At 44.8% G+C, this 72,089-nt stretch overlaps 1 protein-coding gene across 5 annotated transcripts; it reads right to left on the bottom strand.

The window, feature by feature from the left end:
- Positions 1 to 26,940: 26,940 nt before the first annotated feature.
- On the bottom strand, positions 26,941 to 68,550 carry ILDR2 (immunoglobulin like domain containing receptor 2). Of its 5 annotated transcripts, XM_056493253.1 has the most exons (10): positions 68,388 to 68,550; positions 59,636 to 59,968; positions 58,459 to 58,578; positions 48,907 to 48,963; positions 44,517 to 44,663; positions 43,585 to 43,761; positions 38,427 to 38,543; positions 36,174 to 36,384; positions 34,223 to 34,895; positions 26,941 to 33,394 (listed from the first exon to the last, which is right to left on the bottom strand). In XM_056493253.1, the coding sequence occupies exons 1-10, from the start codon at positions 68,431 to 68,433 to the stop codon at positions 33,359 to 33,361; spliced, it is 1,917 nt and encodes a 638-aa protein (XP_056349228.1). In that variant the 5' UTR covers positions 68,434 to 68,550; the 3' UTR covers positions 26,941 to 33,358. The 5 variants fall into 5 exon arrangements, with proteins under 5 accessions (XP_056349228.1, XP_056349237.1, XP_056349208.1 ...); XM_056493262.1 differs by lacking the exon at positions 48,907 to 48,963; XM_056493233.1 differs by having other exon boundaries at positions 26,941 to 34,895; positions 68,388 to 68,547.
- Positions 68,551 to 72,089: the final 3,539 nt, after the last annotated feature.

Genomic DNA, 72,089 nt, shown 5'->3' with positions numbered 1-72,089 from the left:
CAACTTCATTTCACCTTCATGCTTGAAGGGCAAGCTGGTGGAGCTGAGGGTTGCAGTGCTGTGGTGGAGACAGGAGACAGAACAGACAGCACGTGCAGGGTCAGCACCCCAAATGGAACAGCACCCCAGAATGCCCAGAATCTCAGCAAAACAGGGTGCAAAAGGGGTCTGACTAATCCAGCAAGAGTTCACCTCCTCTTCCAGGCAGTGACAGCAGAGCCCATTTACACATTTGCAGCAAAATCCAAGAAAAACACAGCCTTTCTGCTGCTGCTCTGCTGTTCCAGGAGTGACTCTGCACCACTGTGACATTGCAGTGTCCTGCATTTCGTCTCCCTCTCAGTGACTCCAGGGCAAATGAGTACATTTATGAGTTCAATATTTCTGACTGCAAGTGCCCCATACATCACACAGTATATGAAGTGCCATTAGGCTTCTTCTGTCCCTCACATCCTCACTAGCTAAAAAAAACCAAAACCAAAAGGAATCACAGCCAGGATAAAGATGACAGCACACACACAGTATGTGTTGTCATCAATCAGGGACCTCTTTTAAGAGCAACACTCTCAAATTTCACATAATGAAACTATTAGATGAGATCTGGCAATAATTTCTAGCATTGGCTAATGAGTGCTCATAGCATCCTTGCCTAGGCAGAGAATTCAGTTCCCCTTTTTATATAAAGACACAGAGTTTTGTGTGATTACTGCAGATAAAAAACACCTTATAAGGCTCAATGGAAATCTTAAGTAGAAAAAGGGGGGAGGGAAGGTGGAACAAATAAAAAAAAACAAGAATTTGTAGCTGGAAGGTGACCTAAAACCTTTTTCACTCGGTGAGCTGCAAGCTCACAGGGTCATTTTGCCCCTTCATGCTGAAGGCTTCATGAAAGGGGAATGGAGATTCATTTAGGTGGCAGGAAGCCTTGATGGAGCATGTGAGATGGGAAAACCTGAGCTGGCAGGTAAAGCAGCAAATAACCCATGAAATATTATGGAGAAATCTGTACATATCACCTCCTCACATCTCCCCTTCCACAAGCTGGTAAGCATAGGCAGCACACCTATTTTTACTGTCATTAATGTGTGTCAGAGCTCACTGGGGAAACACACAGCCCAGAGAAATGCTGTGTGGGGAGCAGGAGCCCAGAGACTGATGAAGATTCATATTCATATGAACTCTTCCTTTGTTACATTAAACTAGCCAGAGAGCTGTGCTTATCTTCAAGATCTTTCTTGATTATAGCAATAGATACAGCAAGCAAAAATAAAAGCAAATGTTAATGTCAGAGCCTCAACTACAGGTGATATCTCCATGACAAGGACATTTAAGGAAAGCCATAAATTAAAAAAGGGGTGTTGCAGAAATGTGCTGAGACCAGAAGCTGCTACAGAAAGGCTCCAGACCTAACTGTGGACAAGGTTCATGTTGTTTTCTCCATCCTGTAGCACTTCTGGGGAAGGTACAGCCCAACACTTGCCAGAATCAGAGCCTATAGGAATTCACTCTCTCACTCTCTTCTCCAGAGAATATCATGGATATTTTCATCTTTCTCTTGCTAAGAGATGGAAGGAATGTCCAATATCCTACAAACACATATAGTTCCTCTGACATGGCTCTCCCAGCATGGCCCATGATGACAAGTCAAAAAGCAGAGCCCATAAATGGAAAAAACTGCTAGAAATGGCCCAGTTTATATTTAGCTGCCTGCAGGGTGAAATGCTTTGCATTAGCTTGAAAAAAAAAAGAAAAATAAAAAAACCCAACCCCAATGGTTTATTATTGCAGAGTTATTCAGACATATGGGTTCAATCCTGTCACTGCATGAACCAGGCTTAACTGAAGGAGCACATTTGAATATTCCTCTTCCTCCTTGCTTTGTCTTGTCTCATTTTGAGGAGAAAGAAGACTTTGCTAAACCCCAGCCTGGGAGGTGAACTTGGGAAACTTCACTAACATTGCCACCTTCAAACTATCACATAAGCATTATATTTACAAAGGCAGAGAGATTTCACAGGTTAAAATTCTCTGCAGGATTCACTGAGCAGTGTCTGAGCATTACATCAGCTGTGGTTAGCAGAAGGTTAATGCCCAGCTCATTCCAAAAAATCTTCAAATATGGTGCAGAATGGGGACAAAAGCCACCAGAACAGCATTATAACCACAAGATTGCAGGTGATTGTGACAGGGATTCCCTACCTGTCACACTCTGGCACATGAATAACCTAATGTGACAGTCAGAAGACTTGAAAAAGCAGCAAAAAACACACTTTGTGCCTTTTCCTGAAGCTTTGCTACCACACACAAGAAACGGCAGCAGCTGATACCTGCAACAAATTAAAGCATTCAAGAGCTTTAAAAAGTTTCTTTTAAGCAGCAGAGAATATTCTTTGATTAAAAAACCAACCAAAACCCCCAGGTCATTTAACTTTATATTACTTACTAGGAGTGCTTGGAAAATGCAGACTTTTGGGATAATGGCTGTCTTGACAACAGACTGAAATTCATTGTAAAGGCACCAGAACAGCACTGGGGGAAAAAATTTAGGAGATCTGCAAACTGAAAAAGGCTGAAAATAGTGTTTTATAGGATCAAAGCTGGAAACATGCTTCAACATGCCAAGTAGGACTTAAATAGCAAATTGAAAAGTCCTTGGTCATGACACTCTTTAACAAGATAGCTCTGGCTGGGGCCAAAACAGCAAATAATTGAGGCCTTTTAAGACTTGATTCAATATCTGCACACCCTCAAATTGTGAAATAAGTGAGGCCTTGGAGAGGTTTTGTTCAGTTATGTAGCACCTTCCTGCCCTCTCCTGACAAAAAACAATCTGCCAAATACCTTCCCTTTTCTTTACAGAATTGTAATTTGGTTGGGGAGATTTGATAGCTTTTAGCTGTCAAAGCAACTGGCATTATATTCCAATGTATTCCAATTTTCCCTATTTGTACTTGCCAGAAGCACTTCATCCACACACTGTATTAATACAAAGTTATTGGTTAACTCTCCTCTAAATCTGCCCAGGATTTTCAAAACTAAAGTTGACCAGTCCACTATTACTGTTTTCCTTCCCAGGTGAAGACAAAATTATACTGAGATTCTGGTTGCACCATTATACTGAAACAAGCTGGGCAAAAATCAATTACTGTAAAACATTTTGCATTAGCCAGCATCATGTTTATAGTTGTTGAAGTATCAGGAACTAGAGTCCTGGACAAATCTATAAACTGATCTTCCATCTGAGCTTAATTTAGGGCTTTTTAATCAGGAAGACAGGACTATTACAGGGAGACTGTAATAAGTAAAGGGAGAAAATTCTCAATTATTTGCCTTATACCTCCCCTTGTTTCCTGAGATAACAGGTAATATTTTAAGGAGTTTAATTTGCCTCCCTGCATTTCTAGCTGCCTGGGACACCTCTGAGTTCCTGGGGCATTTCTTTCCCCCTTCAGTCACATACCCATCATGAAGTTCTGGTACATAACCCACTGAGAGTCACAATGTGAACACACAAATTCCTAGTGGTGAACACAGCAACTGTGCCCAAAATTGTGTAACAAATGCCTCCCCACCAAGTTTTCTGGTGCTGATTCCAACAGCAGGAAAAGAATGATTATCAGACTGTGGATGTATCTGTGCCATCATGCCCTGGGTACAAAGGCAGCTTTACCTTCTATTCATACAACATTTACTTTATCCTTAATTGTTGATCCTTCCTGGGGGGTTGTTAATGTCAAATGAATTGTGCTGGAATCTATCAGACATGCCTTAAGTTTCATCTCCAATTTTTTAATCTGTAATTGGTTCACCAAAGCCCCCCAAGGGGATTATTTTGTATCTCCTTCCACTGCTAGGGCTTGGGGGTCTGGTCTGATCATTGTTCATCCCTTTCATTCAGCTCCTGAATGATTTGATTTTTGCTTTGTTGCTCTCATAGTTCCTGTCTCAGGATCACAGGACATTCTCTTTCCAGTGTCTTGGTTTTATTGCAGGAATCCTTTGGACTTCTCCAATTTAAATTTCCATTTCCCTTATTTCCATTATCACCCCTTTGTCCTGTGAAATTCCTGCCTTGCAGAGCAGCTGCTAACAAGCCAGCTTTCTCTTCCTGCTGTTCTCTCTTCTGCCTTATCTTAGCCTCATCCCTTACATTACACACAAATGCTGCAATAATTAATATCTCCCCTATGAGCTTCCCATGCCAGCCCAGAAAACATTTTGTTCAGATGATCAACATCTGGGGTCACTTGATCTACAAATAAGGAGACAAGCAAAGACCAGTTCTGCAGGGCTTCTGGGTTAATTCCACCACCTAGTGAATGCCTTGTCAGCATTATTTTCCCTTTGTCCCATTAACCATTTCATAAATCCTCTAATAATCTCAAGGCACCTGATCCTGCCTTGGTCTGGTAATAGGAACTGTCTGGCTCTGCCCACGCAGTCCCACCGTTCAGCAGACTGTTCTCTATTTTCTGCACAATCAACACTTTCTCTTCATGGGGCAAATAGAGTTTCCAGTAACCATCAAACATCTGAACAAAAAGGGTCACATGCAGTAAAATTCCCCAGTCACTTGCTGAGCCTTTCACTCCAGACTCCTTCCTGGACCTGCTGCCAAACCACCAAATCTGCCAGACAAATGTCACCATTGCTTCTGCTGCAGAGGGAATGGGGGGCTTGCACAGCTGCTGAAGGTGCAGAAAGAGGAACAGAGGAGAGATGGAGAAATGGGAAGCAAAGGAAACAGACACATCAGCTGTCTGAACTTGTGTGATTAGCAGTGACTAAGGAGATAACTTGGTGTTGTTCTTATTCTTTATCTTACCTTATAAGACTGACTTGTAAATTGCCATTAGATCCATCATATCATCAATTACCCCAAACATACCAAAAATCAGTCTGAGCTGCAAAATGTTCTTCAATATTAGCATTAAATATGTTATGCAGTCACAGCTAAAACTGCCCACTGATGGCCCCTTCTGGTCTCTGCTCCCAAATTCAGCCACAGCCAGACAGTTATCTGGACACAAATCCAGAGTCCCTTTTCTTGACAACCCATAGATAGTCATCAATTCTGCTACAATTACTCCAGATTTCTGATAATCAGGTGCCTCTCACTAAACCTTATCTCTTTTCCAAATTGAATTAATTATATGGAATTACAGAAATTCAACTTGCCACCACCTCAGCTCTTCCTGGCTGACTCCCAGTGACAGAAGTAGATGAATTCCCTGTCCCATGGATCAGACACTTCCCATGAGATGCCACAGACAAACAGTGGGTGAGGGGGTTGCATATGGCTTAAGAATTCTGCTGCAAAATAGATTTTAGATGTTTGTTGACTGAGAAAGAAAGGGACACAAGAACAGAACTACAAAGTGTTTATTTCAACCATGAGACCTCTCCATCAGAAGGGATTTTTAAGGAGTTCATATACAACTGGAAAAGAAAGATTTATCATGGCCATTTAACAACACACAGACACACTTTTTCCCCCTCCCCTCATGACTTTTACAGCATTTTCACTCACAGAGTTCTGCTTTGCCTTTGCCACTCCATGGTTAACACAGGCACAGCTCCAGACCTTCCCCTTCAACTTGCCCAACACAAGTTATTATTTATTAATCCTTCTCTTTAGAGCAACCTGCCAACACTCCACCTCCTGGTTGTTACTACCTCAAAACTCAGCCAGGATATTGTGGTCAGTTTTGAACATCAAAAGTTAAGAAATCTCAAAGTAACACAGCCACCCTTCAGACCCTCAAATCCTGGAGGGCTGCAGTAAGTGAATTCTGCAGAACAGCCATCAAACACCAGCAAGGACAGTTTGTGATCAGCACCTCCAGTTTTAGATCATTTTCACCCAAATATCATTGCAATTCCCCCTGAAAAGCATTCCCATGTTTTCCTCAGGTCCTCATTGATCACTCTGGTGCTGGCAGGAAAATAACCACTGTGGGGACTCACATGATGGTAGGGACTAACTACAGGATGCTCCATAAATAATTATGGAAATCTAAGCTGAGTAACATCCTCCATGAGGAAGCATGTTGTTTAAAGCAGAAAGCAAACAAAAATGTCTGTTCACAGCTCAAGCCAAGTTTCTACAGTTACTAGATTTGTCTGTTTACTGAAAACTCAGAATAAGTGTAAATTGAAACCTCAGGCTTTGCCACGTCTCTCAAGCAGAACATCTGAATTTCACTTCGCTTTACCCACAACCTCCCTCACTTTCTAGAGCTATAAAACACAGCAGGAAAGGAGCCCAGAGGACACATCTGCTGCCTGGACAGCTCAGCTCACACGTGATGGTCTAGTAGCAGTGCTCAGCACTTCAGTGCAGGAATCACTTCTGTTCCACTCCCAGGGTGCCAGCAGGGACTGCTCCCCTTGCTTCTTGCAGGTCACACCCTGGTGCTGAAGGGAGAGGCTCTGCTTTACCTCTCTGGGGTATCTGCCACGTGTTCTGCATCCTGCCTACTCTGAGATGGTCTAGAGCACAACTCTTCACTTATTCCTCATGGTACCAAAAGCATGGAGCAATTGTCCAGGTCATTTCTGTGTTTTCTTTTTTCCAGACCACCTGAAAGAAGTGTTTCAGCTTTGTCTCTGTTTGATTCAAGAATGTGGATTCACCAATAAGTTCTGTCATTCCTTTAAATGTTTATTCTCCTGAGGGAAGAAAAACATAACTGCTCATTATTGAGATACATTCCACAGAGAGTGGCCACAAGCAGGATTATTCCTTTTATCTCTTGTTAATTGGAAATGTTCTTCCTTTACTATATTTATTTGAAATACTAGCCTGAAACCAATACAGAGAGATTCACTATGACTGTTTTAATACCTTACCTTGTAATAAAATAGCTTTTTTTCATTTTAACAGCATTTCTCCCATCCCACATGCTTACACAGATTTTCCTCACTACAAGGAGTGCAGGAGGGATGTACAGGAAACCATATATATTTGCTTTCTGAAATCCCCTGCTGCCTTGGAAGCACTGCCACACAGGTTTACAAATTCTCAACTACACAGCCAGGGCTTGCTGTTGAGCAGGCAGCAGGTAACAAATGAGGTCCCTGAACAGTTCCCCACCACAGGAAGGTCCATTTCCTTGTCAAGCTGAGGAAGCATTTTACTTGGATTTGATTTAGAAAGAGAGAATCCTACTGGGAGGTCACAAGTCATAGCAAGAGTGTGTTTTGAGTCAGCATCCAGATATATTAATGCCCAGGGACACATCTAGAATATTGTCTTTGACACTGTAAAAAACTAAACTAGTCATTTTTAACAGCTTCCCTGCAAAACTGGATCCTGACATTTGCAACAGCTGCTGTGTCAGAAGTGGAAACAAACCCCATCCTTTTGTCATAAGTTGAATTTGGCATGTCTGAGTTATACAATTACTGTAGTCTGAATGGAAATAACTCCCATACAAATGATAATTGCTTGCTTCTAAAAATCTAACTGCTTCTGGGCAAAGATTATTTTGTTCTGACTAGCAAAGATTCTGCCCACATTGAAAACACCTGCCACAAGACACTTGAGTCCTTTAGTTATTTCAAAATGAGACAGGACACGTTTCCAGCAGCCTCCTGTTGGTCTGTCCCACCTTCTCATCTAAAGAGGATGGAAAATATCCCTGGTTCCCATCTCCAGGAACCAGAGTAAGAGCACTAAATAAAGGGCACAGAGCATCATCAGCATCAGAGATGCTGATGCACACAGCAGCAGCATCAGAACCCATTTTCTACTCCATGTTCTTATATTTCCCTGGCTTGAGTCAGAGATGGCAAATTCAAGCCACTGAAGCACAAAAGGTGAAATTTCCTTGGGCATCCAGGAGGGCAGGGCAGCTGGAGTGCTTGGCTGGGTACTGACAGCACCAAGGCAGCAGTGAAAGGAGGAAACTCAGTCTCATCCTCTACTCCAGCTGCAAAATGCTGGAACTAGAGGGGAAGGAGACTGGGAAGACAGAAGGTTTACTTATTTTTGTGGCTCTCCAAGAGCCCTGAAACCACAAACAGAGGGGGATGTTAAGGCAGGCATAACACTCAAACTTTTGTGCCAGGTAAAAAACAACAACACCCCACAGGCCAGAATGCTCAGAATAGGGAGGAGAGTCCTAGTCAGTGTTTAGTAGGTCCCAAAATCTCCACATTACTCCCTTGTGGGTCAGACCTCACAAAGGCTAAGGCAGCTTTCAGAAAGCCTTGCTGGCCTGGGTTGACCTCAATATCTATGTTAACACATATTTTAAAATATTTCTAGCTGGCAAAGTCAAGCACTGTATTGAGACAAAAAAAAAAATACAACAAGATGTGAAAGAATTTAAAATTAGCACCCAATCATTAAACAAGGAAGCTCAATAAGAGCTCAGCACATTTAGGAGCTTAAATGGCTGGGTTTAAAAGTCTAGCTGTAACATCTTGTTTTCAGTCTTGTAGCAAAAACATAAATGCTAGTTGCAAGGGTAACAAATCTTAAATCAAGAAAATCAACATGCAGGATTCTCAGTTAATTTTGAGCTCATGTGATAATTTAAATGACATGAACTTTTTCCAGGGAGGTTCACATTAATTTATTTTGTTTTACATTTAAAGAGTGGACAGGATTGGAATAAGCTGCCCAGGGAGGTGGTGGAGTCACCATCTCTGGAAGTGTTGGAGGCACCTGGATCTGGCACTTAGGAATATGGAATATGGTTTAGGAGTGATTGTGGTTGGTGCTGGGTTGAGAGTTGGATGATCTCAAAGCTCTCATTCAACCTAGATGATTTTTTTTTGCAAAACAGAGGCAGCAGCTGCCAACTTTAACATCTAATTTGTACATCATAACACCAACAAGTGTCTGATCCAGGCAGCCCAACACAGAAGGACAAGGACTTTAGGGTGAGGATTTCCACACACACACAGACACAGCTGGAGCTCTCTTTGGAGGAGACAAAGCTGTGAGGGCTGTGGCACACTGTGACCATGTGCCACCCTCCCTCCTCTTTCCCAGCCACACAGAGCCCTGTGTCCCACTGGGGAGGACAGGAATGTGCTGGCCAAGATCAGCTCCTGAGCATCCAGCACTGTTTCCACTGATGATCCAAAAGTGCTGCTCCAACCAGGGATAGCCAAGGTCCAAAAAAACCACCCACATGCTCTCCCATCTATCAAGGACATATTGCTGTGAGCTGAGGACAGAGCACATGGAAGAAGTCCCTAACAAACAGTTCAACATGATTATAGACATCAGGCTGAAACTCTGTTGATGATGGGGATTGAGAACATCACCTGGGAGCTGGGATTTAAAAGTGAGAACTGGGATTCACACCAAATCCAGCTGCTGAAGTGTAAGGTCTCTAAACAGCCACTAAAGCCTGGCTTGTCCAAGTGCCATGCATTATGCACAGAAGCCTTGGTACCAGGCTGCCTCCTTAGCAACTTCATAAATCTTAAAAGAGAAATTCCTTTAAACTCCTGTCAAGATTTTTTATGAAATAAAGCCCCAAATGGCATAAACTGATGTTAAAAAGTATTACTGACAGCTAATGAACCAGCTATTTCTATTCTCTGTAAACACTAAGACACAACTCTCAACTCATACTCAATTAATAATATCTAATAAGCCAACTCTGTCAAATTATATTTGTTTTATTAGTATTATCTTGCTAGAGTTTATTACAGTCCTCCTTCAAACATTAAATCTTTAAGAGGGAGCTGTAAGCTTAATTAATTAATATTCTATTTTTAATTGCCTGCCTTTTTCATATTCCAAATATACTGACGTAATTCCATTAGCCAAGGTCTTTTATTTCCCAGTAGAAATAATTTCAGGCTGAAGCTACTTAACAACAGCAAGTGCTGCATGCTTAAACACTTTAGGAACACAATTTTGTTTCAACCCAGCATTCAAATGTTGTTCTGGTCCTGCAGCTAATAAACCCACTGCCTAAACTTCTAAGAATACATCCACACCAAACCAGATATTCCAAACCAGATTAGCATCAAAACATGCTGCTACTAGGGAATTACTAGGGATTAAATAAATTTTCTTACCTTAAAAAATAACAAGTGCACACAATGCAGCCTGTATTTAATACTATTTAGTATTTTAGTAGTTATTATAAAATATGAATAACTATAAAATCCTTTTAAAATAGGTGACACTTCAAAAGTGGCCTTTTCTTTGCAATTGTGGATGCATTTCTTCATGGGCTTGTTCATCAGGAAACCTTCAAATCTCATTAACTTAGATCCAAGTATTCTGGCATGCTAATTATTTCCTTACTGAATCTGAGCAGAGAATTTTTAGATAGAGTAGCTGTTTCATTTTAAAAAACCACCTGTAGTTTCATCAACTGCCAGCAGTGTCTGCTATGAACTTGTGGGTGAGATTCCCTTTTTTCCATGCCACGAGTGTGACACTGGAGATTTGCCTCATCAGGCAATTTTTCACAGCCAAAAAAAATCCAAAATTGTAGCTGCAGGTCAGCTAAGGAAGATTAATTTCCAGAGATGGACTTGCATGCCTGGACTGACAACTGCTCCTCTGGCCCTCAGCAAAAATACCCCAACACTGCCAAAGCTCCTGTTTGAGCCTGGTGTGTCTTTGTCATGAAAAGTGTGAAGATATCTCAGAAAATCCCTACATTACAGTTACCTGCAGCATCAGAGCTTCCCCCAAGGAAAAACATTTATGAAGAATGGTATAGCCTCATACAGAAAGCCAAAGCAGTGCCATGCATCCTCCTCAGCTCCCAGTTTTGCCTGTGGATGTGACAAGGCATGTGAAGCCACAGGGGACAGTGCAGAGCACTGCCTGACATGCCAAGGCAGCAGATGTGAAAAGCCAAACTCCTGCAAGTCTCTAGAGAACCCTCTGGCTCTAACACTCCCTGCCAGCTGAGCAGCCACCTCAGAAAGTAAATTTATTTCTGGAGCTCACACAATCTGATTTCCCAGCCTGCAGGGGGAAGTTTCCCTTTGCAGTACATGCACTGAACCAAGGCTGCAACTTGAGCAGCAAATTATTGATGGAACCTGTCTTTGCTGCCTCCTGGATTTGCACAAATCACTGCCTTCAACAAGGAAAACTGCACATGGGGCAGGGTTGGCACTCAGGATGAGCATCAAAACAGACAGAACTCCTGAGGAGGAGAACAGGCTGTCTCCCTGCTTGTCAGGCAGTGCCTCGAACCCCATTCAGCAGTTCTGGGTCAGAGAAGAACGTGCTTCCAGAAGCCTTAAAATGAAACAATGTCAGCTGCCTCACAGTGACTATCCAAAAAAACTGCTTGCTGTTGTTTACAGATACACAGAAATGAGACACAAATCTCAAAGGCAACAAGATTTCAGCCTGACTAAAAATATGATGATGTTGTCATCCAATCAACAAGTCAAGCCCTTCTCACATGCAGAGACATTCCCATAAGTTTCTCCATAAGTTTCCTTGCTACCTTCATGGGATGTGTTTGACCACAGCTTTGTGGGTTTCTTCACTGCCTGATTTCTGCAAACATGGAGACTGTTGTGAAAACCACAGTCCTTGGAAAACAAATCACCTATGATTATATATTCATAAGAAAAGGGAGGGGGGAAACCACAAACCAGCTCCTTTCAGCACAAAAGCAACCAAATTAAATATTAAAAGAGCAAGAAACAAGCTCAAAAAGGCAGCAAATACAAGAAATCTAAACCATGTGCAGTCCTGCAGCAAGTCAGAGATCTAAATGAACAGGGCAGCTTAATGAAACCAGATAAAAGCTGGATGTCTGTCAGTGCCATTGGCAGCAAAAAAAAAAAAAAAAAAAAAAAAATAAATACTTTGGAAGTCATTCATGTTCCAAAGATCTCTGAAGGAGAGCACCAATAATGAATATATTTTGCTGTAACAAGGATAGACAGAGTGCAGCCTCAGAGGTGCCTTCCCCAGTATCAATCCTTGCACAGCAATCTACACAAAGGCTCATTAAATGACCTCCAAAAGCAGTGCAGGTTCCAGAGGCACCAATCCCTTCACCCTCCTGCAGATCTGCTGGCTCCTTCCTGCCACACTGCACTGGGGAGGCTCCTCCTCACCTGGATAACAAGGCAGCAGGTTTATTAGGCAGCCAGAAATGGCTGAGCCTTTGCACAGCCCAAACCAGCAGCAGGATTTGCTGAGCAGGGCTAGCTGGGGTTTTAGCTACAGCTTTATGCCAGGTTCCAAGTGGAAAGATGCTGCCTGGCACCACCAGCCTTGCTAAAACTGATGCCTTGGGTTTTAGCTTTTATATTTTTCAGATTATCTGCTGCTTGGTGTGTAACTCTGAAACTTCATATTAGGTGTTGGTAAGTTCTCTTCACAGGGTAGTGACAAAACAATCCCTTCCCAGCTGGAGAACCAAGGACAACTGGTACCCAAAAGGTATAAACAGAGAAGGGAAGGGGGCAAGCCAGGGAGCTGAGAATTCACAGCCTGGGGCTGTGGTTGGACAATTAACCCCAATATGTGGATGAACCAAAACTTATAAAAGTGTAAGAGCTTGTGACTGGGATCCATCTTGGATTTGATTTGGGTGCAGCCCTGGCCAGGCTCTTGCACTGCCCAAGGTGAATCCTTTCAATAAATTCCTGTTTTATTCCTTTTGCTCTACCTGGTCTCTGTTCTGGGTCAGCCTTTCCAGGCAACAAAACCCCAGATCCCTTCATTATTCTCATGCTCTGAGGAGCTGTGTGCCTGTGCAGGTGTGCCTGTACCTGTGCAGATGTTTACAGGCAGCTCTGTCTAAGCTCTTTGTTTTAAGCTCTGTCTTGCTCATTGTATCCTCAGGCAGTCATTGTAATTGGAGAAGGCTCAGGAGAAAACCTGAATAACTCCAGCCTCCCTTGGCAGGGCTGCTGTGCAAAACCCTCACAGAGCAGTAGTCTCATAATCATGGTTAATCATTTCTTCTCAGCACCCACAGACCACTGAAGCCCAGATAATTTGTATGTGCCATTACCTTTGGGCAGATAAGGCTGGTGCATGCAATTCCAGGGCAGACAGATGCACTTGGATCCTGTCAGCCCATCAGTCCCAATGGAAATGGAGCTGCAGCAGGACCCAGGGCTGCTCCCTTTTACTTTGCATAATGCAATTACCCTGATGAGGCAGGGAAAAATAAATATTTAAACAAATAACCATGCTAATATAGCTCAGTCCCTGGATCAGCCACAATCTAAAATGAAGTAATTCAGCAACACACTGCCTGAGGGAAAAAAGTGGGGAAAGACTGACCCCTTCAGTACAAGAATGTCTTATTCCCCAGATATCTGAGAGCAAAATACAGCTTTCTAACACACCCAGGACGTTTATGTAATTTTAAAAGTCAACAAAGTAGATTTAAAGCAATTGAAAACAAGTCTCAAGTTCTCTCTGGTGAAAAAAAGGCTTTCAAACACAGATAACAAGGACCTCATCGTGCTTCTCCTTTCAATTTTCCAGCAATTGTACACAACATTTCCCTTCACCCATTCTGATGGGCTCCCAATGCTGTTAATTGCCTGGTGTCCTTCCCTGCACAGGACTGCACCAGAACTTTGCTACTTCCCTGAAAACTGCTGGAAAAATGAATGCATACTGGTCACTTCCTTTTGCCTAACTTCTGCTGCTCAGCATGATCTTTTTGAATGTTTTCTTCTAAATCCCTAATCAATGCTCTGACACTGACTCTGCATCCCAAATAAACTGATCTCTTAATTCATTTAGCATGAGCAGAAAAGAGTGAGAGAAGTGACTCACAAATCACCAAGTACAATATTGAGATCTGTCTGGGTATTACAAATACTCTGGCAGACAGCAGCAAGCTTCATCAATGCCAGACTCAAGGGACAATTGCAGGCTATGATCTATGATGTTTGCCTTTTACTTCAGGGTGTTTCATCCACATTTCTTAAACAAGCTTTTTTTTCCTCCACAGGCAAATGTCATTTCAGTAAGGGAGGCTGCATTATACTTCAGGCAGTATGAAATGCCTCAGTGAAAAATATGAGGGATAACCACAGTACCACAGTTTTACTGCAAAACTTACATATTTTAAGTTCCCTTTACCCTTTATATGCTGAGTTCTTCCTCCAGATTGCTAAAATTACATTTTGAGTTTAATAAAAACTAAGAAATCAGTATTGTTTGCAGTTACAGAAAGCTTGAGAAAGAAGTTTACTAGAATGTCATGTTCAGATATTTACAAGGAAAACACTGTTATAAACAAATGTGTAAAACTGTGATGTAAATGACAATGTAAGTTACAACAAAAGAGAGCCCTGCTGCTGTAACCACATGAACACAAAGCTGGGGGCACAACCTTTAAGCAAAGCAGCCAGGGCACAGCTAAGCTGGACTTAAAGGGATCTCACAAAGGAAGCATCACTCAACAACTTGCCTTTCTATGGGCAAGGCTTCACCTTCAGGAGCACCTTCAGTGTGGCTCAGTATGACAGTCATTTCAATGCCTAGCCATGCTTTCAGTGAAGAATATTTTCTAATATCAAATCTGAGCCTCCTCTGGCACAACTTGGGGCCTATTAAACCAGCAAACTATTTAAACCTTGTCTGTCTTCTAAAGATGGAACAAAACTGAGCACCTGGTGAAAGACTTCTCAATGCAGTTTCCCTGGTTGCTCTTCTGGGGTTTCTCCAGTTTTCAGAGAAAAGCTGGTTTTGTAAGTGCCATAAATCCAGGTAAGAGGTAATCAGGCAATCAGGAACTGAGATAAGGGAGACACTCCTGTACAGACAAGCTTTTCTGGGGATACAAACACAGCCTCCCTTGACAGGATGCACCAGTGTGCTGGCCAGCTGCCCTGGAGTCTTGGGAGATGGCTCTGACAAATTCACACTGATGTGTTCACTTGTTCTTTGTTCTAGTCTCCTCTTTAATTTTTTTTTTCCAGTTACTCAAAGCTGGGAATGCCTCTGCTGCCCCTGGTTGATTCTCCTCCCATAGCTGTTACACTCCTTTATGTCTATAAGGGTTTGTTTGTTTTTTATTAATTTTACTTAGGAGGTCTTTAAAATCACACAATGACAGCTACTTTCTGTTCTGGGTGAGGGAAGGGTCCCTCTCAGATTCCTAACATCAGCTACAGACTGCTGATACACAAGTGTGTACCTAGGAAAACCCCCAGTGATCTCCCCCTGTGTTTACATGGGAGATTATACATCAAATAAAGCAAATCTCCTCAAGTACACATCACTTACCAAAAGTGTTGAACCTGGTGCACAAACATAACGTTGATTTTGCATTTCATATGTAATGGGCCAAACACAGAGTCAATTTCTTCATAAAGGGAGCTCATGTCGTCATTTGTAAACAAAATAGGGCATTAAAAATAGCAGGTTCATGGATGTGCATGCATTTTCATCTTTTTTTATTTGGAAAATCTGCAGTTTATCCAGGCTGGGTAAGCTTGAATCAAACCTAGCAAGAAGCTTGTGCCCCCCCCTTTATTGTCCTTACCATGTGTTTGCAATCACTTTGATGTCCACCTCAGCCCCAGTCTGTCACAGGTGTCCTTGAGTGTCCTGACACAAAGCTCCTCTTCCTGCACCCATTTTCAAGGCTGCTAGTGGACCCACCTCAATGTAAGAAGCTCAGAGCAGCAGTTATTAATCAAACATGATATGAATTCCTTTACATGGAATCCTCTCACAGTACTGGCACCTGTTGTGGTGTGAAGCAAGTGCATCTCCTCAAACCACAGTGAAGGTGCCCTGAACCACAGAAAAATGGAACATGACAAGGTGATGCTGCCAAGCTTTTGGCAGTTTGCTTGTTCACTTGTCTTTCCCACAAGCACATGCCTAGGTTAGGGTAGTTGCATTTTAGCATTGATACAGCAACTTTGGCTTTCCAGTTTTTCAGTCTGGTGTCAGTTTGCTTTCTGGCATCTTTTTCCCTTTAATGCCATGGAGATGCTCACTGGACATGGCCTTCAGCAGCCTGCTCTGGCTGTCCCTGCTTCAACAGGGAGTTGGACTAGGTGGTCTCCAGGGGTGAGACTCACTCCAACCTGTGAGTCTGTAACTCCAACATCATAAACTCCTGGGAGAGGGGGAAGATTTAATACTTCATATCCAGACCAAGGCTGCCATTATCTGCTTGGAAAGCATTTCACTTAACTTTCTGCAGTGTTAACAAGCAATCTTCTCCAGGCTACTGAAAACTGCATGTGTTGATGGAGCTGAAATGCTGGGAATAGAGTTTCCTGTCAAAAAGGCTTGAAGAAGGGTAAGACAGCAAACTGTTCTCCTTGTTTATTTCTCTTTTAGCAGCTCTTCAAAGTGTTGGTGCTTTCTGCATATAAGTGATTGATGTATCACTCCACACCAAAAGTTCTTTCAGTGCAGGTGAAAATGGTTGATCAATACCTAAGTTTACCAAACAATCTTCAGTGGGCAGCCACAATTCTTCAAATGTCTTTATTAAACTTCCTTCTATTCAGATAGCAGTTTCACTCAGGGTAAATGAATTTCTATAAAAGCTGCTGGATATAGAAATAGAAATGCAAAGGCTAAGACCATCTAGAGCTTGCTGCAAAATGGAAAACCAGTTCATTCCTGTTGTCTTACTCTGTTACTCTTACTCTGTCATTCCCACCAGGGTTTTTTAATTGCTTTTCTTCACCATTGGGGTTTGGTCATTTCAGCTGTTTAAGCATCATGGACCTTTTAAAGACAAAATACTTTTAACTATAAAAGCACAGAGACTTTTAAAACTGATATATTTGCCTTGTCAAAACAAAACCAAAAATAAAGGTGACTGTTAAATCACTAGCCAGCTGAAGTTCAAAGTAATCAAAGACTGAAATTGCTCTGATGTAGTAAAAAAATGGAGCCAAGGCTTGACATGGTGGTGTTTCTGAACTATTATAGATGTTTTGAAATGCAAGATTTTTTATAACTTCTGTCTAGATTCAGGCACTTTTATTTTAATAGTGATATAGTAAATGCTAGCTTGTCATTTATATCAACCTGGAGTTACTTTGTTTCTTTCCCTTTTCTGTGAAATACAGTCACATTACCCATTTTGTACACTTCATTGCTTTATGTGCTTTCAAGACAGCCAAATCTTTTTCTGAAGATCTCTCCCAAATTATCAACTTCTAATCATTGAACTGTCTGCAGACTGGAGACAGTATGGTATAAAAAAGAGTTCTAGCATTTCAAAATATCTGTAATAGTTCAGAAACTGCTGAAATAATACATAGAATGCTGATTGGAAGAAACCTTTGGAGTCCAACCTCCTGCTCAAAGCAGGATTATCACCAGCACCAGGTTAGGCAGGGCTTTGTCTGGCCACACTTCAAAAACTCCCAGTGATGGAGATCCAGCAACCAGCCAGTTTCCACCTTTCCTCCTTTTCTATTCATCCATACTTTGTGAGCACAGTGATCTCCAGCCCTCCACAATTCTAAGCAAATGTGCTGGATGGCACAAGCACAAAGAGGATACAGCAATGTGCCTGTCAGTTGTAGTGTTTTGCAAATTGATGGGGTTATGTTTTCCCTTTCATTCTATTTTAGTATTCCCATCTTATTTTGTTGACAACTGTTTCTCCATCTGTACACAGCCATGGAGTCTAATGAGCCTGTATCAGTCATCACTTCCCCAACAGAAAAGGTCTTAATGCAAAATGATATTTTAACAAACAAAGCCTCACAGGACAACCCTGAACCCTGTTCATTTGTCTCCTACTGCAATTCCCATACATTTCAAGGTATACAGTGACTAAGGTTGCTGACTAATTCACATCATTCGTGCCCTGCTAACAATAGCCTGAAGGGAAAAGGGAATCTGGAGGCTTTTGGAGTATTTTTCTCTTCATTAGCAGGAAAGATTTCCAGATTCCTGAAAAAACATTCTTTCTTTGTCATCCTGTGGGTCCTCAACTCATGGCTAACCTGTTTTGTACCACTGCTAAGCACAAACTACATACTTGGGTGTTTTAGCTCCTAGAAAGGCTGGGTACTTTTTTAATTATAACCTGGGAGCAAAACCATCACCCATAAATGCAATGTCTTCATCAGCTGGGATACAGGGGCCAAGGTGAAAAACAACTTGGCTTTTTAGGGCCTTGGGAAATTCATCTGCTGTCTCATACCTGTGGCCACAGGGTGGCTTCCTTTGTCTGCAAACCTGCTCAGGGTAAGGTGGCAGGGAAATCCAAGTGTTACCATGCCTGGGTAAACCCTTTCTTGTGCCAGCTCCTGTGTAGGGAAGAACTTCTCCAGCACCAGCATGGGAAGAACATTTCCCACCACATTTCATGAAAACACAGAGTCAAATTCCTTCTTCCCTCCAGGTATGTGTTACTGGGAGAAATTAAGAGCAGGCACCACAATGTAATTTTTCATTATTGAAAATGAAGTAATGTAATAATAATGGTAAATAATAATCATACTATAAAGGGAAAGGGAAAAAAAAAAAAGAGTGAGCACAATGCAATTGTTCACTACCCCCTTGGGTGCAGCTGCATAATTAACTTATTTTTGTAATTAAAAAAAAAAAAGTCATCATCTTTTGATTTTATCTCAATCGTTATCTGTCCCAAAAAATAGATTTGAATGTGCCCAGCATGACGGTGGGGAGAGCTCTGGGCTGCTGGTGGCAGGGCAGGAGCACAGGGAGCTGGAAATGTGGAGCTCTGTGCTAGGATGGGTCCCATAACATCCACACCTCCCTACAGCCATGCCAGGAACACAGGAATTGCCAGAACAGAAATTGGCCAAGGTAAAGAGCATCCATTGTAGGACCCAGATGCAAAAACAGGCTATGACAACAATAAAGGCAGGGAATAATTTGGTGTGTTTGCCAAGTCCTCAGTGGAGATCTGGATTGGGTACACCTCATACCTGGTGAGAGGAATGTCACATTTGCCTTTACAAACAAGCTGTGGGTTTAGCTGATAAATTAAATTGGATATTGGAAGATGAAAGAAGCAATGGGGGAATACTATGAATTCTATAAGAATTAAAGATTAAAAGGGAGGGTTATATATTAGAGGGGAATCTCAGGTGTCAGGTGTTTGGGAAGTATTTGCCTCTCAAGTACCTCAGTCAGTGGGGAAAGAGAGAGGGAAATGTGGCTAGGAAAATAGGATGAAAAGAGAGGCTGTGTGCTCCAAAAATTAGAGAAATTAGGGAAATGCCTCATGGCCTCTCTCTTTATTCAAATAAAGCAAAAAGGACTCCTCTGTCTCCTTTTTGGACATAAACCTCTGGTGTTTGTGGATTAATTTTCCTGACACTGGTCTCAGTAAAGCTGTGGACATTGCCTACAGGAACCTCACCTACACAGATGATCTCCCTGTTTTGGTTTTCACGTTCAAGCAATAACTCAGTAGACCCAAGGCTATGCTTCTGCTAGTAACAGATGAGATCTCTGCAGGAGTGTCCCCTCTATTGATGCAGTTTGTGCCCTCCTTTCACAGAAACATGGCTGTGGTCCTGGGAAAGGAGGAAGTTCTTTCTCCCTAGCAGTGTGTCAGTGGCAACCTGAACTAGGAATTTTTGCAGGGTCAGAAGGGAACTCTTCCTTCTACCCTGTCTGCCTGTTGAGATGCTCCTCAGGGCAATGGTTGTAGGGCATTTGTCAGATGCTGGTACCAACTCTGAAATGCTGATGGATTTGCTCCTCCAAGGCTCCTGTTTGTTGACAGTTTTCAGAGCAAAACCCTTCTGTTTGTGGTGAGTTGCCCAGGGGGAAATATCTGTGTGTGGACACAGTTCTGACTGCAGCTCTGGAGTGGGGGCTGCCCACCTGGTGCACCTTGCAGCACATAAATAGCTTAGACTGGCTGAGCTGCCAAACTGTTGCAGCAGAAATGCTCAGGAGTGGCAAAATCCTGAGAGCTGCAGGGCTGCAGAAAGCAATCTCCCCTTTATATATCAGCTTAGAACTGCTGGAAACCATCCATCTGCACAGGTGGTTCAGCATTCAGCAAATACTTGAAGCAGGGACTCAGATTAAGGTGCTTAAAGTGCCTTTAAAAATTTTTTTTGCTAAAGCTTCCATTCTGCTCATCTGTTTATGTTTTCCTTCAAGATTCTCCAGCTCACAATTGCATCTTTTCTCTTTTGCTTGCTCACTTTCCTTCTGTCCAGCTTGGGCATGGAGAATAAAAGATTTCAAGACTGGTGGTTTTGTAATCCTGGCATGTGACATCCAAAACTGTTCTGTTCACCTGGGCTGTCTCCTTGATTCTGACACTACCCAATCCCCCATTCCCATCATCAAATAGCTGGTGGTGGATGAAGTGGTCTGGGCACCCATCAGTTTGCAGTTTTGCCCATCTGTCCAGCAAGTCAGTTCCATCTGGAACTTGCTTGAGTGGTTGTGCAGCATCTTTGAAGTGATGAAAACAAGTAACTCTAAAGATAAAAAGCAGGATGAGGGGAAGTAATGCCTTAAAACCTTTAAAAATATTCCCATGAGTGATCTCAGCTTTAGCTGTGGTACACATTGCTCCCTGCTCCTAGATTTATCCTCCCAGTACCCCTTTCCTGCTATCTTTGATTCTTACCTTTTAATATAAAATGGGATCTTTCTTGCCATTATATTTTCCCTGTTCTCCCTTTTTTCTGCAGCAGCTGCCAATGCCAGCCCTCTTGATGCTAACTGCTGTTGCTTACTGTTTGGTTGGTTTTGGCCTCAAAACAGTAAATACTGACAGAAAAATTCTTGGTTTGGGTTTTGATGGCATTTGTAAGGGCAGCCTGCCCAACAGTTGCATTCATGGTGGTTGTTGGAGCTCAGCAGGGATGCCAGGCTGGGAAGTGACAGAACCCAGCTAGAGTAGACAAGAATCAAACTGGTTTTTTGTTGGATTTGTCTGCCTCAGCCTGAGAGTCTTGGAGGAGAAAGAAGAGATGAGATAGCAAATACAAAAACCAAGTGCTGGTGTCTAAAAAGTAGTCTTCTATTTAAAATACTTTTAGGAGAGTAATTAGGCTTTTGGTTGTCATTACTGAAGAAATGTAATTGTGGCTGGGTTTTGCTCTTTTCTGCCACCTGTATCTATGATTACTGTCAACCAGCTCTGAGCCCAGCACACCTGGTGCATGTATCACTTATCAGAAGAGGGGCAACCTTGTGTCTCCTTTAAGAAAAATATCTGACACCAGGTGCCTCAGTAGTACACAAGATGTCCATAAATATTTGTTCCTTGTTTGACTCCATTCCTTTATGTAACTATTCTGTTTGTTTCCAATATTCAGTGGGGCAGTAGATTGCTGGGTTGTATCATTGTTAAATGGAAAATTCCACAAATAATGCTGCTGACAATTTAGTTCTCAGTTAACTCAACTAACATCCTAATTGGTGTTTCTCTCAGTCTTGTTTAGGTGCTTTTGTGGGTGGCACTTTATGAATGTTCTTATAAGGCTTTAAAAAGTATTTAGGATGACCTTTTCAATTGTGGTCTGATGAACTGAAAATGAACAGGAAAATGATGAACAGAAAAAATGATGGCATTTGAAAAATAAGCTGTGTCAAACTGATTTTATATTAAATGTTAAACACTTTTTCTTGCATAAAATTTTGAATCCAAACACCATGGTTTTGAGTTGTTAATGATTACAAAGAGGTAATTATGACTTCTTGACTGATTCTGAGAATTTCTGTGATGTTTTTGTGAGTGGCTTTGACAGTTTTAATAATTACTTTCGTGAGGGATGCAGGATTCTGAGAAAGCAGAAGAATCTGACCTCTGAAGAGCTCTTCTTCACTTTGAGGAGGAGAATACTACACTGGAAGTCTGTCCTTAACAGGAATTCGAGCTCAGGCGCCCGCTTGGTACGGGGGAGGAGGAGGGAACTGGCAGTAATAACAAAGATGTTAATAACTCCAGCATGGAAGAACTCCCTGTGATGAGCATGGCAGTATATACTGAAATGCCTGTTCCACCCACGAACACAAACAGGGGGAGAAATCACAGTGTGCTTCAGGCAAGAAAACGAATCCATCAAATCTGTTGTGCTGCAGAATTTTTTATTTTCAGCACCACACACAGGCCTGGTGTGAACAGTGAGCTTCCACACAGGGGTGAGCTCCCAAACAGGAGAGATCACTTAGGGCAAAGAGAGTGCCCAGCATGAAGAGCACAGGAAACAAGCAAGCTGTGACCAGAATATGACTGGAATTACTGTCTGAGCAATGTGGATACATCCATGCCTCCCTCAGCCACCAGCTGCTGCCACAAAGGGCACAACTTCTTGCTCCATTGCCAGCAGATCCAGCTTAAATAATTTGGTCTCTAGTCCCACCTTCTCTCTGAGAGCTTGAATTCATATAGTTGTACTGAGTAAGTGTTCACGTGGCTGTGCTCTTAAGATCCATGAGATGATCCATGCTTTTTAAATTACAGACTTTGGAGAGTTCATTCCAAACTCAATTAGTCTAATCTAGACCACAGGCTCATGAGGAGCAGGGTATGTACCACTGAGAGGCTTGGAGTCACAGAAAAGACAGGTCAAAAAAAGGGAAAGAAATAATGTGGCCACTATTGCTGTTAGTTCCCAAAAAATACATCATTTAAGAGGTTTGTTGCTTGCTTTTTTTTTTTTTTTTTTTTTTTTTTGTGGTTTTTTTTTTTTTGTTTTGTTTTGTTTCTAAGAAGGGTTAGACCTGAAAAAGCCTGACACATTTTTGTTTTGTTGTTTCTGCAACCCCAGCCCCATCAGAAAGTCCACCGCCACCAGAGGATGGAAACTACAATTCATTTTGGTGGAGTCCTTGCTGCACATGCTGTTACCAAAATATTTCTTTATTCTGAATGGTAGTTCTGCCCCCATAAAGTGGCTGAAAAGATCTCTTGCCTCAGAGCTGGAGAAAGGACAAAGCAGGGCCAGGGTGGTGACATTTACAGAGTAAAAGGTGCTAAGGACACAGAAGCCAAGCAATATTAGCCCAGGTGAACTCTCCTGCTCTAATACTGTTTCTGTTCATTTTTCAGACCAGGCACGTGCAGAACCTGCTGATGGGCATTATCTGCACCCAATGAGTCCTCACACAGACTGGGCTCACACTGGGGCTGCTGATCAGCTCCTGTGCCCTCACTCTCCACTCCTGCCATGACAAGCCAGGGCACTTTGTGCTCTCTCTCTTCAGTCACTGCAAATCTCATGGTTCAGAGCCCACAGCATCAGCTTCATTGCATGGTTAATTCAGGTCCTCTCTGCTGGGAGCCAGGCAGACTGGGAGAACTACGAACATCTGAGGACATTTTCTATCCCACGTTTTCCATATTCTCTCTTAGTCATCCATTGAGGTACAGGAAGAATGGGCAGCAGGCCATTTTGGGATCAGCCTCTGTCTAGAAATGGCAAACAAAACTGCTGTGAGGACTTGCCTGACTGCATGACTTCTCAGACAGCTGGCTGTCGTGCTCTAAAAATGCCAGGTTGCCACCTACCTGTGGCCTGGACCACACATTGGTTTTGGTGCACCTGGTCTTCTAGACTTGTAGCTCTTGCTGCAAGTGCCCCAGGATCAGACTTGCTCCTCTGGCACTGAGAGTGAATGAGGGGGGTGCTGTGGCAATAATTTTACTCCAGAATTTACTATATATATAGGATATAGTACACTAATACCTTATGCAGAGCAGATGGGCAGGGACAGAACCCAGGTTCACTCCCTGGGCTGTCACACATGGGTGTAGACAGAGTAAGAGTCCTGATGAGCTGAGTAAGATGATCAATGCTCATGCAGCAGTTTTGTGTTGCCACTTGATGTGCTGCCTGGGTGTTACCCTTCATTTTGCTTGAATTTAGTGTTAATCTGCAGGGAGCTGTTTTCCTTTTCCAGACTCTCCCTACAGGCTGCTTCACAAACACCAGTGTTCTCCCTCACTCACCTGAACAGTTTGTCCAGTATTTTGACCACGTTTTTCAGTTGTTGTTTACCCATTAATCTGAACTAGTTCAATCATTAAATCAAGTGTAATTGAGATACTCGAACAGGAAATCAGTTAAGCTTAGCTGCAAGGGCAGCTTTTTAATTGATTTTCTTGCAAGTAAGGTTGAGCTTTTCATAGAAGTGTGTGGGTCTCAGATCTTCCCAGAAATACTTGGGATGCTATCCACACTCTGCCTTTCAAAGATCTTTGAAGCAGTACAAAACTAGGCTTCTGCTCTTCAAACACATTTTGAAATGTGTTCTCTGCATGCTGCACATGCTTGAGTGTTGAACTTTTAGACTTATAATTCTCTTGAAATCCTCTAAAGCCCCTTGTTGTTGGGAGCTCTGTAACTCCAGGCTCATTGATATAATGAAGAAAGTTGGGACACTTAGGAATTGTTTCATCTACAATGCAGCATCTTCTCATAATTAAGAAGTGTCTCTCATCAGGATGACAGGCTGTCCATGGAGACCCCTTGATTACAGAGCTCTGCTACAGTAACTTTCTTTTTACAGCTATTCACAAGAACCAGCCTAGGTTGCATTTTACTGAAACTGGGGAGTGAAATTTTTCATTCAGGCATCATGCTGGCCTGAACAGAAGGCAGCCTTGGATCTCTCTTATGAGAAGCCAAAATAGAAAATTATATCTATAAATATATATTTCTATTTAAAGAGAAAAAAAAAAAAAAAAAGAAAAAAAGAAAAAAACCAAACCCCAAACACATTTCATTGTTTTCCCCCCCCCAGTACTATTTAAAACACACCTTAGGCTCAGAAGCTGCTACCCATACAAATTCTGCCACTCCGTCCATGGGGTGAAGGTCTTTTAGTGCATGGAACCAAGTGCTCCAAGCCTTGGCAGCTCAGCTCCACAAAGGTGCAGTTCCAATTTGCATCAGTAGGTTCTGGCTGCCAGAGCTGCACATTGCTGTCTCTGTAAATTGGCTGCCCTGGGGTGTTATGTGCACTGTGGTTTTACCAATGCTGAAAGCTTCAGCTCAAGGAGCTGGGACTCCAAGTTATAAAGAAAATTGTTCCAGGTACCAGATCTACACACCTTTTCTGTATTGCACCCAGTAACTGTGGCCAAGCTCATGTATGAAGATTTGTAGGACCTGCATGCTCAAACTTTAACTGCATAGGTCTACTCTTCAAAGTCTAAGATCGCCAAAAACCTGAAAGAGAAATCCACCAGGAGTTTACAGGAGTTTAAGACAGTCTTCATTTTAGTGGCCTCACCCTCCTTGCAGAACCAGTGCTGTGAAGATGAGAGAGGGGTTGCAAGCCCCTTGTCAGGGATGCTGCCAGCAGCAGGGCTGTTCCCTGAGGCCAGCCCAGAGCCAGCAGCAGTAAATCCTGCTGGGCTGTGTCCTTCCAGCAGGACACAGTCCCAGGTGCCAGAGACCTCTGAGCATTCTCTGGGAATTGGCTGACTTACTTTAACCCACATTTCCCCCTACATCCTCCTGTCAGAGATCCATTTGCAAGGACCATGGGTGTCTTTTCTGTCATTGCACATAAATTTAGTAATGACAAACAGATATTCTGGAAGGACACTACAGTGGGCAGTGTGTCTTTATACTTTTTACACACTTTACACATCTTTTACACACTTCACACAATGTAAAGTTTATAGCTTTTTGTTCCACTGCTTTACTCGATTTCCACCCTATTAGATATTAAAAGTCCTTGCTAAAACTTGTAATTCCAAGGTGAGCAGGCATGAGGCCTGTAAAAACACATTCTGGTTTTGCCAGGAAGCAGAGAACTTTGAGAGACTAAAGTAATTAATGATTTAGCAGGCTCTTGAGTGTAAAATGCCACCATTTGGAGCTCTGCCTCTCACCATCCTGGAGTACCTATTCAGAGACAAGTGCACTGAGTGATTTGTTGCTCAAAGAGAAGATTTGGTAACTGGGACATGAAAATCACTCCCACCTGCTCTGGAGAGGCTGATGGAAACCAATTTGACATGTAAGCAGAAAGGATTTCTGTCACACAGCAAGGACTAAATGAAAACACTGCACCTGCTGTCATAACCAGTCCTGTGCCATTTGAGGCAATTTTTTCAGACTCCTTCCTCTAATTCAGAAATGGCCCTGAACCACAAACCTGTACCTACAGGCTCATGGAAAAGTGTGACTGGGCATGGAAGAGTGCAAGTTGTAACCAGGAATCACAGTGGGAGCTGCAGGGCACCTCTGCCTTAGCTGGCACACTTTCCCACCCAGAAGTGACTGCTGCAGTGCTCTTAGCTGGGTCACCTCTCAGTGCTGGTCTTCCTCACCCTCATGAGTCTTTAAGGTATGGATGGGCACCTTTCCTGCTCCATGTAGGCTTGGAGACTTCTGCAGAGGGGGAGCACTGAGGGACAGATGGAGGAGTGATGAAGAAGCCCAAAGAAACACTGAGCACTTTTACAGGTGGTAAAAGAGGATGAGACAATTTTCAGAGCCAAGGGATGCTGTGCACAGGGAAATTCAGAGCAGAGCTGGGAGCTGCCTCTCCTGCACCTGACTGCTGATAACACCTATCAGCTGTGACCTAAACATGTAAATGCTGTTCAGGTTACACCTACAAACTGTGTGAGTCTTAATCCATTATTTACAACACTGAGACAGGATCTGAATGAAGTTGCTTGTTTCTGACACAAAAATCATCAGTCCAGAGTACTGCAGATCTAAGGACAGAGAGGTCAAAAGAACGTATCTGTACTAAAAAGATAAAAGTTTTCTGAATTTAAAAAGAAAAGTTTTACATCTGCAAGAGCAGGAGAGAGTTTACCCTTTCTCTGAAGCAGTGTGTCTCCATAGGGTACCTATAGGCACAAATTTTTTGTATGGAAATGCTGGGCAGAATGTTCTTGTATGTTATCCTGCGAATTCTGAAGGGTGTGCTGCTCTACTGGAAAATATTTGGTTTATTGCCCATTAATCAAAAGAAACGGGTTGAAAATTACTCATGTAAATTGCTCATATCTTAACAAAAATTGGGCAAATTATTTGCCTGCAGGATAATAAAAAGGCAGATTGGTGGGAGCTTTTCCTGCTTTTATTCTCCATGGTGACAACTCAAAGGCAACAACTTTGACACTGTAGGCATGGCAAATGTATAATGCTTGGTAATTGGGGATGTGGATGTCTCCCAAAAAGCTATAAAAGTGTTACATTTTCATTATAGAGTATTGTTGCATCCTTCACCCCCTCATATTGGAGAAGTTCATTACAGGGGAGGACAATCTAAGTAAAATAACAGCAGCAAAGAAAGCCACTCATTCACTGTGTAATGGCTGGGAAATGGCTGTGGCAGGCAGCAAACAGAGGCAGGAAAAAAGCCAAGCCCATCTGTAAACAGCAAGAGGATTGAACCCCTGGGCCAGGGCTTAAATTTCCCTGGACTGAATTTTGCTTTCAAGCCAAGCCTGTCGACTTCTAGTTCACACTTCTAACTCACATGCAGGTAATAGCACCTTGGAACTCCATTTGCTTTCTGACTCATTAAATGCTGCTCCTCTCTGCCACTGCTCTCACCAAAGACAATGAAAGCTGACAGCATTTGCTCCTGCTGTTTGCACTCCACAGCTCTGACTGCAGCTGCCACGGGGCTGAAAACAACACTGACCTGTTTTGAAATAATGTTCACCTTTAATTTATAAAATGTTTCCAGTAACTCCCCTGTTTGGGCTTGAGAGAATATCTGGAGAGCTTGGGGTTTTGTTGCAGGCATTCTGTAATCTTTGTTTTTATAGGGGGTAAAAGTGCCTTTTTGCAAAATGCCACTCATTCTACTTCCAACCTGGTTGGAACCCCTAGGCACCACACTGAAGGCTGACTGGAAACAGAAAAAGGAAAGCAGAGGGGTCAGAGAGGCATTACAAGCATGACAAAAAAATGACTGGCAAAAGGGAGAGGAGGTGATGGCCTCCCCTGGCAAAGGCCCCTGTGCAGGCAGGGGTGAATGTCAGAAAGAATTATAAAGGTCACAAGAGAATTCACATGGGAATCATGGCAGGTTCCTTCCTTTAGTATTAGCTAATTTTGTTCTTTAGATTTTTGCTGTTTCTAATGCTGGTAAATCCAGCTGGCATTTTTGAGATCACATCAGAATGGTAGCTGTTCCTTCACATTATGCAAGATACCTTTTCAAATGTTCCAGGAAATGAGAAAGGGACTTTAGGAGCCCCAGGTGACATGAGGGTGGTTTCAACATCTCAGCTGTTGTAGAAAGCATGTACAACCAGCAAAGCCTGATGGAGATGCTAACCACAGAGGTTTCTGGAATTACAGGGGGAAATCTGCAACACCTGGCAGATGCCAAAGGCATCTTTGCTCCTGGATTCTAGTTTGCTCCAGTAAAAAATGGGCTAAAGCCCCTTTAGCATTTATTGCCACATATTCCAAGTCCTGTACTTGGTGACCAAGAAGGAATCCTCAACCATATATAGAGTGAAAGCTACCTGGAGAAAAAGACAGCTCCATGCAGTTTCTCAACAATCTCCACATCATTAAAATTATTTTCAGAATAGCCCAGGCATGATGAACACCCTGGTGCTGTGTTTATGTACCCAGAACAGTTTGTGGCAAGGTTTGACTTGTGACTGCTCATTCTCAGGGATCTCTGCTAGCAGCAGCTCTGGGGTGCACTGCTGATGCCACCCCTGACCCAACTCCTGTAACAAAGGTGAGGATGTTAAAACTTCAGTCCCCTGTATCATATACCAGCACAAAGACCTGAGTGATTCTGGCTGCATTTATAAGCTGTTTCAGCTTATAAATGTTGAGAGTTTCTCAAAAATTTGAAGTATTCAGGGTGCTAATTTTGTTAATTTTCCATTTCAGTGGAAATTGAGTGTTCTGAGGATGTTCACACTGAAGCCACCCATTGAAACTTCTACAATGTACTTTAAAGGAATTATTAAAGGGATTGATGAGAAGTCATTAGCATTGGTATTTTTTTTCCCATTCAATTATGTCAAAACTTTTTTTTCAGTAGCCAAGATCACTTTTTTTTGACAGCACAGCCAAATCTACTGCTAAAGCTTGATCCTGCTTTTGCTCTAGGGGTTCTTTTAAATTTTTCCAGGATTGTCTCATTATCTCTTTTCTTAGCAAGTCACTGTTGTGATGCTGTGATTTTAAGACCAGAAAACTCTCCATGTCCTTGACATGACCCAGACATCCATATCCAGTAAGAAAAGGATTTTAATTTTATGCCAGCAATAAAAATTCATCACTGGAAAACTTATAATTTGAGACCACATAATAACCAGGCTCATTATTTCCCAGGGCCAGCATTCTGCAGGTGTTCTGAAAGATGGCACAGACACAAACCATTACTCCTCTCCTGAAACATGAGGCTCCTCTCAAGCTGTCTGTCAGTCTCTGGCCCCCTGCTCCCCTGCTGCAGGAGTCACAGGTCATTAGGGTTGTGCAGCTGTGAAGACACTTTAATCACCCCTCACTTCTTGATTTGGTCCATTTCCTGCTGCTGCAGACGCATTTCTAATGGGAAAAATAAAGGTGGCCTGAGGACAGACATGATCAGTAACTGAAAATTCCTGCAGATTTGTACAGAGAGATACAAAACCCAAAATTTTGGAGCAAGGTTGCTGCTGCTCAGATCTGATTTCAGGGAATTAAGACCTCCTTTTTTTTTTTCTTCAGCTGAAACTTCTATCATCTGGTAAAACTCACAGAATCACTAGTCATAAAATCTTCAATACTTTTCCAGGTACTTGGATTCAAGAGATGTTTCCAAATTCTCACAAACAGTTGTTTGCACAATTAAAACAGTTTTCTTAAAAGAATTAGCTTGCAACTACTTATTTATAAGCTAGATATACAAATGGCAACTTCTTACACACAGTGTACAGATGCCCTAAAGTACCAGCACTGAACAAACAAAACTGACTCAAATAAATGAAACTGGTATTTTTAATACACACAACTCATTCCTGAGGGCTTGATCAAATAAACTACAGTGAGATAAGGGACAGAACATAACTGAAATGAGAATATTGTAATGCTCAGGTTTCCAGTATGATTTAAAAGACAGAGGTATTCAGAAACTGTAAAACCACTGGTTTGGCTCCTTTCTGGCATAGTCAGATGCACTTTCAAATTTCTGTCAACTGTTTCCTGGGTCTGATGGAAATGAAAGCAGGCTAAGCTCCCTTGAAATTCATGGCACAGGGGTTGCCAAGGCTTTCAAACTAACAAAACATCAACTTGCTCGAATCCTCATATGTCAGAAATGAAATGTTTGATTTACAGCAGCATGTAGTGTAGCTCTGCAGCTCTTCTCAAGGCCTCAGAGACCTCAGATGGCAGCCACCTGCCCACCTCTTGCTAACTGGGCTGTGATTTTCCTAAGAACACACAATTAATGGTAAAAAAAGATGAAAATACTTAAAATGTTAGTCTCTCCAGCCATAATACAGGTAAATGCAGTTGCTAAGTTGCTCTCCCTGTTTGAAAAGTCATGGCACTCAGGCATTCGTGTCCCCAGTGACTTGGTAGAAGGGAAACATCAGACCTGTTCTAAAGGGATAAAAGAAGAAGGCCTTGGATACTCTTGATCAATCAGCCTCACTCCTGTGCCCAGAAAGATCCTCCTGGAAGCCATCTCAAGGCACATGGATAGAAGAGAAGTGATTAAAGATAGCTGGCATGGCTCCACCAAGGACAAATCACACCTGCTTACTTGGAGACCTTCTATGACAGAGTGACTGCACTGGTGGATAAGGAAAATCCATCTAATGTCATACACCTTGACTTCTGGCCTTTGACACAGTCCCACACTGTTTCTAAACTGGGGAGAGATGGGTTTGATGGATGGACTAGTTGATGGACAAGGAATTGGCTGGATGGCCACATCCAGAGCATCAACAGATGGCTCAGTGTCACTGGAGGCAAGGGATGCCATCCAGAGTGACCCTGGGACAGGCTTGAGGAATGAGCCCATGAGAACCTCACAGAGTTCAACACAGCCAGGTGTGGGGTGCTACACCTGAGTCAGGGCAACCCCTGGTATGGATACACACTGGGGGAAGAATGCACTGGGAGCCCTGAGAAGGACTTGGGGAACTAGATGATCTTTAAGGTCTCCTCCAAACCATTCCACAATTCTATGATTTTATACTGGTGAAGGCTGGACACGTGCTCATATCCTGGGCTGCATCAGGTGAGTGACCAGCAGGCCACAGAGTGGAATTTCCCTCTCCTCCTTTCTCTTGAGACCCCACACAGAGCACTCTGTTCTACTCCGGGGCCACCCACACAAAGACATGTTCCTGTTAGAGCAGGCCTGGAGGAGAGAGACAAAAATGGTCAGAGGGACTGGCACTCATCATCTATAAAGACAGGTTGAGAGAGTTGGGGCTGTTAAGCCTGGAGAAGCCTCTGTGGAGACCTTGGAGCCTTCCAGTGCCTAGAGGGACCTATAAGAAAGATGGGAGATAAACTTTTTACCAGGGCATTGATTTTCAAGTAAAAGAGGGTAATTTTAGATTAGATACAAGAAAGAAATTCTTTACTGTGAAGGTGGTGAGACACTGGAATAGGTTGCCCAGAGAAGCTGCAGATGTCTCATCCTTGCAAGTGTTCAAGGTTCATCTGGAAGGGACTTAGAGCAACCTCATATGTGGAAGATTTCCCTTCCCATGGCAGAGGGTTGAAACTTTAAATCTTGGAATGTTTAAAGGCTACCTCCTGCATAAACAATTCTGCAGTTCCATAGTTGTATGTTCCTGCTGGCTAATCCCTCTCTAGCCAGGAAGACTCAGGACTGGGATTTCCAAAACTACAGTAATCACTAGAGGAGTGCAGGAGAACATCATCCTTTCATCAATTCACCTTCTCACATGGAAACTGTCATCAAATCTACAGAGATTGTGTTTCCTCTCCCCTGGGCATTCCTGGTGGGTGAACTATCTGGCAAAGGAGCATTACAGAAATTAATGTATCACTTTTATGGAGAACTGCAGTGATGTTAATATACCTTGTGTTCCAAACAGTACTGCCAGTTTGAGCATCTGAGACCAGACAGCTTCCCAAATTCCCAGAGGAACAACAAAGATGTCATTTCAGAGGCTGATAATGTCCATAACACAACAGGGCACTAAGTTGTTTCTTGGTGTAATAGAAACACCTTAAAATGGACCTTAAAATGTTCCCATCATCTTCCCTCACATGATGATTTTAGCAGCTAAATAAATGACAGCATAATACCTTATGAAAACCAGAATGTCAGGCTTCCAAATGGTGTGAAGCACTCACTTCTAAATAAAGCTCTTCCTGAGACAACAGCCACTAAAACCACATCCCAGCCAAAGTGAATGGAGTGGGTTTAAGTGAAAAGTGTGACTTTTGTATCTATCCACAGTGCTTATTCTTTTCCCACTGATGTTACTGCTCTCTTCAGTAGTAGTTTCTTCTGGGAAACTATTCCCAGAAAGGAGTGATACCAGTGGCACAGGATGAAGGTTTTCAGCTGCCCTCTCACTGAGACTGTCCCCTTTTTGCTTCCTTGAAACAAAAAGGCCACTCCCTAGAGTGGCAGAGGTGTCTGGTGGTGCTGGAAGCAGAGCACTAGGAAGGCTGGAGCACTGCTGTTAAAACAGTGGAGTAGGTACTCCAGCTTGAAGCTCCACAGGGTCACAGTTGAGCTGCAAGGAAATGCAATAGCATCAAAACAAAACATGGCTGGGGGCAGGGAGGAAACAAATCATGCTCTCATCACAATAAAAGCTACTTTGACCCATTCTCAAAACAATACATCAATCTCACCTGCAACTCTCATCACACAACGAACAGATCTAAATATATTGAACAAACCAGCTCATAATTGTCTCTTCCCCCATTCAGCCTTATCAAGGTAACATCTCATCAGTCATTTTCTTACAGAGTCTGAAAGGATGTGGATTTTCTTTCATGATTTAGGGACTGATCAGCTGGAGGCAGTCTGCAGTAGGAACAAAGCCTCCCCCCAGCACGGGGGCCATACAAAAAAGGCTTTAAGCATGGAGACAATTTTGATCCAGAGAACTGAGGAGACAGAGACAGCAAGAGGTACACATTCCTCCCTCTGCACATGGGGCAGGCAAGAGGCACAAAGGCAGCCTCACTTGTAGTTCAGGGCTGCAGGGGCAGTAGGGATGAGGCTGCTGTCCAGTGCAGAGTGGAGGGCACTGGAAAACAGGGTGCCAAAGAGAGCCCCAGGCTCATTTTCCTGGCAGGCTCCCAGAGCCTTCTCAGATTGAGTGCTGTCCATTGGAGTCTGTCTCTTACAAAAGCCTCAGCTCCCCTGGATGAAACATAAAATTGAAACAGTCCATGGCTGATGGCTGCAAAGGTTCACAGAGGCATGTCTTGCTTGTTGCTCTGCATCTTCTCCCCTGCAGTCACCTCATGATATCCAGCCCATCAACATGACAGGTCCACAACAACTTCAAACCACAAGGGACATCCTTGTTGGGAAATCATTCTGAGAGGAAAGAGAGAAGATTACATGTCAACAGGAAAGCTTTCATTGGAACAGACAAAGGGACAGACAAGGCTTTGACAAAGACACAACTAAACAGCAACAGCTTTGTCCACTCACATCCAGTCCTCTCTCCCACAGGCAAGCTACTCTAATGATAAAGTCTCCCTCATACAGACTTCCCCAGCTGGGTTAGCAACCAGCAACCATGAACTCATCAGCCCTCACTAGCTTGGACTGTGACAGGATGTTCTTCACTTGCTGGAACCCTGGGTGAGGAATGCCTTTGGCATGATGGCCCCCACAGAAGCCCATGGGCCCACAGGAGTCTGTGATCTCACCTCTTTCAGAAAAATGTCTCTTACATCATGCCCTGCTACCAGCCCTGTGCCAGTCCAGAAGAACAAGAGCCTCTCAACCCTTCCTTAACAAGGATCAAGGCCAAAGCGAAGCTCTATAATATCTGTAAGGCCTGGGTAACTTCTCTACCACAATCCTCCTGAACTCTATTAGATAAACTTCCACCACCTTGAATTATCAGGCCACAGATGCCAAAGACATCCCATACCTGCCCAGTCCCAGGAATATCTGGCTTTCCCCTCCATCATGGACTCCTGTGCCCATGGAGCTCCATGGAGGAGCTAGGAGTAGGGGTATAGGAGTTCTGGCTTCCTACACCCACAGTTCCTTCATTCCCCCTTTCCCCCAGGGCGTGACACCCAGACTCCAGGTGTCACCCTCCTGGAAAACCCATTGCCTCTGGTTAGTAACCCCTGCCTGGTGGCTCTCCACTCAGCCTATTTGGACCAGGACCACCAGACATGGCCTCACTGTTTTCTTGGGGTCCTTTTTCCTCTTCTTGTCAGAGGCATTGAGGTAGGCCTGTTCCCTGGCCCTGTAGGAAGGGCCCCGGCTCAGCTCCCTCTCGCTGTAGGGAGGCAGGCTGTCCTCCTCCTCCTCCTCCTCGTCCTGCTCGGGGGACGACGACTGCGGCGGCGCCTGCGGCTTCTCGGCCTTGTAGGTGGAGGGTGGCGACCAGGCATAGTAGGTGCTGCCTCCCCTCTGGCTGGGCTGCGAGCTCAGCTTCGAGGGGGTGGCACAGTGGTCACCGCCCTCGTCGTAGCTGCGGGATTTCCTCTCCAGCACGCTGCTGAGGTAGGAGTGATCGTACTTCTGGCTCCCCCCGGGCGTGCGGCTCACCAGCCGGGGCAGGTGCTTCTCCTCGTGGGCGCGCCGGCGGGGCGGGCTGTAGGACCAGCCGCGCTCCGAGTCCGGCGGGTCGCGGCCGGCCCGGCAGCGCTTGCTGTAGTACTCCTCCACGGAGCCGTCCTGGCGCGGCGGCCGCCCGCCGTGCGGCTCCAGGCGCCGCAGCTCCTGGCTGTCTGCCCGCCGCGGCCGCTGGCTGTAGGACTCGGCAAAGGCCGCCAGCTCGTCCATGGACACGGCCGGCACTCCCACCGAGAAGCTCTTGCGGGACAGCATCTCCGACTTGGATCTCTGCTGGCTGCAACGGGAGCAGGTGGTTAGAGGGCAGGAGCCAGCCGTGCTTATCCCCTCGGCTGCCTGCACGGACAGTGGAGGGAAACAACCCCTCCCTCCCCAAGCCTTTTTTGATCATCTTCTCTGGCCATTACAGGCCCAGGAAGAATCTTGAAGTATTTTCCCTGTCTGGTCTTCTCAGGCTCGGCTGGGATTTTTCCCAAGCTAGAGCCTCTTTCTCTACTGTAAACATAAGAGAAAGAATTATAACAAAAGATAAACACCTGCTGGATCCGTGAGAAGCCTAGAACAAGAGGTGTCTCCTTCTCTGACCAATGAACTGTCTGTATTTTGTTATGCACCAAGTGTCTTATTTAAAGCAAAGGCTTCCTTCAATAAATTGCTCTTTCTTGCTCTTTCTTGCACCATGCAAGACAGTGCCATGTTACTTTGTCCTTTCACCGCTCTGTAACCCTTATACAGTAACAATCTTGCACAGGAAGAGATCTATCACATCCTGGAAACCCCCGGTTCTCTCTGCTGACTGTAAAGGCAGCTTAGTGCAGATGGCTCAGGTTCTTCATGCCTAATGTTACCTGAGCTTACCCCCAGGTTGCACCTCCCCCTGTTCTCCAATGTGCAGGGCTGGACCTGCTTCTCCTTCATCCTAGAGCTTGTAGGTGTATATCCTGCTGGAAAAACCCAAGAACCCAGCTATAGAAGCTCACAGCAGGGCGGTTTTAAAGCAGGTTTAAAGACAGTGAGCTGGCACAATAGCCCAGTACTGAAGGAAGAAAATCCCTGCCATTGCTTTCAGGATACTGGGCTGCTTGAGGGAAGGTTGTACTATCTCTCTTTTAGGCACCAGAGTGCAAGTCCTTTGGGCCTGGAGCACCAGTCTAGCTGCACCAAAGCAGAAGGGTGTGACTCCCATACAATAAAGCCCACCAGCACTGGGAAGTGATGGAGGCATCAGGTCCAGAGCTCAAGAGAAGATTTGCACTTTCCCACTATGGGAAGGGTGGCTTGGCTCCCTATCGATCGCACTCTTACATCCCACTGGGACTGGGGCTTGTACCTAGCTTTACCCAGCTGGGTAAGCTTCAGCAGGCTTGTGGCAATCAGCTTCATTCTGACCTCATTTAATGACACATTAAGATTTCCTATTTCTCTCCAGCCCCTCTTTCCTGCTAAGCAGAGCACGGGCAGCAGGAAACAGGGGAGAGCTACCAGTCCATCTGTCCCTTCTGCTTTCTTCACCACTTTGCCAGATCGAGCTGCCCCCCGACATGGCATCCCTTACCTGTGCCAGTAGCTGTCCCTCTCATCCCTGTAGTCAGACACAGCCTGTGCCCTGGAGGTGCTGCCTCCCCCCACGGCTCCTGCCCAGTACTCGGCGTCGCTGTCCCTGTCCCCCGCGGGCGGCAGAGGTTTCCTGCGCGCCTGCCGGTAGGGCTGGCGGAAATTCAGCTCCTCCTCGTGCAGCGAGCTCAGCTCCGACACCGTGTTGTTATCTGCAGGGGGGGATGCAGGAAAGAAACCAGATGGGCATCAGCTGGTGGCAGCCAGGCAGGGATGCTGAGGGTATCACAAATGGCTGTTGGAGTCAGTGAATTCTTCAGAGAGAAATCAGAATGCAGGGATTGAATAAGTTTTAGAGTGAGTTCCAATGCTTTTAGTGAGTAAAAGGTCTCAAATGCCACAGTAGTAGCTTGTGTTCTAGTGAAGATTGCAAACATACTGATATCTTCAGTAAAGGCTCCAGGCCCTCAGCTGTAGACAGGAATTAGACATACTAGAGTTACAGTAAGAATATTGCTTACATTTCTTAGATAGAACAAGATAGAGTGTACGCGTAGTTCTATCCGTAACCTGGTGTGCTAAGAAAATAGAATTCTAATAGGTTAAGGAGTAGTGGTCTGAGTTTGCATCTTAGCTTGTTGGAAAAATCCTATATAAGACTATGTATTGGGAAAGTTGTTACTTTTAGCTATGGCTTTTAGCCATTGTTGCCTTAGCCATTCTGGCTCTAGCCAGAATTGTTATTAATTGCCTATTGCTGCTGCTTTGCCATTGCCTTTTGCCATTGCTTGTCTGCTTGCCTGTTGAGACTGATGTGCTTTGTAATAAGATGTGCTTTGTAATAAATACACTGTTTAACTATTAGCTGCTTTGCTTATTTACAAGATTACCTGACAAGTAAGAGCCTAAGAGCTCAGAGTAGGAGCCTATAGAGCTCCGGAGTTCGATGCCTCTTAGAGCACCCAGGGGTCAGAAGGAACCCCCACAAATGGCATGAGGTGGCTGGGTTCCAACTTAGCACAGCCTTCAGGAAGAGCTTCCACTCAATGGCATGAGTGAGCTCCCTGCCCTTGCAAGGTGGTCACCAAGCTTGGTGGGACACCACTACAGCACAGAAGTTGTGCCACCTCCCCTTTTCCTGGTGTGAGACAGGCTGGCTCTGGATTTGGCCTGACTTGCTCAGCTATAACAAAAGCAACCTCCTCAAAAAAAGCTTTAAAAAAAAGTAAAAGTCTGTCTGAATCACTGTCAGTCTCTACCTCATCAAGCACACTGACATCTGTAGGCCTGACATACCAATCTGCAGAGGTCTTTTTATAGTAAATCTTGTGGGTGGAGAAGACTGTGTGCTCAGCAATGACTGTTTTAGAAGTATATATAATTTGTTCGTTATGCCTAATCTGTACAGAGCTTTGATGTAGTGTCATTCCTTAAAGCCCTTCCCTTCAATGATTTTTAGGATCCCACATGTCTGTTTTAAGTGAGCCTCTGGCAGTGCCTAACATGGGTCAGCTCTGTGTGCTGCCCACAGGAACTGAGCCCTCTCCAGAGCCACTGTCCTCTGCACACAGCAGCCACAGGACAAGGAGCAGCACTGCAAACCCTCCCCACACACCTTGTCCCATCCTGTACCTCTGTCTCCTAATGTGGAAAAATGCTCACTTGGGTTTGTATTCTGACACACATTAACTGCAGCCTCAGCCTTTATTTAAGCTCAGTTCTGAGTTTGCACCACGTCCCTATTCACCACCCTGCTCCTTCTGCAGGGCAACAGCCACTCCAAACAAACTTCCTGCTTCCCTGAAGCAGTACTGTGGTCACTGCAGCCCACAAAACACACTTTCAATAAAATCATCCCTCTCCTATCTTGCCATGCTGGGAATTTACAGACACCACATTCTGAAGAAATTGTGAAAGCAATATCCCAGCTGTTATCACACCACAGGCTGCAGAAGGTATGAGTAGGGACTTGGTTTTCAGATGTTGATGATCCCAAAGTTTAATTATATGAGTGGACAATTTTCATGAGCTTTTCAATATCCCTCACATTTCTCTAAGAATGATCACGTAAGCACCAGACCTTGAAAACTGGAATATACCTGTACATACCTAAAATCTAGACTTTATCTATACCAATTAGTTTATCCTGGATATCATATCCTAGGGGCTGACCCTGTGGCAAAGCAAGTGAACATTTAACTATGAATTTTTCCCAGTCAATGGAAAATAAAATCAAACCATGCTTGTTTCTCACATCGTTCTCGCATCCTCCTAGCTGGGTCAAACTGAGCCAGCTCTTTCTCCACATAGTACAGCACCTTCATGGAGTCCCTGTCCTTGTCAGCCTGGATCCTGTACCCCTTGCGCACTGCTGGGGAGAAAAAAGACAACATTTGAGGAAAACCCATGTAAGAACAAGGAGCCTTTCCCACAGCACTGCCTCCATGGCTGAGCTCACGTCTGCAGGCAGGTAGGCTGCGTCAAAACACACTGAGTCAGTCGCTGCTTTAGACAAGAAATTCGTCTACAGTGTGGGATGTGAAGTTGTAAGAACTTGCATCATGTTAAAAGTTTGCAAATGCCCAATTTGTACAAGCCAGTGCATCCAGTGACAGACACTGAGCATGGTGGGACATCCTCAGAGCCTCCCTTGTGTGTTACTCTGCAGTTGGCCTGCTTTGCCCAGCTAAAACAAAAGCAATCCCCTCATTGCCACTGAGTGATTCCAACTCCCACAGATGAAGGCAGAGAGAAAAGCAGAACTCATTTCTCCTTCCTCAGCACTACTGAAAGGATTTGTCATGGTATGGGAGAAGCAGTCCCAGAAGATCAGGCTTCCTCTAAGCTCAGTCTGCAGGAGAAACAGGTGGCTGAGCATTTGGGAGTTGGCACTGTGCAAGACCACTCCACCCTCCCACCCCCATGAATTTTCCTCACACAGGTTGAAGAGCGTGTGGCAGAAGCTCCAGAGAATACAGAAGGAAATACAAAGTTCCACAAAGCACATCACACTGCTTTGAGATTCATCCTGACTCCAGGGATAAGGCCAACCAGGTCACTGGGAGCTGTGAAACTGCTCTGGGATTCTTTACAAGTTTAACTTTACAGAAAAGGTATCCATCTTATACATGAAATGCTTGACTTCTGGGAAGTTTGGACAGCTTTTTGACTTGTCTATGTGCCTGTGTGTGAAAAAGAAGGCCCTATACACCTGGAGCCAAAGCAGATTGAACTCTGGCAGGTTAGGTCTATGCACACTTTACCTACTAAAAATAGCTACAAACAGCCTGACTACCTTAAGGCAGGTCTATGGTCAGCAGAAACTCCACCTTTCCACTGTTTCTTTGAAGAAAATAAGGTTTTTATAGCAGATTATTTAAGAAAAGTTTCATCCTGGAACTATTTCAGGATTGACAGAAATGCAGGTCTAGATACAGGAGAGGACAACTCCTCAACTAACCCTCAAATTCAGCCTTATTAAAGAACCATCATAAGGACAATTCACTTAAAAACTACAAAATGGAGCCTGTCTGCCTTGCATGGGGTTAACATGTTCCCTTGTGGGAATACTGCAGTGCTGCATGAATGTTCCTGCAGGGGAACAATTTAAACACTTGGACAGTGCTTCTGAGCCAACCTGTTCCTTCTGTTTTATCCCTCAGCACCACAACACATCTAGCTATTAACATATGGGTTCAGTAGTACAGTGCATAGTATGTGCTGTGTGGGCTGAGCAAGGACTTGGCAGAGATATTCTTAGGCACCTCCTGTGCTAAACTGCTGTGCCTGTGACTGTGCACTAGGAAATAACCATGCTCTGCTTCAGGAATGGCTGTGCCATAGAAATGGGTAGAGGGATTCCTCCCACAGCCCCACAGATCAAAGTGCTTTGCTGTGGGTTTGGACTGCACATGTGTAAGATAAGTGATTGCATTTTGAGATATTACCTTGTGTGTCTGCACCTGGGAATGGTATAGGATCTAAAAATATAGTAGGGGTCTATCAGGGTCCTTTTTTTAATGTGCCTCCAGACAGCTCAGCAGACAGCAGTGTGGTTTATTATCCCTGTGAGTGAGTGCACAGTGGCTGGAAATGCAGACAGTGGTTTACAGAACACAAGGAATCTCTGCCTCTTGAAGTGGAAACACAGCTGGTCTCCTCAAGTGAGGCTGGACTGCTGGCCTCAGAAGTGACAGCTCTGCTCAGCATGAGCAGCAAGGGCACTTCTCCACCTCCCCACCATGGCTGGTACCTCACTTCTGTCTGGTACCGTGCCAGGAAAGAGGCCTCTCACTATTCTTCCTTCTAATGTGCTCATTTATACACAGGCCAGCAAACCACTCTGACCTACTCATAACCTCTGGGGAACTTGAACAGGCAGCTTCCAGACTCTGTCTCATCAGACCCACTGCTCACACTGAGCCTGTGCCAAACATCAATTTGGGCAACCTCTATAGCTCCAGGAACTGATGGAGAATTAGCTAAGCTTCATGCTAGCTTCATACTAAACTTGCTATTGCAGCTGTGTATCAAAAGGCAAATTAATTTCTTGGTTAATTTTGCAAGTATTTAGAAATTAATTTTGGATTTAAATCTGCAAAGATAACTGTGAACAGCTCATAAAAAGTATTTTCCTCTACAGAGGAAGCAGTTTTGTCTCTACGTTTGTTTATTAAATACTTCTCATAATGATACTAAATGTTCAACTTATTAAATCTCTTTGTTATTACTTCATCTGAGAACCAAAGATATTATTGTTTCTTCCTCATACTCTTCATCTGTAAATTGCCATAATCCTTTAATCAGGTCTGAATCCTTTTAAGCCCATTTTAATTATAAAGAAATAAAGATGCAGACATGTTGACCACATGTCCAGAACCACTTGCTGAAGTTAAAGGGAATGGAACATTCTTCCCATATTTTCATCTCTTCAGTTCATAAATTTCTAATGTTTAATTTGTATTTAACTAGACACTATTTTTATTTTTCTGTGGGTGGAACCAACTCAGGCAAAACTGTAAGCTGTCTCCCTCCCCAGAAAGGACAGCACTACTATTTTTTTTCAGATAAGTATGTTTAGGAAGTAAATGATATCTCATCCTTATACCCTTTTAATGTTAAAGATCTAGGACCAAAAGCTTCCCTGTATGCAGAGTTTAAAGGATCTACTCAAGAGCCTCTAGGCAACCACTGTGTTTAAAATAGAGCATAAATCCTAATTTATCTGTTGTCAAAACTCTTCTAAATAAGAGAGCTAAATGTTTTGAGGTTTTTTTTCCTCCATTCAGCCCTAAGTTTAGGATAGAGTTCCTAGGCTTAATCTGAACTTTGCCACATGGCTTTTATGTAATCCCAGACAAATTTTCTAAATATCCTCAGGCCTGAGTTTGCTCACTAGATCCCCTCAGAGGGGTCATTTATAAGCACAGAATCTATCTAGGGCAAAGGATGTAGTTTTTAGCCAGAATTACAGAATCCTCCAGTCTCTGTCTCCCAGCACTTCCAATCCCATTTTTTTTTTAAATGAACTTGACAGAAAGGTAGAAATACCAAAGCTACAAGGCTTCAGATGAGACCTACAGCAGCTGTGTGGAGGACACAGAGGCTTTTTATTATCCTTCTGAGAGAGGCTTTTATTATAAACTCAACCATTACCTGTTTTGTTTAGCTTGCTGCCTGGCCAACAAGCAAATAAGCAGCTTGGAAAAGCCACACAATGTTTTCTCTTCTACAGCCTGTCATTAGGGGATATTCTGGCATTGTGGAGGACCTTAAGAGCAAAAGAACAGTGTACAGGCTATAATTTTACCTTAGCTTCACAGTTCACACACCTTGAACAGCCCCATGATCCAGACTAAGGGTTATTGCAAAAAATATTAACTAATTTTTTTAACAGTTTAAGAATCTCTGTTGTCTTGCCACAAAGGTTAAAGCTCTGTGATAACATTTTTATTTGCCATACATACTATTTCCTGTCAAGTCCTGAGGTAAGGGATTGAGCCCAGACACCTGATTTGGATGCATTACATATTAAATGCATCCTTCTGTGTAAGGATCATGGGGTCCTAAGAGCCATTCCATTTGGCTACCAAATGTATGCACTGCTTTTTATTCTGAACTTGTGCTCTGCTAGCAGAAACAAGACTGGGAGCAGTGATCTGACTCTTAAAAAATCCCTGGAGTTCCCACAGCCAGCACCACACTCTACATGCAGCAACATTTTTCACAGGAGAAAAAAACTGAAGCACTGGGGTGTCATTCATCATTTTCTGACAAAGGCTTTTGAATTGGATACATTCTGCGTTGGATCAGTGATTGATTTATTTCCTGTTTCAAAATGCTCCATTCCAGAGCTCCATTTTCATTTCAGTGGCCAAAAAAAAGTATGATTGCTGAAAGAAAGTACTTTTTGTAATTCCAGAAAGGTTAATATACTGACTGGGGCAGTGGAAGCATGTGTAGGGTTGTTTCACAAGCTTAATTAATAATGCTACTTAATCTTGGCTTTTCAGATGTGTTTTATCAACACATTGTCATGAGTTAATTTAACAACTGATACTTAGTGTGGTGCTTTGAAATCAGACATGTAGCTGGGTCAGTGATGAGTCTACATTGGTGAGAGTCATTCTGCTGCAGAATGTTTGAATTTAGAGAACCACTCTGACCCTGAAATGCATGTGGCTAAATAGCTGCCCTCTTTTCTCCTTGATGGCTGCTTCCTCTGCAGCAGCAGAAGTGACCCTCCCCAAGTCAAGAGGCATCACACTGACACTCTAGTTCTGACACTCATCCACATCTTCTTCCTAGTCAGAAGCCTTTCATCATTCACATTTCACAAATGTAAAGGCTGAACAAAAAAAGTGACCTTCTGACTTCTGTACAGTAGAGGACAGGGTCCAGCCCCAAAAGATCTTAGGCAGAAATATTAAGGGATTACTTTGCCCAAAATGCCATGGGAACAGTAAAACATGCTGCAGCAAAAAATGCTGCCAGAGTCCAAGCAGTGTCATACAGAGGGCTGGAAGGACAGTTTACAAAGAGAAAACAGCTTGCAAAGCATCAGCTTTAAGGGGAAAATGGCTCCTGCCTCTGCTCCCCTGAAATCATCTTCATCCTTTTGTCCACTGCAAGCAAACATCTGCAGCAGTAATGAGAGGGGTCCTTTACAGGAACTTGGCTTCCCATTCCCTGCTGATCTAATTAGGCACCCACAAACTTACTCTGTGTTGATGGTCCCAGAAAAGTTAGACCATGAGGCTCTAATGCAAATGTCATTGTCAGAGACAGGATTAAAATGCAGCTTCCCTGTGTTTCTTCTCTTCACACCACTCAATCACTGACAATTGTTCCTCCCCTTCCCAGCCCTACTCCCAGTAAAAGGACTGAATGTTGTGCCTGGCACTGCAAATTACCATTTTGGCTTCCTCCACTGGCCTCACTTGGGGCCAAAGGAGGGGGGTGTGACTTATCCATCAGCACAGCAGGAGATGGGACACCAGCAACAGGAACACTGGGGATGTAGTATGGACCTGGCATGGCAGAGACCGCAGGAGGGTACCCAGCTTTTGCTGCTTTGCCTGCTATATACACTGAAAAAGAAAAAGAACAAGAGTTCGCATCACACACCAGCCCCTCACAGGCCCTCTGGACACGTGGATGAAACCTGCACCAACATTGGTGGCAACCCCACAGGAGACAACCACACAAATGAATTAACAAGGACCAACCCAAATTTCTCTAAGCCTCAAAGGGTACTGAGGTGAGTTTAAAATGTGCACTGTATGGAATAATAGTGCATATAAAAATAATGGCACTGTGAGATGCCCAGAAAGACACTCAGGGTGCTACAGCCAGTGTTACCGCTGCCATGATTTACTGGCAGTTCAGCTTTAAAAATAACTGATGACTCAAGCAGCAGGATGAGGCTCATGGAACTTGACAGATCTGACTGAGCCTGACCAGGAACCTTGCTGGTTGCAAGGATTTTGCACTGTTGTAGAGGACAGCTGATTTGCATTGCCAGGAAGAAACCTCCCAGGATGCTCTTAGCTCTGACCTGCAACATTCACTGTCACAACAACAACTTTGGAATGGGAGCATGACACTTTGGAAAAGCAGGCACAGCTGCCAAGGCAGGGAGGGCTTGGGGAATTACATTTGTAATTAACTTTGAGCATTCAACCATTGAGTAATAGGTCAGATGCTTCACTCCCTAAGAACCAGTTCTCTAGCCAAGCAAAGTGCTCAGGGCAAAGGAAGCAATACTAGCAGATTCTCCTCCTGTTCTGTCAGGGAGCAGAAGTAGTAGGGAAGATTTGCAGCAGGCTTGGGCAGGGTCACTCACGTGCCCGGGGACAGCAGCAGGACTCGGGACAGCAGGGGCAGCGGACGTAACAGCAGCAGCTGTGCGGGCAGCACTGGCACCAGCAGATCCCCACCAGCAGGAAGAACAGGAACGCCCCCAGGATCACCAGGCCCACAAAGACCCACTCTGGAAAACAAGGGCAGAAAGGGAAATACTTACAGGACTGCACATGGCTGTGGAAGAGAACGTCAGCAACATCCTTCCAGCAGAGAGCACGGGGACAAAACACACAGGTGAGTAAAAGAAGTGAACCAACACAGGTCTAGGACTAGGGATACTCCTCTTGTGCCACAGCAGAAATGGCACAACAGTGAGAAACGAGCTACAGAGATGTGGTCCCTGCTGGCAGCATCTCTGGCTGGCTGAGAGGGAGCAGCACAGAGGCAGCAGCCCTGGCTCCCCGGGCAGAAACCCTTCACCCCACAGCAGCCTGTGCCAGCCCCGCAGGATGTGCTCCATTAGCACTTGGACCTCATCAAAGACTCATTCTTCTTGGCCATGTTCATGCTCTGCTTATGTGTTTGTTCCCTACCACGTTCTGGTTTTAATGGGCCAAAGGATGGTGAAAAGCAGGCTATAAATAGCCCAGTAAACGAGCCAGGCCTGCCCCTTTGCATCAGGCCTACGCATGCAATTATTCTTCTTTTGAATGTGCCAATGAACATCCTATTCAGGCGCCACAGCCAGCCAGCAAACCTAACAACCACTTTTTTCTCCCCCACTGAAGCCTCAGATGATGTGTGCCAGGCCCCAAACGGGCTAAAAAACACCCTACAAATGAAAGCAGCAAGAGCTGGCCCATAAAAGCCAGGATGGGGCTTAAAGAGGAAGGAGAGGGAGAAAAGGTTTCTCCAACTTTGCTGCTGGAAAATCTGGTGGGAGCAGGGCTCAGCCTGTGCCAGGGTAGCCCTTCTGCCACACAGGATGTCCACAGACTAAGGGAATGGTCAGTGAACACATCTGGACCAAGAAATTACAAGACTGAACATACAGGAGGCCTGGAGCTGGTCTTAGGTCAGAGAAATGCACCAACCTATCTCAAAGCAAGACTGTTGGTGGGGAAAAGCCTTCAGGTGTACCCAGGGGGTTACTCAACCACCTTGGAAAAATGGCACAAAGCAAATAAAGACATGGTGGAATTGCTTTGCAATGGGAAAGGGTTTCTCTCCACTTCAGAGGAAAAAAAGCAGCAGACCACTGTCTCCTAACAGAAGTCCAGCATCCACTAGAGAGTCTCCTGCCACTTTATTATTTGAGATGAAGAAATATTGATACAAGGATTGCAATGTGCATGAAGAATCACACTGGAAAAACAGTGCACCCCTCACCTGTGTTGCTAAGCTGAAAAGTCAAGGAAAAATATTTCACTTAGACCATTCAAAATAGAATTTTTCCTAGTTCTTAATACAACACAAAAATAATAAGTGTCATTTTTGATTCATCCACAGCATTCTGTTTGAACAAAAGTAGGATTCTTTACTTTGTTGGAGCTCTCCTTTACTCTTTTACAAACAATTACCCTTTTTAAAAATTACATTTTAAATCTAGAATTTAAAATTTCCTTTGAAAAATGTCAGTCAAAGATCTGGCATCTACAAATCAAAACACTTCAGAAGTGTGAAGTGATTTTTTTTTTTTTAATTCTTTATTTCTTTTTTGGCTGACACAGATGAATTTCATTTAAGTTTGCATTTAATTTTGGTCCCTCTGGAACATTTTTTTGGTGTTGAACTTACTATATACTGAGAAAAATTCAGCTAACAAGGAAGGAAAGGGCAGAAGGGAAGCATTCATGAATGGAAAGCAAGAGCTGAGAGATTACTGACAAAATCCCTCAAGTTTTGCTTCTAGCAGATGTTTTGCTCAGTATTTTCATAAATTACCTTGACATAGAAAATAAGATTGTGTTAAAATATCATGACAGGAAGCAGTAGGGATGCATTGTCACTAAAGGCTGGGACATGTTATACAAAGGGCTAGTTGTCCTTGGTTGTACAATAGGAAATGTGAAATGCAGTATTATCCTGAATTTCAAAGTATGCAGCAATACTTTCATTGTCATAGGTTCAAATATCAAGAACTATTTTTTTTCTGAACAGGACTTCATTGGTTGAAAAGAACTGAAAAACAAGAGAAATGATCCAGTATCCATAGGATTATTATTGTCACCACTCACACAATACAACCACCAAAAATGGCATAAGTAGGCCAAATAAGGGAAGAATTTCCTGTAGTATTAAGGAAATATCAATGTCATCACACAAGGCCTGCTCTCCAGGAAACTTCATCTGAAGTTACTGATGTTATACAGCTCTGGTCACCTTTGCAGCAGAAAAGGCGAATTTAGGTCAGAGCTGATGGAAATTGGGATTTGAGGGATGAAGGGACCCTGGAGCCTGCCTGGCAGCAGGGGAGCTGAAGGCTGCTGAGTTACTCTGTTAAACAGAAGGCTGAGGGAAGATGGAGCTCCTGCCTGTAAATATGGTAGGAGGATAAATGCAGGAGGAAAAGCAGGTATTATAATTGAAGATCTTATATAAATGGACAGAAATAGATGATCAGTGATGTAGAGAGAAGCTAAAAGAAGCCCATCAAAGAAAGTGATCCAATGGGAAAGAGAAAGGCCAAACCTCAGGCTACTCCTAAACTTGCTAAGCTTACAGAAAGGATGAAATTACATGGTGCTGGGGATAGAATGCAAGATAGGGAGCCAGATTATCCTTTCCAGTCCTGCACTTCCTAATCTATGCCAATCTAAGCAACAGCTTAGTGGCTTTTTCTTTGCTGTGTTCTCATCTTGTTTTCTACAACCATCATGGACAGAGAAGGAGGTGAAACAGTACTGCTTGACACAAGTGGCCAGCCACAGCCATCCAGTGAAACTCAGATGTCAGATCTCCAAAGTTGTTAGTGAACAGTTTATAACCACTCCATACAGGATAAAAGCCTGGTAGAGGGAAAAACAGACAGCAAGTCCATTAGAAGTGTACTGTGGTCTCCCTGAAAACATTCTAGGAATACAAAAGGGGGTCAGGTTAGTGTGTACATTGCACATTGCAGGATACTCACTCAGCATATAAAGTGGAAGCCTGAAATCAGTGTCCCAGCCACAGACACCTGTGAGTCAAGATTTCACTTCACAGGAAGTTGGACCATTTCCTTTTCTGATAAGATTAAGAAAACAGCAAAAAAACCCTGCTGGCTCTTCCTTTATGCACAAAACTATGATTCAACAATTTCCTGATACAACTGTGTGATGCTGAGAGTCAAATGACTACCAAGTGTCCTCACTGTTTGGAAACTACTGGTTTGTGCTTGCAGAAGTATCAGCTTTCCTTTAGTCAGGTAACAGGCAGCACCAACTGCTGAAATGTGGTTTGCTGCTGCATTTCACACTCCCTTGCTGCCTACCCATGCAGTGAGGGTACCAGAAAGATATCTGGCCCACACACCATAATTTAATACCCATTCAATAAAATTCTAAATAACAGGGAGAAAAGTGTTAGGCAATAGAGAATCAACTGTTATCTATGCTGAAAAGACCAATCCCTCTCTCCTGCCATGCAGGAATTCCAGGGTTACACTGGGAGTGGGTGAGTGTCTGCCTTCTCTCTGTTTGCATCTCTGGGACAGGCTCAGAAATAGCTTCACACATTTATGTGGAGCTGCATTTTTGCACAAACGTGTGAAAGAAATGCTCCTGGCACCACCAGGGAATGATCAGATGACTCGAGGGCTAAATATTCTCACAGCTTTTCCCTTTCAAGAGCAATCTGTTGCACAGCCTCTGTCCCCCCTGCAAGGAGTGCCACAAGTGATGGCTCTCAGTGGTTTTGGCTAGCAAGGGATTTATCACAGAGCTCTCAATTCAGGCACAGCCAGCTGGTATTACCAAGATCATGGCCTGGCTGTGCAGCACAAGGGGCTGTGCCACTGATGGGTTGCTAGCCAGTGATGTATCCCCAGCACCTCCTGTGCCACCATATGTGGTGGTGCTGAAGCTGAGTGACTGCACAGGAGCATCAAGCAGGGCTGTGGGGTCTCACAGGCTGCAGCAGTTTCCTCTGTGCTAGCAGGGGGAGAGCAGAGAGCTTGATAGAAAACCTCCCCAGAACAGCTCTGGCATTTCTGCTCTCACACTAATCCTGGCATGGCATCAACTATCTCTGTGCTGGCTCCCAGCATGGCCCAGCATCAGCTCTCTCGGGTCTGAACCCAGCACATTCCCAGTGAGTGACAGACTCTTCTCTTTAAATCCCCAGATAAAACACATGTACAAGTGAAACATACACCACATAAAGATGCTGCAGAAGGATAAACAGACAAGATGACAGAGGAATAGATGATTAAGGGTGAAATGACTGAATACCTGGCATAATCTCCACAGCAAAACTGGGCAAGAGATCAGCAAGCAGCCCTGTCCTGCCTAGAAAAGACAGAAGGAGGAGAAGAGGAGAGAGGTTACTGCAAGAAAAACACACTCCCCAGCCCCTGACTTAGCCTTCAGTTCCCTTCCTCATCAGCCCACTTGCACTCTGAGTTATGTGAATTCTCTCAGCCACAGATGTCATCCTGCTCAATGCCTGGTGTCTGCCTCTGCACTTCTGCCATTTTGTGTCCTTGCACTTTATCTTTGTCAGTGAAGCTAGGGGGAAAGAATCTGGAACAGAGCTTCTCTAATCTGGGCACAAAATGACAAGAAAAAGGAGTCCCTTTAGCATGGCTACATGGTAACATCTTTCTGTTACACGTGCAAAAGCTCCTGGAAATGCACAACAGCTCTTAAACAGAAGGACAGAGTTTATTTTTGAAATGTACTGATGTAGTTTCTACAGATATGAAACATCTTTAACCCAGGGCTATTGATAAATCAGCCATGTGCTTCCAAAACCCGTGGATGCTGCTCTCCATGTGGGACTCTGTGAGTGCACAGACAGCTCCAGGGAAGGAGCCTTGAAGGAATGCTGTGCATATGTGCTAATTATTTGGAGATGCACGAGCATCTTGGTGAGACTGTGTGACAAAGGCCAACTCCCAAGGGAAGCAAACCAACCAGGGAAGGATTAATGCAGAAATTTGTGGGATCACTTTGAAAAAGAAAAAGGAAACAAACAAAACAAACCAAAACAAACCAAAACAAACCAAAACAAACAAACAAACAAACAAACAAAAAAAAAAGGCAAGTCGACTTCAAATTTGTAATTTACAACCAAATACAAACAAACAAACTCCAAGCCCAAAGGCAGCTTGATGCCTGTTTGTTTTGGCAAAGAACGTCTGGGATATTTCCAGTACACAGCAAACATCCTGCACAGGGCTCAGCTGTAATTTGCACACACCTGTGCATTGGCAGAACAGCCCTAAGTGCAGCTGTGCTCTGAACTCTTCCATGGAGCTCCCAGGATCCTGCTGGGATTTTTAAGGACATGCATACATAGGAGAGCTGCACTCTGAAGTGAGACACACACTGTGGGCCACACAACAGGAGCAGCCAAGGTAAGCCAATGCAGAAGTGGCAGGAAGCTGCCTTTAACCTCCCCACTGTGCAGCACTCAGACACAGTGATGAACTGGATCCCAAGTTCCTCAGCCTCTAGTCTGTCCTTGAAGGTTATTACAATCAAATTCCCACCATCCATTTTTTCTCAGTGCTTCAGCAGAGACTCTGTAGAGATCAAAAATCCACAAGGAAGCCTGCTGGAGCCATAATGAATATGCTGTGACTGCAGGCAGTGCTTTGCAGCCAGTTGCAGCTCATCAAAGCTGACTGGTACTCACAGGAACGCCCATCCTGATGAGGTGGTCCTGAATCCTTAGCAAAAGACAGCATGGTGATGCTTCACATAATTGCTCCCCATTTACCAATTTGAGGGAGGACTTCTGCCACCAGTCTGCTGCAACGTTTTCATCTACATTTACAAAGAGTTTCATGACATTCCTTGCAGTCCATTTCCTGGAAGGATCAAGCGTTCAAGCCGCTCACAACTAATGTGTTATATTCCATGTGCATATTAAGTATATTCCTTATTTTGGCAAAACAATACACAACTCTTTTGCAGGCCTCTGTGTGCATATGTGAACAGCACCTATATGAACCACATGCATGCAGGATAAGGGCAGAATTAGCATGTAGCTCACCTCCCATGTTATTACCTCTGCACAAGCTCACATGCAGCCCTAGTGTGAGAGTGAGAGCAGATGCCAGTGGACAGATTGCTGGAGGTACATAGCTAATTTAGGCTTCTATTGATAAAAAATGCAAGGAAATGACACCTTTAAACAGCAGGAATTCTTTCTCAAATGGTCATTGACGAATAAGTGCCTGCTTTATTTTGAACCTACCTGGAGAGCCTCAAACCCTGCTACTGCTGGGTACCTTCTGATCTCCAAGAGGAATCACATGTCCAACAGGGAAAAAGCATAACTTAATATAACAGTGCCTGAGAATTTGGTAAAAACAAAGACAACCAAAGCAGCTCCTCTGTGCTACCCACGAGCAGCCAGCACTTCCCTGCTTGTGCAGCCTCACTTGGCTTGGAATTTGCATCCCTGCCCTGCCAACAGGACTCACACAGCCCTGGAGGCCCCAGAGCCCCCAGAAGGGATGCACAAAGCCTGGGAGGACCCGAGGCAGCAGCAAACCCCACCACAGCTCCTCCTGAACTCTGCCTGCCTCGCCCAGCCCAGCTGACAGCCAGCAAGCACAATGCCCACCCCTGGGCTGAATAAATCCCCTGATTAACCCTTCCCCACACCATTCCTGCAGGGAAGCCAACAGGCTGAGGCTGCCCGTTGTTGCCCCAGCAACCAGAGGCTCCTACCACTCATTGAAAGCAACTTTCCTTCCTCTGCTGCTGCTGCTGCCAGCAACAAGTAAAATCCCAGTCTTGGTAGTCAGCAGGCACAGGGACACAGGGACACTGGCTCTTGCCTCCTGCCCTCTGCAAGCCTGGCCCACACATGGCCACAGCCCAGAGCCAGGTGGTGGTCACAGAGAGGATCCCAGGGCAGCACCCTGGTGAGGCACACACTGCCCAAAGCACAGAGGGCAGAGCATCCTTTAGGACCCATGGACTCCATGCCTAGGATGCTCTTTCCATGGGCTTTAAGCTCACCTCCTTCTCTCTCGTTTTTTTGGGTTTCTTGCAAGGAAATTTTAAAGCGGATGCTGGGGCTAGATAGCAATTGGTGGGGAAGAAACAACCCAGTAAACATCCTGCCAAGAGAGCATCTGGCCACACCACCTCTGCACAGCAGCTCTGCCCACCTGAGAAAGGGCTGCAGGCACTCCAAGTAATGTCTGGGCACCACTGCTGTGTCACAGATCTGTGCCCCCACCCACCAGAGTTTTGTGTCCTCTGTGCAAGCTCTCAGCACCAAGGGGATAGAGGGAATAGACAATGGCCCCGTTTTCCAGGGTTGTCCCGGGTGACTGTGTCAGAGCTAGGAGCTTGTCCTCATTCTGCAAGGATCTGGGACATGTGCCATCTCCATTCCCAACAGGCTGCTGAAGGGTTTTACCTGCCCATAGTGGCCTCTCACCAGGCACCTCACACGCCCCAGGCCCCAGCCAGCCTCGAAATGCAACGGAGCTCGCCAGCCCCCCATCTGCACTGGCAGAGCACAGGAGGAGCAATGGGAGAGGAAAAGCTGAGGGGATGCAGAGCAGCTCCAAGAGGTGCAGACACACAGCAGAGGCGAGCGAGGACAGGAGTTAATACACAGCAGGCAGGCAGGCGACAGAGCAGTGAGCAAATAGCAGCAGAGCAGGGAAGACCTGGAGTCAAGCACACAATTAGCAGAGAGTCTGCAGAGAAGAGACATAAAAATAATTAGGGTAAGTGGTGCAGCTGAAAAGAAACGATGGCATGAATAAAGTAGGCGCAGGTGCAGTCAGAAACAGGGCAATTGTGTAAATATGGGAACGTGGTAAATCCTGGCAATCGCATAAATGTGGTAAATATTGGGTAACTATGGCATGAACTGCTGAACTGCTTTCTGTTTGCAGGCTGCTTCCACAGCCCAGCCTGCTGCAGTGGGATCACAGGACACAGCAACTACAGAGGCAATTATTTCCTTCTCAGTGGTGGAAAACTCTGCCAAGCCATGCCACAGCAAGAGGGCCCTGGCAAGGGACACTGCCCTGAGGAGAGGCTGGAAAGCACAGGAGAGGAAGTGTGGCCCTTGTAAATCAGACACTTTTCCAAGGCAGCTGCTGTGAGATTTATTGGGGGAGCACGGCTCTGCAATGAGTTCCTCTGTGCTCCCTCTGCTTAGAGTAAACTTTATCCTTTCTTCCCATGCTTCTCTTCAATTGGACAGAGAAACAGCAGCAGGTCCTCTTGGAGATCAAAGTTTTAGCAGGCAACAAAGACCTCCGAGGAGGCTGTTGCCTTGGCTACCGTAGTAACCGCGTCCTTTAATCACACCACTCTCCTCTGCCAGCAGCATGTGGCTGTCGCTGGCAAACAAGGAGCAAAACAGGGGTAAAAACCTTGGCAACAAGTAGCACTTCTAATCGGTGTGAAATAAATAACCTGGAGCAGGCTGGGCTAGGACTGGGGTATAAAGGCAGCAGCACAGTGGTCTGGGGCAGTGCATCAATTTTCCAGGATTTTTAAGAAGGAGGCTCCTGTGCCAGTCACCTCCTTTGCCTGCTGGCTCTACCCACCCTTGGTCACAGCTCAAGGTCGGTGAGCCCTCTCCCTGGAGCTGCTCACAGACATTTTCCCAGCTGAGACGTGGGCCAGCACATCCCCAACACAAGGCCACCAGCACAACTCTGCCAGCTCCTGTGACCGAGCACTGGCTCGGATGCTACTGGCAGCTTTTCAGCAAATCAGAGCAAAATCCTAAAACCAACATCATGTAAGGGAAAATTCTGCCAAGGACTTTTCAATCTCCGAAATCATGTCAAATTTTATTATACAGTCTCTCCTGGCATAGAAGAGACTTCCAAACCTGGCTATATTTATACCAGCTATTGAGTCACTTTGCTGAGTAAGAACTGCCTTATTAGCATTGCACACCATACACACGTGTCCCAGTGGAGATTCATCCTCACTGAAAGTCAACACATGTCTCTATTAGTACATTAATTACTGTACAATATGCTGTGTCTATATGTATCTACATTCTTTACTTTACATCCTTTACTACTTTTACTATGGGTGTGAGACTTTCAAATTTTGGGTTTAGCCTATATGGATACTGGCTGTTAATATGAACTGCAGATGTCAGTTTACCAATGTTAGTTGCCAGCTGTCTCCAGAAATTAACAACTCAAGTGCTATTTGTTGTTATTTAAAGCATAACAATGGGAGAAAAGGAAGCTTAGGGGGCACCTTACAACTCTCTACAACTGCCTGAAAGGATGGTGTGGGAAGATGGGTCAACATCTTCTCCCAGGGAAGAAGTGGCAGGGTAAGAGGAAATGGCATCAAGCTGTGACAGGGCAGTTTCAGGTTGGACATTAGGAGGAATTTTGTCACTGAAAGGGTGGTTAAGCACTGGAATGGGCTGCCCAGGGAAGTGGTGAAGCCATCATCCCTAGAAGTGTTCAAGAAACACTGGATGTGGCACTTAGTGCTACAGTTTACTCAAGATGGTGATCTTCAATCAAAGGTTCAACTCAGTGATCTTGGAGGTCTTCTCCAACCTTAATGATTCTGTGATTAACCATAATATTTCACTGATACACAGTTTATGTAATATTAGCTGCTGAGCTGTATGGAAAAGCAACCTGGCAATATCTGTCTAGCAAAGCATACAGGTCACTAACCAAAGTGTCAAACCTACAGCTGTGGAGTACTTTCTGGCCTCTTCCAAAAACTTGACAGGTCCTGGGGAATGGAGCCATTGTTTTGTGAAACCTGTCTAAGCTATGCAAAACCTCAGAATGCAAACATCACTGAGCTGCATAGACCTGTGCATTCCAGGGTACCCAGCTGTGCTGAGCTCTATGTACAGGCACTGCTCTGGAGCTGCTCCAGCTTGGGAAGGGAGCAGTGTAGCAGCTTACACAGGTCCCTGCACCTGGTTAGTAAATTCTGGCTCTTGGGAAGGCCTATTGGGTTGTATGCAATGCCATGCAAGGAAGCTGGACTACCTCCTGATGTGAGCTGGTGACATGAAGCCAGGGTGCACTGACACTGCACTGTACTTCTGGTTTGAAGGTTACTCCAGGCACACTGCATCCCTGCACTGGTACACGTGCAGCTCCCTTCAGAAAGGCTGCAATGAATTACTTCACTGAAGCCCACTGACATTCTCATATAAAAATGCAACACACAGGGGCTACAAATAACAATATGATTAATAGCACTGTCTGTGTTTCAAGAAGCAGGACATTAGCTGCCAGCTACTGTAACAGAAATGTAGACTTTCTTCAATTTAGGATTCAGCCTTTTAGATTCAATCACATTAAAGAGTTTAAAAAATAAAAAGTATAAACTTGCAAATGGATTCATTAGCCCAGCAGTAATGTCAGCAAAGGTTCTCATTTTCTAATAAAACAGAAGAGCAGGGAGTGTCACTTGATTCCTGCTGTGGAATTGCTAAGCTCTGGACTAGTTCATGTAGTGTTCAGCACATTACATCCTGTTAGAGGATTCCAAATGCCATCAAAACACACATATATCACAGAATCATTGAGTCCAGCCTCTGACCAAACACCACCAGACCATGGAACTGAGTGCCACATCCAGTCCTTCCCTAAACACCTCAGAGACAGTGACTTCAAAACCTCCCTGGGCAGCCCATTCCAATGTTTAACCAACCTTTCTGGGAAGAAATTCCTTCTTATGTCCAACCTGAACTCCCTCTAGGACACCTTGAAGATGAGCCCCCACCTTGCTACAACCTCTTTTCAGACAGTTGTAGAGAGTAATAAGGACTAAAGAATATTGTTTAAAGTACAATGAATGTGCAATAGCATTTTTAAAATTTAAATTCTTTCCTTACTCTACAGGAGGTTCCCTACCAGTGGGTCTCCCGTGTTTCTGAGGCAGAGGTTGCTACCCCTGTTCCCTCACCTGCACTGCTTCCCTTAGAGAGGGTTAAAGTCCCTGACTAAGCAAAAAATACTGAATGGGCTTTTCAGAAAGTACATAATAAGCACATGCCTAACATCAGGTATGCTTTACAAATCCTATCAGCTTTTCTGAGCACACATGGATATACATAAATGCTTGTATGCTTTTCTGAAATAAGTGTGACATGAGGGCAGCACATGGGATTCTCTGATGCTACAGCAGCTCTGTGTGTCAACATGACATGTCCAGGTAATAAAACCCAACATGCAATCCCATCATGACCCAGGCTCTCTGGCTACTTAAGAGGTCACTGAAGGTCTCTGTGATCACTTTCCTAAGAAAAAAAAGAAATACTGTAATTTGTCCAGGTTTAGGATTTTGCTCTAAGTTGTGATAAAGTGCCTTTTGATCAATTTTTCATGGTATGATTCACTGAATACAAGCAGGACCCTCCACTTTTAGCTAAACAGACTTCCATTAATTTATTGCTGCTATAAGTATGATATCTACCATTTTTGCCTCTCAGTCCTTTCATGGTTTCAATGTGATATTAAACTGCCCTTTTGTCCTGGCATTAATATGAAACCACTAGAAGAGATATTTTTATATTTCCTTTCCCATTCTGATTTTTCTGTCACCCCAAGGAAAACGTGAGTGGGTAGAACCTCTGCTCTGTTCAAAATTCTAATTTATGCTGAAATCATGCAGCAACCCCAAAATAAGCAATGTAAATTGTATCTGAGAGACCACTGTAAGCAGGGAGCAAACAGCAATGTGCTCTGGGAATCTCTCACACACCATCCTTCTGCTGCTCCAGCCTCTCTAACAGGAAATCTGGGTTCCACCCAAAGAGCAGCAGAACAACAAACAAAACCCTTTCATCACATGTCCCCTTGGACTGTAGAATTTTTACAACCTACATCTGTATTCAGTGTCTCCCTCCAAGCAGTGGGATGGAACAAGAAGTATCCCAGAATATGCAGACTATTAAGAAGTGGTATTTTCATCACTGGCTGCTTCATCCTTTAGCCATCAGTAGGGAGAGATAAAGGAAAACAAATAAAAAGTAGCAGCAAAGGCATAAGGAAAAGAATAAGGTGGGAAGGGGAAGAAAGGGAAGGAGGAAAACAGGTAGGTAACCCTGGAATTGCACCAAAAGCTGGAATGTTGCCTGTATCCAGGAAAAGCAATATACAGAAGTGCCTAACAGCATGAGGCAGAAGTAAGCCCACGACAAATCTGCTTTCATGCTGCTGCCAAACTTGGCAGAGAGCTGCATAAAGTGCAAGGTCAGGCCCAGAGGCCAAGCAGAAAAGCAGATTTGGCCAAGGGTGATGCAGCCTAAGCTACATGTGTCCCCCAACATAACCACAATGAACAGGGGGCAGAGATATCAAGCCAGCTCCAGAGGAGGAGATTTCTGTGTTTTCTCCCCACAGTCTTCTGTACACACTGAAAAACCAATTCTTCCTGTTACCATGGCACTATTTCATCACTGGTGTCTGAGCACAGTTGTAGATACACAAGAGAAGACACCAAATCCTAGACAGGAAGGTGAAGAAGGGACAAAAATTCAGCAGCTCATCACTGCACAGACACAGGACCTCAGGAGGGAATTTTAACAGCTACCACTGCCACCTGGCAGAGATGATAACCTCACCTGAACTCACACAGGTCAGTCCTGGGCCTGTTACTAAGTGGCAGATGATACACAGTCACACTGGGTTTACACAGGCGTGTGACACTGTTTTCTGGAGTGGCCAGACTGACCTTCCACTCCAACTGTCCATTGTTGGGCTGACATTAAAGGGGTGAGGAGAGGCAATGGCACTGTGACAGCCACTCACCCATTCAGTCTGGTTTACTTGGTGATGATAACTACAGCTCCAAATATAAATACCAATTAAACTCTGACCTTTGGCAGATCAAGGGAACACTTGACAGATGTGTTCTATTGTATCCTTCCACAGATCACCTATACACTATCAACCCAAGCTTTTTAATATTTCCATCACAGGATGCACAGATCTGTACTCATAAGAGCCACAGTGAGGTCTTAAGGTAAATTAGGAAAAATTCAGCTTTTTGCTCTCCTGGGGACATCTAGGATGTAAGTAATACAGCTGGCTCCAGGCATGTCAACTAAAGTCCCTGAAAGTCCCATTCCACTCTGCTTTTCTCCTCTAGATGGAATGGCTGCTTTTCTGACCTTTACAGTGAGCTGCATCACTGAAAGCATACCCTGCAAATAAGGAATAAACTGATCCTGATCAGCACACTGCTTAAGGGAGCTTAACAGAAACAGAGCCAAGCACACACACCACAGTGAGGGTAGATGCTGTTAGTGGCAGCACCAGCTCAGACCTGATCAGGGTGACTGTGAAACTGCACCTCTAACTGGACAAGTGTTATTAGGCACACATAAAAATCTCTGACACATTCAACACAGTGCTTCTTGACATCCTCACAGGTCAGAGGAGTGGGACGAGGACTGCAAAAATCACAGGATCTGATGTCTTCTGGGTGTCTGCTGTTAAAAGACTCTGTCTCAAGTGTTCATTTTGCTGCAAGTTTTTTGTTTTATCCCTTAAAAACAGGAGTTCTGCCTTTCCATAGCCCCGCAGTTTCTGCAGTCATTTACGCCTGTGTAGCGTGTGAGCAGTGTGGGTGTAAACATTACTATTCTGGTTTGGTAGCATTTGCCACCCACTTTGCCTAGGTGTGAATGACTGCACAAGGTGCAAGGCAATGGTGACAGTGCTGCAGGGACTGTTTTACATAGCTCTTACACTCATAGTAATAGTGCACGGGGATGGAGAGACAGGGAGAGAGCAGCAGGAAAGATGCATCAGGTATCTGCTGAAAAAGCAGTCTGACAAGAGGCCTCACCAAGCACAAGCAGCTCCACTGATTCTTCATTCTTGCCCTCCACATCATCTGGTGTGATAATAAGGCAGTAATAGAGGCCACTGTCTCCCCACATTAACTTCCCGATTTGCAGGTCTGCATCTGGAAGACAAAAAACAAAAACTCAGGTTTTCTCCCCAGCACTTACAGGAAGAATGGAGAGTTGAATGCACTGGGTCCCAAATCCATTTCATTTCCTTACTAAGATGAAAGGTTAACCTTATCCAGAATCCCACAATATTCAGGAAAAAACAACAGGTCAGGACTTCTGGCTGTAGATAATGCTGCAGAGCAGCTCACCCTGCAAGAGCCAAGAGCAGAAGGGGTCACTAATGCCTCTCTCTGACCTTCCTGTCACTTAAGGCTGGGGTCCCAACACTATTCATGTCATGAAAGAAAGGCTTAGTGTCTCCTCTGCAGCATCTCAGTCATTTGGGAAGAGGTTACACAGAGACAAAGCAAAACACTCCCTCTTGTGAGGCTGATCACATGCTCTCCACACCAAGGAGTCTCCACTTCTGGCCAGGTGGTCTCCCCAGTCAATGAGACACCTTGTGCTTTGGAGGGACAAGGTCTCTCACACAGCCTTCCAGATAAAAATGTTTAAGGACCCTGCCACCCCCATCTCCATCCAACCTGACTTCATCCCATGGAAATCTCTTCCTTTCACTCTGCCCAAGGCTGTGTTGGTTTAGGTTCATGATGGGGTAAGCTGCTAAAGTCCGTGGCTGAGCAAACATGAGGTGCAGGATAATCTTGGTATTTCAGAACTAGGAAAACATCAGTGGCATTTGCAAAGAAGAAAAACCTATCCTGCATAAACTGTATTTGTATCTCTCTTGCTGCCATCCCTCTGCTAAGTAAAATTTATACACACAGCAATATGCAGAAATCAGGAATAAAAAGCTTCCACTTCATGGAAAAGAAAAAAGGACACTGTATCTGAAGATCTACAAGGAGTCAGCTGAAGGGAATTGCCAAAGGAAATTACCTTTGGGTCTAGGATTGGTTTGTTGAATCCTAAATGTCTGACATACAACAGCTCTCTTCCCACAGCCTTTTCTGAGGGAGTCACCTGAACAATTACTGCCAGACTCCAGTATCCCAAATTAAGGGTCCATTCCAGCCCCACCAAGCATCACTGGGGTAGGAGAGTTACCGTGGACAATGCTGACATCTCTTTCCTTATAGAAGTCTCCTATGGTGATGGCAGATCCCTGCTTGGAGGCCACGACACGCACTGTCCTCCTGCTGTCCACACAGTCCAGGTAGGGATCCCAGTCCAGGTTCCTCTTGCTCATTGTTTGCAAACCAGAAGTCACCATACCCAGAGCTTCTCCCATCCGGTCCTGGCAGTAGGATTTGTACCTCCACTGCACCACAGCAGGTTGGGTGGAAGAAGTAGAGAAATGGCAGCGAAGCAGAGCAGGCTGAAATAACATGGCCACCTTCTTCTTCTCAGGCACAGTGACCTGCAACCCTTCCACCTCAGCTAGAAGACAAAAACATGAGTGTCATATGCTTTGGCACTGCTTGAAGAGGAGCTACTGCATTTTATCACAGCATCATTCTCCCCACATACATAAAATTGTCCATCTGTTTCAGGTGCTAGGGCACAACACTCCTCAATGTATGCAAGCACGGATGTTGGCAGCAGAAACAAGTTTGCTTTCTCATAGCTTACAGTCACAAAGAAAAACACAGCATGACGGGGCTGAAGGCTCAAATGTAGCATGCTTATGCTGTAGAAGCCCTAACACAATGGTGTGATGACTCACAGCTTCTGTGGCAGGTTCAGACATAAGGAAGAGATATTTTGGGGATGGCCATGCTCCACTTGTACAGCAGGTCAGCCAAGGGGTCAGATCCTATGTTCATAAGTCACCTCCCTCCCCATTTCAGTGGCATCACACCTCCTCTTTACAAGTCAGGCAACACACAGTGCCTGGACCAGCACATTCTGCACTGGTGCCCAGTTAGTGCTGCCAAACTCCAGAGATGCACGAAGGGAGTGGATCCAAATCACAGAGCTCTTCCCAGGGCTGGCAAGTAGCACTGAGAGAAATTGCTCCATGTGGGAGGTGTGGAGAAAAAGGGCCCAAACCCACAAGTATGTTCACATTCTGAGGGAGGAGAGGGCTCTCAACAAGTAATGTTTATCTAGCAGCTGACAGGAGAGCTGCAGCCTGGACCTGATGCATTAAGGCCCCAGAGAAGATGCAGGGGACTGCTACTATACCCTTGTGTAGCTGAGAGAGTCAGTGAGCAATGCCAGCCCTGGGGAGAGTGAGGCACTCCATCCAGCCACAGGGATATGGCCAAAACTCCCCCACATGCCCTTTGCTGCTTCCCTCCTTGTGCTGCAGGCAGCAATGTCTGAGAGCACTCACACAACACTGGGAAAAATAAATCAAATTCAGTGTGGAAAATGTTGGTGTTACCACACACCTCACCCAGAGCAGGTGAAAAAGAGGGAATATGCAGGAAAACAGGGAAAAAAGAGGAAATACAAAGAAACACTCAAGATAACAAATCAGAAGAGAAAGCCTACACAACATCTGGGGAAGGGACTGGTGGACTTGGGGAAGCTTAGTGAGGAATGAAAAGACTGAGGACAAAGAAAGACTTCCTGATATCAAGAAGCAGTAGAAGGGAAAATGCAAAAAAGAAGAAAAACAAGTAAGGACAAAGCATCAGAGCAAATATAAGATGCAGAAGGTAAGCAGGATGGCAATCAGGAAGCTTGCATTCAGTTGGAAGAAGATGGAGAAGGTGTCTCAACCCAGGTAAAAATAAGTACAGAGGGCTGCAGTCAGGTTTCAGGAGATTCAGAAATAATGTAGAGAAGAGAGGAAATGGAGTCAGCAAAAATAACCCACCCACTCTAGAAAGCAGAGATGAAAAGGAGATGGAAATTGGCAAAAGAGAGTGAAATGACAGGAGATATCTTTAGAATGGGGGGGGGGGGGGGAAGGCATAGACTAAAGCATTAGAGCTTGAAGCAGACAGAGAGCAATAAATGCATCAACTGTGTAACAACAGCAGGCATGAAGAGACAAGGTCAAGCTGGAGACAGCTGCAGACCTGAAAAGCAAAAGTGAGCAGAGATTGCATGATCAGGATTCAGAACCAAAGGAAAGTGAAGAGGCTGGAAAAACAGTGAATATTAAATTCAACAAGTTATCACTGTCTGAACTGTAAACCAGTCTGTAAATCCTAGTTGGAAAGGAAAACACAGTATGGACAGAACCTAGGAGAAAGATGATTTCAGAGAGGCAAGGTGGTCACTGATAAAAACAGAGTTACTGATCTAGGCAGGATTTGACCTTAGGGACTACTACGTGAAGGTTTGAGGAGCAGAAGGATGCTCTGGCATTTGCACAGAAATGCTGTATTATGCATACAATGAATGCAGAATGCACATTGTGCTTGTGCCATGTGGAAGTTGCACAGGAGGTTCTCAGTTTTGCCAGAAGTGCCTGGACCAAAATCCAAACGCTGAAGGGTGGCTGCTCTCCAGACTGCCACCAAGCACAGCTGAGGTCTCCCACAGGACAGGCAGGGGAATGAGGCAGCTCCTGCACCTTCCTGACACACAGGCTAAGAGATTATTCAGCAAGTGGCAGATGAGACATTTCTGCCAGGCTTCCTTTACCCAAGGACCAAGCAGGGGCCACATGGCACTAAGGGAATGCCACCACTTGCTTCTCCAGGTGAACCAAGTGGTGACGCCTGATCCTCTCCTCTCCAGAGATTCAGGGTTTCTGGGATGCATCTGAATGCAAGAATCATGAACACCTTGGAAAAACCAATGGGTTTTCTGGCAGCTCCATGCCTGACCCCTCACATTCTGAGGCCAAAGCCCCCAGAATGTGGCATGAGCTGATCAAGTGACTCATCACGTTACCTCAGCTTCAGGGATAAAACAGTGACACACTCAATATTTAAATCTTTCCCTTGTGAACAAGTATGCTGCTTACTAAACACAGTGCTCTCAGCTAACCATGCACCACAGCCCTCCTTCCCTGTTAATGAGATTAATGAGTTTGGCAAGCCAGGGACTGCTTTAATAAATGATTAGCTGAGCTTTAGCAAATTCTCATCTGACTAACTTTCCCCACCCTACCCCCATGTGAATGTCCATATCAAGAAAAGAAAAGCTTTTGGGAAAATACAGGACTTATTTTTTCTACCAAAACGCATTTTGGAGAAGTGCATAAAATTATCTGGCATCTTCTATATCCTATCCCAAGATCTTTATTAACTTCTTAAGTATTATTTTCGGATTCCTTCCAGGAATAGCACTTAAGAGCAACACAGTGCCTCAGATTGGGAGACTGGAGCAGAGGAAACTTTAGATCTATTTAAGTCAAATTATATATAATTATATATGGCTGACTTGGGAAATTATACACCTGTTATTTCCTTTGCCAAAAAAGAATTACTGGAATTGATTCATGCAGTATGTCACTGCTGTAACAGTGTCCACCAAAAAGGCCACCAGGATGTCTGACTGCCTGAAGACAAGATGGTGGCTTTACACTGATCAGTTATGTCCAGGAATTATAGATTTCCTCACCTTCTAGAAAAAAGTACTGATCTCAAAATGTAGTGTAGCCAAGACCAGAAAAGCTTCAGATGTATAACAGGACAGAACTCTGAGTTATTAATACAGCAGAGAAAAAAAAGAGTGAAATACGTGAAAAATTATGAGGAGCTTAGTGACAGCACCATGGTAGCTCTTTGTCTAGCTTAATACAAACAGGACTAAAAAGAAACTGAATTGTGTTGTGCTATGTTTTGACTGATGCAGACAGAGCAAAATTAGCCCCTACTTCAAAGTCATCATGGAAATGCAATTCCTGCACTCTAGAGAAGGAACATGTTCATTGTGAATTTCACAATGTTTCAAGCTTCACAAGAAAAAAATCTAGCTCCTCATGACTATGTGATTATTTTGGTTTCCTCCATTCTCATTCTCCTAAACCCAAAGAAAAAGGTCTGAAAATACTAATGAATTGCATCTTGCAAACACAGTTATCCTTTCTCGTCGAAAAAAAAAAAAGAATCCATGGGTTTGTGTGTCTGTACAAATATATATACACACACTCCCAGAGAAAGAGCTTAAAAATAAACACACTTCTGAAATATAATTGTATGGGGTTTGTCTGTTTCAATTGGCAATGTGCATTTGTCTCCTTGCTCTGATTCCTTTCCTGAACTATCCTCAGATTATGCATTCAAACTATGCAATCAACACTGCACACAAGCTATCACTAATACATTTCACTGGTGATTAAAAAAATTCCAGGAAGCGATTACAGAGGGGATATTTGTTAGGGAGGGTTTGAGCCTTCTGAGCCTGATCTTCCTAAGCCCTTCCCTGAGCAAGAGAGAAGGCAATTGAGAGGTGATAACTGAGGCTCTTGCTTTGCCATTGACCTCCAGAGAAGCCTATGCCTCCCCGAGGTGAAATGAATCCAAGGAAGATTTAACTTCACCACACAGCCTCTAGGAATGAAATCACAGCATGGTTTGGGTTGGGAGGGACCTTAAGTATCATGTAGTAAGAATAAAATTGATCTGAAGCACCAAACCCTGGAAGTAATGGCAAAGCCAAACTAGTTCAGTGGAACATGCCTCAGGCTGCATCCTTCTGGAACACACAAGACTTGAGTCCAAGAGAAGGCAGCACACATTATTCTTCAGGCACATCGCTCTCCCTATCTGTGCATACATCTCATCTCTTTCTTTGCAATTATTTGGCTCATGCTACTGCTTGCCTGAGGTAGTACAGCTGATTCTATAAAAATACAAAAATTGCACCCCCCATTTTCACGTACATTTATTGACAGGAGTGGCAGCTGTGCACACAGGAGGATGGAAATCACTGGGTTCTGAACCAGGAACCTCAGGAAAGCTACTGCTAAACTTTGGGCTTTGGCAGAAAAGCATGCATTCACTGGTAAGAAACAGTGCCCTTAGGGCAGCTTATACCACTTCCCAAATAAAACAAACTGTTGGGCAAAAGTACCATTGGTTTTGGCACCTCGGATAACTATGCATCATTTCAAAGTGTTCTCTCCCCCACTGCTGAATACTGGCACACCATTCACACTTCCAAATGTGGATCAGGAAGGGCAAGATCTGGGCTTGGAGACCAGAAAGTCAGAGATGATAAAGAGATGTGTAAACAGATGAATGGAGAGCCAGTGGGATCACTGAGATTGTGCTGTACAGGTTCTTGCCTACTCATGTTGGACTAAATCCAATCCATGCAATTTATTAGCAAAAGCCATCACCATCAGATTGTGTCAAGTGCTTATGGGAAATTAATTGGATGTCTTGGTCTGGTTCTATCAGACTTGTGTTCTCAGCAACTGTGACCACTAATTGTCAACTTTTTTGGAAGCAAGAAACCAATGCCTGAACAAGTCAGCTGCAGCTGAGGTGAAAGCACAGGTCTGTCTGTCTGTTTTTCACAGCTCTCCATCTACTTAACCTGGAAAGGGGAAAACCCAAAGCAGCTGCAGAAAAGCACAGCCTTGCACACCCAGCACAGAACCTCAACACCAAAACACTCCATGTCAGACAGCCCAGGCTGTACAAAATGATTGCAGCAGACATTGGACTATTCCTTGCTCTTCCACATTCTCCCTGGTGCCTTCTCCAGGCACCCTCTGTGCTCGGTACACCCCCTTCCCACAGCCCCTTGCACACATTCACAGAAGTCACTCTGGATGCTCTCAGGTGAATTATCTCAGCTGTGGCCACCAGATCAAACCCACTCTCTGTCTTACCACTGCCTGAAAGCAGTCACAGTTGTCAGATGCCTCCTGATTTAGACTTGGTTTGGCATCCCAGAAATCATTCCCAGAAATATCACTCATCAAAAGCCTGAGAACAAAGCAAAAGAAATGCAAGGATTCTCTCCAAGCCTTGTAACACCCAGCCATAATACCTGTCCTTGGGACGGCATTGGGATTTCCACTGCTGCCAGTTTCACTCAAGGTGACCTGACAGGAATACAAAGTAAGAAAAACCCGAGATTTCTTCCAGCTATGCTACACTTATGCACTTATGAAGCCAAGTAAGGGAGGAAGTCAGATGAACACTTTAAATCAAGACAAGTAAAACAGTCCAACCATTTCCTTGCCTTCCCAAGGAGTGTGGTCAGCTGGCCAGAAACAGTAAAGCTGTGCTCCAGCATGCCCCCTCTCCTGCCCTCCTGAACTATGGCTGGGAAAGATCAGGTACAGCAACAGTATACAGGGACTAGGTGGAATTACTGGTAGAAAACTACTTATCAGGAAGAGATCCCATTTTAATGTGGGCAGTCTTCTAATTGTAGATTTTCCAAGCTTAGCACAAGTTGTGAGGCAGAAAAAATTTGATCTGCTTGTTCTGTACATAAAACTGGAGTTCAGTCTCCAGTGCAGCACTATGTTCTTGTTTTAAATGCATTCGAAATTTCAGCATTAATAAGAAAATTGTAAACACAAGGGGAAGCTTCATTCCAGAATCAAGCTGCACTTGGTAAATTACAAGAACAGGCTTTACACAGGGACTAAGGATACTTGGCAAATTTTATCTTCTTTTTATAGAATGAAAGCGCGGTCCCACACATATCTTAACCCGTGTGACCTCACAGGAAGGAATAAAGAACGACCTGCTCTTCATCCATGTGCTGTTGTTATTAAAATCCTCGCTTTAGGCATGTGGGAGAGCAGGACAGGAGGGGGAGAAGCCAAACCAAATCCATTGTGCCTCACACAGGCTTTTTCGAAACTGCCGTAAGAACTCACAATGCACGAAACCAAACAAAAGATAAATCCAAGAGCCAAAAATTAAAGACAAACAAAGGACAGAGAGGAATTACTGCTGGGAGGAAAGGGACTGAAAGTGCTGATTAGAAATTTCTCAGCCCACCTCGAGGCGAGAGGAGGGGAGGGAAGGGAACGAGAGCCTTCTCTTTCACGCTCCCTTTTGTCTCTCTGCTTCTTCCCCATCTTGCACTCTGTCCCCTGGCCCCTCCACCTCCCCACCCCCACTTCTCTTCCCCAGAGGGGAGCGTACCACTCTTCCTGATTAGGGCTCCTTACCTTGATGCAGACCTTTCATTCCTTTGCACAGCCACTGGGGAGAGGAAAATCTTGAATGCATGTTTGCTAGCCCCCTCCTCCTTTTCTGTTCACACACACACTGACACACCTTTGTTTATTTGCTTGCTCTCGGTTTGAAAAAGGACACCAGCACCTGATTTATAGCTGGGCAGCAGCGGCTGGAGGGGAGCACTGCCTGCCTCCATCCCTCAGCACACAGCTATGGATAACCTGTTGCCTGCCGGAAGCCTGTGCCTGCCAGCTCTCCACAGCACCAGCAGCACGCAGTCCTGTCTCAAAAGCACAGGGCTAGAGGAAACTGGAAGGTCTTCCCACTGCAGCGGTACATCTCTCTCTGCATTGACCCTGCATGCTCCAAACAGTGCTCATTGCCAGGAACCGTGAACTGCCCTCAGCGGAAGGAGAAAAGTGTCAACAGCCCGGTCTTTTAGCTTGATAAAAGAAGTCCTGATTAGGCTGACATGTCCAGATAAAGAAGCTCCTTAAAAAGAGGCAGGAATGTAATGTCATGTTTAGCTACACCCTGCACTCCTTTGCCAGTCCTTGGATGCTATTTATCAGCACACTACTATGGCTAGTAGGAAAGGAGGGGCAGCTGTGAGTGCTGGCACTCCAGACCAACTCACTGAAGTGGGATACATCTGGAAGCAGCCAAATGGCAGGGAAGGAGGAAGGGAGAGAGGGGAGGGGGGATGAGCTGGAAGCTGCTGAAGCCCCAGATGAGGCCGTGAAACCCTGGAAGGGAGCAGTAGGCAGGCACCGGTGTTGAAGATGACTCAGAGTGAAAATGCAAGGAAAGGGGTGGGTGGGTGGTGGGAGAGAGGTGTTATGACTAAAAGCCGAATTTACTGCTTGTGAATCCTAAATCTGAATAGGAAGAAGGAAGAGGCTGAGGTCTTTTTTGTGGGATACATAGGTGACAGTGGGAAATATATGCCACTTAACCCAAGCGTGTCTGTTTCTTCTTCCAGCTTGTAACCAGCCTGCCTGGCTAAGTCATCCTACTGCAGCTTTTCCTATAGCCTGCTGCTCCTGCCTGTGCCTGGCTGCTGTATCAGCTCAGAGATCCTGCCTCTGACCCGACACGGCTTTCTCCTTCTCCCGGTTCCCGGCTGCCCCGCCGCGCTCACCCTGCTGTAATGCCTTCCCTCTCCTTTCCTCGCTGCCCATCTCAGACCCAGCCCCTTTTCAGCGTGCCCTCTCCTCATCACTGAGCCCTCTCTGCTCGCCTCTCGGGCTCCCTTCCCCCTGCCCTAGGGGGGTACTTGCCCGATCCTTTCGGCAAGCGGTGGGCAGCGAGCTGGGCTGGGGGCAAATCCCGTCCTGCGCTCACAAAGGCCTGGGGGCAACTGCACCGTCACGGGGAAGAATTCCCCCCTGGAATTCTGCCCCCCTGCAAGCCGGGGAGAGGCAGGGCAGCCCCCTCCTCTCACACCTCTGTCAGGACAGCGGGTAAAGGAGAAGTTCCTGCAATTGTTCCCAGCACGGCACTGCACGGCACGGCACGGCACGGGGGGAGCCGGGGGTTTGTCGCCATCCCTCCCGCTCGGTGGCCAAGGACACTCGGACAGCCCCGGGCCGGCTCCCCGTCCCCGGCACGGGCGGAGAGAAGCGCCGGGGCCCCTCGGAGCTGCCCCCAGCCCCAGCCCTCTCCGCCAAGTCTCCGCAAACTGCACCGCGGGACGCTCCCTCCGCAGCATCCCCCCAAATCCCCCCAGCTTCGCCCCTAGATAATCCGTGAGCCCCGGCGGGCTGGGCACCGGCCCGCCCGCGCTCCCCCCGCCCTACCTGCGAGCCACAGGAGGACGATCCATCCCAGGACGTGCCCATCCATCTTCCCAGTGGTGCAAGCGGCGGGAGCGGCGCGGGGGCGGCCCCGCTCGGGCAGCCGCCTCCCGCAGCGCCGGCCGGGCTGGCGGAGCTGTGTGCTGTGCTCCGCTCCTCTCCGCTCCTCCCCCGGGCCGGCTCCCGGGCCGCCCCCGCCGCTGCCCGGGCTCGGCCGGACCGTGTGTCACCTGCTCGGCTCGGCTCGGCTCCGCTCCTCCCCCGGGCCGGCTCCCGGGCCGCCCCCGCCGCTGCCCGGGCTCGGCCGGACCGTGTGTCCCCGCTCGGCTCGGCTCCGCTCCGCTCCTCCCCCGGGCCGGCTCCCGGGCCGCCCCTGCCGCTGTCCGGCGAGAGGAGAGGAGGGGGACGCTGCTTCCCGAAACTGCCTTGCTTCCCGCCTTCCCTCCCTCCCTCCCTCCCTCCGTTTCGGTTGCCTGGTGCCGCTCCTCAGCCTACGGGCATCCCGGCACGTCCATCTGCAACTCCTCCAGCCCCCGGCATCCCCGCTTCTTAGCGGGGTTCGTACAACTCCTCTTTAAAATGTCCCCGCCGATCATCTGTCCTCCCCAAATTAGCCAAATGGATACCTTGCGAAATGAGCGTAGACAGTTCCTGTTCTAAATTTCCCAGGGGTTTCTACTTCCAGTATGGGCAAGGCAACTATAATTAGTTAATTTTAGATAATTTTAGATAAAGGACTATGATTTTAGGTGAGGAAATGTTCTGGCTGTTAATAATGGGCAGCCGAGTTGCGGGGTGTTAAGTTTTCGTGCCAACATGATACTAGAAAGGGATGGGGATTTTTTGGTTTGTTTTTGGTTTGTTGTGGGTTGTTTTTGTGAGAAAGGGGTCACATACAGCCTAAATTACATTTTAGAATATGGATGTTGCTTAGAAATTAAATGGTCCTGGCCGCAGCAAACCCACGTGGATACACATTAACTGTACTTAAAACTTTTAAAGTTTCTGTGAAAACTTAATAAGTCAGTGGAATTATTCATGGGCCTAAATAGCTGGCTAAAATAGGATCATGCTTTCTTTTGTGGCACCCGAGAGAAGCACTTTGCGAAATGGCTCTCCCTATTCACAGCATCCAGCACAGCTTCCCTTTGAGTGCATCCTCAGGCATTTTTCTTACCTGGGTTTGGCGGGTGCTTGTAACCAAAGGTGGGATGCTGCAGTGATCCACATGAGAGAGAAGGGAGTAATCTGCAACTTCATCTCATTTGGAATCTGCCAAAAAACATAAACGATTCTGATTTTTCTAAAGCAAAGCACTTGGCGTGTCCTGCTGCTAAAGGCAGGGTGCACAGGGACGCCTGCGGTAAATCTGTACAAGCTGTTCACATTCTAGCAGGTGTTCTCTAGTTCCTTGTAGATTCCTTATCATTTCTCCTTTCAGGCTGAACTTCTCTAAGGCAACATAAGTTTTCTTAAAAATTGTGAATGAAAAAATCAATAATTTCTGAAGGAAAAACCAAACCAGCGTGTTTGTTGTGATAAAAGATGTGTTGAAACATCTTTGGTTGTTTTCAAACAGGTGTAGTCTCTCTATTAGTACAGTTAAAATGGAATTAAGAAATGAGATAATCCTTAGGCAGTTGATCTGTTTTTAAGTGTTTTATTTGGAGCTATTAAATGTTATTTAAAAATATTTTTCACATGGAAGTTTATTTTTAGACAGCATTGCTTTAAAAAAAAATACACACCCACCCCAATCAGTGTCCTGATGTTCCTCTGACCTGATACATTATGAATTTAACTTTTTGCACTACTAGCTAAAACTTACTATTAAGAAGTCCCTGTTACACTAAATAATAAATATGTGCAGCAGCGCTGTTCTCCTTCAGCACGCTGATCTGACACCCTTCGTGCATACCTTCAGGTGGAAGACAAAGTAGAAACTCTCATTAGGGCCATAAATTCAGCCTCCAGCAACGTGTGGTTACAGAAAATCCAGATGGAATTATAACACTTTGTATCACCACAGGGCTTGTCTCACCACTGTTACCTATCTGTAGGATATAATCCATGAAATTTTGTATGAGTTGAACTAAGACTCCTAAAAGACAAATACAAAGCTGTTTTTCTCTCCTTTCCCTAACCATTTTTCCTGACAACCCTCAACATTTCAAGTGAAATCCTGGTTCCTTGCTTTATTGTAACTGAGCTGGCCAGAATTCTGATCCAGAGTTTCCTGAGACAATATTGATGTTGATATTATCTCATCTTTTTAACACTGGGAGCAGTACAATCCCTTATGCATCACTATTGTTAGCTACTATTGGGGTTTTTTGTTAGGTTGTTTTTTTTTTTTAATCTACTCCAGCTTTTGCAAATAAATTTGGCATGCATCACTTTTGCTAAACTTTTGACTCACCACAAAGGAAGGAAAGATTTTCAATAGAAGGAAGCACCATTGTTTCGCATGTAACGTTGGATTTATATCTGTTTTGAAATTCTCATAAACTTACTGTAGGGTTCTTTCTCATTTAACGTGAGCTGTCATTTGTATATAGCCACCTAAAATGGATGCCCAGGCCCTGAATAGATGTTCCAGATCTCTATAGACCTTTGATCTCGTGATTGCAACATCTGAGCTGGCTTAATAGTTAATGTTGGGATGTTTTCTTTCCTTTTAGCCCAAGACAGAAAGCTTCATGAGCCCAGCTAGCCCCACTTCACCTTCAAACGTGGGGAAATTCCTACGCAATTAGCCAGATGGCTTCAAGCCACGGCCCAGCAGGGATCCTTTGTCCTTTGAAAAACAACACACTGATGGACTTAAACCTTCATCTCTTAGTCACTTGACAACCTTGACACCGGATGAGCAAATTCCCGGTGTTTGCCCTACGTAATTTAGTCCCAGGCAGAACCAGAGGAATACCACACTGCAACACTTTGATTTCACTGCTGATAGCGTGACTCCACCTGAAGGAGTTCTCTAAGCTATGGGATCATGAACAAATTCAGCTGAACAATGGGGAAACAAACAAACTAATTTTTACTCATGCTGTGGCAGCTGCTGGCTCTTTTCTCTCCTTGCCAAGCACTTCAATCCTCCCTCCCTCGTCTCATCTTCCAGGACCAATCTTTTGTGGTCGTTTCCTCTACTGATACGCAGAGTCAGCTTTGTAAGTTACCACCACGTGGAACGATTTACACCAGCACCTCAGAGACCCATCTCGGCAACATCCCTGAAAACCCACTCTGCTGCATGAAGATTTTCACGCCGTTCAGCCCCCTGGCTGGATTTCCCTTGTAGAAATTTCCATAGAAACAGTGATTTCAACAGCTTTTCTGGGATGCCATGTTAGACTCAGCCATTAGACACGGCTCTCTTGATTTAGTACTGAGATCAGCACGCCGCAGAACTTACTGGGTGACACACCATCAGTTCATAGCGTTTAGTGAGTCTCTCCAGATAGCTAAGTAAAACTTTTCCTCGTTTGCTGTGTTACACTGGAATCTCCTATTAATCCTTGATAGCTTCACAGCAAGACATTGTTGAAATATATTTACTCTCTGTGTTGTTTTCTTTTTCCAAGCTGCCTGGCTACACTTGATAGCACAATAATACAAAGCTTTTATGTCCCATTAACATCAAGAGTGTGATATGTATATATAAACTGCTATTGTTTTTTAATCATGGTGTTTGTACCAAAA

Source organism: Oenanthe melanoleuca, chromosome 1 (assembly GCF_029582105.1).
Source record: "Oenanthe melanoleuca isolate GR-GAL-2019-014 chromosome 1, OMel1.0, whole genome shotgun sequence".
NCBI lineage: Eukaryota > Metazoa > Chordata > Aves > Passeriformes > Muscicapidae > Oenanthe > Oenanthe melanoleuca.
The sequence above is the reverse complement of the archived record's forward strand: the minus strand, read 5'-3'. Positions and strand labels throughout refer to the sequence as shown.

Coding starts and splice junctions, on each gene's coding strand:
- ILDR2 (XM_056493233.1), bottom strand. CDS start 68,433: ATGGATGGGCACGTCCTGGGATGGATCGTCCTCCTGTGGCTCGCAG. Junction 44,664..48,906: donor TGCTGTGGAGATTATGCCAG/GTATTCAGTCAT, acceptor CTTGTTTTCCAG/AGTGGGTCTTTGTGGGCCTG. Junction 34,896..36,173: donor AGGGACAGCTACTGGCACAG/GTAAGGGATGCC, acceptor CTCCCGTTGCAG/CCAGCAGAGATCCAAGTCGG.